A 70,139-nucleotide genomic window follows, 5' to 3' on the forward strand; every position below is an offset into this window, starting at 1 on the left:
CTTGCCTCAGCCTGCTCCCAGAGCATGCACTTCAATCCCCTGCCCCAGGTCAGAACCCCCTCCCACATTCTAACTCCCTCTGCCAGCCCTGAGCCCCCTCCTGCACCCCAAATGCCTCATCTCCAGCCCCACACCCCCTCCTGCACCCCCAGCCGGAGCCCTCACCCCCTCCTGCACCCCAACCCTCTGCCCCAGCCCGGTGAAAGTGAGTGAGGGTGGGGGAGAGTGAGCAACAGAGGGAGGGGGGAAGAAGTGAGCGGGAGGCGGGGCCTCAGAGAAGGAGCGGGCAGGGGTGGGGCCTCAGGGAAGAGGCAGGGCAGGGGGCAGGGCAAAGGTGTTCGGTTTTGTGCGACTAGAAAGTTGGCAACCCTAGCCCCACCCCCTACGGCTAACGAGCCCCCGACCGCACGGGGGTGAGCTGGGTCTGCAGTGACCTGGCCGCTCAGCATTTCCATTCTGCACTAGCTTGCGTCTCACACAGCGTTTAAGTGACGGCCGGGGAGGCTGGATTGACAGTCCTGGAGACTGACGGCTTCTGTCCCCAGAACAGCTCCAGCCTGGGCAGCAGCAAGGTCCCCCCTCTTTTCCCAACCCGCCCCTTGGTCTTGCTCTTGCCCCTCTTGTGCCTCTTCAGTGCTGGGTACAGGAGCCCGTTGGTGACAGGGCAGCTCTCTCCCACGCTCGCTGTCTGGCCTCAGTGCCCCCTATATGGGGGTAGCGGGGGAGGGGACACACTACAGTCTTCTCCCCTGCCCTGGAGCTACTGGTTGGGACTGTTGGGGGTGGGGAAAGGGAGACAGAGAACGGGGGCACTCAGGATTTGGTTTATGACCTATCAGCACTTGGAACCACGTTGTCCCCTCCTCCCGCCCCCTTGCTAGGAGCTGCTGGCTGTGGCTGCCCCCCCCCCACACCCACAGCTGCCTGCTCTCCCTCCCCCAATCTGTGTACCCCGAAGGCTGAAAGCGGGGCTGGCGGCAGCTCCCCAGAGCCCGCTGCAACCCCTGCTGGCTCTGAGTGCCCGTCACTATGTCCGCTGCCAGCTATGCCCGAGTCAGTCTCTGAGTCCCATTAATATAATTACAGCCATCCCCTCTTAATAGCAGAGTCCCAGCTGAGCCCATTGCCATGGCAATGAGCTCTGGGCTGCTACCCCCATTCCTCCCTGCAGCTGCTTTTCATCCAGGACACTCATCGGTGATGTGTTTCACGTTTTTCCTTTGATGACTGTAGGGAGATGCCAGCTGGGCTCAGCTAACAGGCTGGGCAGCTCTGTGGCTGGGAGGACAATGGGTTGACTCAGTGATTGTGCTGCGCTGCAGGCATGATGTACACGGCCCCCATAATACGGGCAACTTGTTGCTTTGAAGGCTAAAAGGTTCCATGATTATCTTGGTCAACCACCTGCACAGCATCACGCAGGCCTTCTCACGCCAGTGTCCAGCCCAATAGCTTCCGGCCGAGCTAGAGCAGGTCTTTGAGAAAGAGACTTCACTGACAACCTGTTGATCTTTCAGCGCCAAATTGATCCGCCTCGATGGAGAGCAGTTAAACCACCTCCGATTGGTGGACGACAGTGTGCTGATTGCCGAAAACACTCTCAAACTACAGCAAATGCTGCAAGGGCTCGACACAAAAAAGCAGCCATGTCGGACTGAAAAGGAGCCGCTCTAAAAGGAAGCGTATGCGGGCTGCTGTCTTGCCAAAAGCCCACATAATAGTCAAGGGAGAACACATAGAAGAAGTTGAGCTATACGTTTATTTGGGCCAAGAAATTAACGTGTGCCACCATCAGGAAGGTGAACTCGCGAAGAAAGAAAAGTGGTTGGCACGCATTCAGTTCTATCAAGGATGTTCTCAAAGGAAAAATCAATGAGGCGATACACACCAACCTCTTCAACTCAACAGTACCGCCAGCAATGTGGTGCCGCAGTGAAACATGGGCACTGACGAAGATAGAAGAGCAACAGCTGTCTGTCACGGAGAGGGCGATGGAAAGAAGAATTTGGGGGATTTCAATCCGTCACCGACTCCCCAGTGAAGTGATCAGACAGCAGAGTGGAGTGCAGGACGTCGTTGTTGAAAGCAGGTAGGTACAATAAAATGCGATGGACCAGGCATATAGCGAGTCACTGACCATTGATGGATTGCAGCTGTCACTGAGTGGTACCCGCGGGAAGTGAAACGACCACTCGGCCGACCTCCAAAGAGATGGGAAGATTTTATAGTGAAAAGGCACATGGAGAAGGAAGGCCAGGATAAGAGAAGAATGGAAGACGTGTTGTGATCGGCACAATTTATATAGAGGCTGAAGGACTGATCAATCAAGGTGATCAAGGTGAAATTGATTCCCCTCTGACTGATAGTGATCCAGGTTGACAAGCTTCCAGATGGCAATCACCACCCGGTTCTCTATAGCCAGGGCACCCTGTATCCTGGCATCTGGGCACTGGGGGTGGGGGCTGGGTGAGCTCAGCACATAACTCCAGGAGTGTGGCCTTTTGCATCCAAAAGTTCTGGAGCTGCTGCTGGCCATCCTAGGTGCTCATCATGATCTGTGGAGTCACCCACTCAGTGCTTGTTGGATGGACAGCAAACCCCTCCCCATCATATGCAGCTGTCCCATGAATAGCTCTACAGATGCATCCACTGCATTCAATCGCCACATTTTTTCCACAAATTCTTTGGGGGTTTTTGAGTGAAAAATCCATTTTGGGGGTTTAGAAACTATTCACTGAATCTGGGTTGAATTCGAAGAACGGTTTCCGCTGCGGAAAAGAAATCTTGAAAAAGTCAAAAACATTTCACTTTGACTTTTCAATTCCAAACAGGGTTTCCATTTCAGATTTGGCCAATTAAAAAAAAACCAACAAGAGGGTGAAAAACACCCAAAACAGCGTAATCAAAATGAAAAACTTGGGGGAAAAAATTAATTTCCAGTTGACCAAAACGTTTCATTCAACTTGAAATAAATAAAAATCAAAACATTGTGTTGAGTCTATTCAAAACATTTTAGTCGATTTGAAACAAAAAGTGTTCCAGTTTAGATTTGATGCAATATTAGAAAACATTGTCTTCAGTTCAAATGGAACTGGATTTTTTTAAAATCTATTATTTGCTCGGCTCTATTTTTTGCCCATCCTCAGTAGCCTGTGCCTGAAGATTGTGGCCTTGAACGTACCATAAATAAATAAATAAATAAATGGTTTGCACTGTCCTTAAATGGACAAGAAAGCCAAGCTATTCTGTGATGCATTCTCATTTTCAGCAGAGCAGCCGGCAGAACTTTTGAGGGCAAAACCTTCCAGTTCAGACGAACCCAACAGGCTACAAAAGTTTGTTCATTATCCCGGGCTGATCCTGGAGAATGCAGCACATCCCAAAGGAATCTGTTCCCATGCTTACCTCCCATGTTAGAAACATGCATCTTATTTCCAGCCTGTCTCCCTCCACATCCCAGCTGTCAGATCTCATCCTGCCTTTGTCTGCTAGGGGGAAGAAAATTCCGTAAGGATTGCAATTTCCGCCATGATCTTCTTAGCTGAAGCAAATATATTCATGCCAGTCACAACTGCCAATTGCTTCCCACTGAATCTCAGAAGCCCCAGGCAGATGCTGGGAACATCCAGCTTCCCCCTTGACAGTTACGACTCACTGATGTGTTAATATGAAAAACCTGCAGCAGATGGAAAATGTATGACAATGCGTTGGGTTTAATATCAGAACAAACACCAACAAACCTGTGGTTTAGTGACAGTTTAAAGTGATGTCAGAAACCCCCACCCACCCATCCAAAACCTTAAAAGCAAACAACAAGCAAAGAGAAAAGGGACAGGTTTAAAAAGGTACATAATACTAATTAATAATAATTATAATAATTAATTATTAATAAAAAGAAAAGGAGGACTTGTGGCACCTTAGAGACTAACAAATTTATTTGACCATGAGCTTTCGTGAGCTCACTTCATCAGATGCACTGAATGCTTTGGCCCAAATAAATTGGTTAGTCTCTAAGGTGCCACAAGTACTCCTTTTCTTTTTGCGAATACAGACTAACACGGCTGCTACTCTGAAACCTCTAATTATTAATAATAATTCCTAGCTCTTATATACCCCTCGCCATTAGTCAGTTTCAAAGTGCTTTCCAAAGGAGGCAAGAATTATTATCCCTGTCTTGTAGATGGTGAAACAGGCTCAGAGCAGGAAGCAGACCTGCCCTCGGTCACCCAGTTACAGAGGTGGGACTAGACCCCACATTTCCACACCCCCAGTCCAGCATGTACTCCACGAGGCCACATATAGTAAGCGACTAATTCACATAGGTGCTTGTGTAAAACCTATTAGGAGCCTATCTGCATCTTTAGGCACCTAAATACCTTTGTAAATATGGCCCTAAGTCCCCTGCATTGCTTGTGCCACCTGCCCCTACCGCCCTGAGACGCTGCGCCGTGGCAGAGAGACACATCTCACAGCTGTGAGTCTGCTGCAGCCACTGACCTAGCCGCAGCTGTTGTAGCTCAGGCCATAGGTGTGCGTGGTTCTAAATCTACAGGTCCTGGGCTCTGGCCTGACACTCGCGTCTTTCATATTGCTCACAACACTGTCCTTAACACATGCTAGTGCTCTATGCAGCCTGCCCTTCCAAGCAATACACCCTGTGCATTGTCAGACTCGCCCCCTCACGCAGAACCAGGGGGAGGGCTAGCGCCTCTGCAATGGAAATATTGTGGGGGCTGATCTGTCGTCCTGTCCATGCACACTGTTCCACTGCACGTCCCGGGACCCAATATGCCCTGTAAACTGCACACATGCCTCCGAGGGCGGGGGCAGAGGAGACAGCAGGATCTGGAGGCTAGAGTGGCTGCTGCAGTGACAAGGACCAGGTAGGAACCGGAGTGATCAGGCTGGGGCTGGGAGCAGCTACCCGATGGTTGGCAAGACAGAGAATGGCTGAGACAGACTTCCCAGCCTGGAGCTAGCTCCCGCCCTGCCTGCTGAGTCTCAGCGGCTCTCACACAGAGTGCCTGCCCTGCTCCTCCTCCTCTCCTCACCTGGCCATCTAGGGTAGCCAGGTGCCTGCCTTTTCAACTGGACTTTCTGGTTGAAAAGGGGACCTGACATTGTCCAGTCGGATCTATTGACCAGACACCCAATGTCTGATTACTGCAGGCAGGGGAGGCAGGGAGGCTCTGGGCCACCTCCTACAGGCAAGTCCCTCCCAGCCTGGGCAGGGGTGGGGGTGGGTGGGAGCGGAAAAGCAGCGAGTGACAGGGGGGCGAGGGGAAGAGGAGTGGACGGGAGGCGGGGGCTTTGGGGAGAAGAAGAGGGGCAGGGGAGGTTCCAGAACTCCTGCTGGAGTGTCCGTTTTTTAAATAAAAAGAGAAGGAGTACTTGTGGCACCTTAGAGACTAACCAATTTATTTGAGCATGAGCTTTCGTGAGCTACAGCTCACTTCATCGGATGCATACCGTGGAAACTGCAGCAGACTTTATATACACACAGAGAATATGAAACAATACCTCCTCCCAGCCCACTGTCCTGCTGGTAATAGCTTATCTAAAGTGATCATCAGGTTGGGCCATTTCCAGCACAAATCCAGGTTTTCTCACCCTCCACCCCCCCACACAAATTCACTCTCCTGCGGATGGAGGGTGAGAAAACCTGGATTTGTGCTGGAAATGGCCCAACCTGATGATCACTTTAGATAAGCTATTACCAGCAGGACAGTGGGCTGGGAGGAGGTATTGTTTCATATTCTCTGTGTGTATATAAAGTCTGCTGCAGTTTCCACGGTATGCATCCGATGAAGTGAGCTGTAGCTCACGAAAGCTCATGCTCAAATAAATTGGTTAGTCTCTAAGGTGCCACAAGTACTCCTTTTCTTTTTGCGGATACAGACTAACACAGCTGTTACTCTGAAACCGTTTTTTAAATATTACCAAATTGGCAACCCTACCATCACCCCTCCATTCAAAGCAAACTTCTGCAGCCTCCGATGGTGGCCTCCTCAGCATACCAGCCATGCCAGCCATGCACCTGCAAAGTCATTCTCCCTTAATGTGGCAGAAGGTTAATAGAAGATGCCATAGAATTAATAAAAAGAAAAGGAGTACTTGTGGCACTTTAGAGACTAACAAATTTATTTATTTGTTAGTCTCTAAGGTGCCACAAGTACTCCTTTTCTTTTTGCAAATACAGACTAACACGGCTGCTACTCTGAAACCTGTCATAGAATTAATAGTTTGATGGACAGGGCCCTGCCCCACATGCCCACCGATGCCAATGTCCCCCATTTTTCCCCCATGTGACCCTCCATTGCCCCATTCCCTCATACCAAGGCCCCCCATTCTGCCCCCCATGCCAGGGGCTCTCTGTGTCCTCCATTTCCCCAGTCTCAGCACCAGAGAAGCTCCCCAGTGGGATTGTGACATCAAAGGCAAATCAGCCAATCAGCTGTTTTAGTAGAAATCAGACCTTTCTGGTTCCCAGTTGTCACCAAAATCCAGAGGGTTCTTCTCATGAATGCCTAGAACATTCCCCGAAATGTTGGAGCTGTTTGGACACTGCCAGCAAAAGTTATCAGATTACAGACAAACTGAAAAATCGCATCCTGCTGAGAGTTAGGCCTCTACTGCAGAAACAAGGCAACCTTGCAACATTGAGATTTAAGGGAAGCTTGCCACAGAATATGCCACATTGTGCTAAGAGGCACCATTATCTCGGGATGATGATAAATTGCACAGCTATTAACCAATGAATGAGTGGCAGAAGCAGCCATATGCTCTGATGAGGAGAAAATCAAGAACTCTTTTGTTGCTCTTCTGAAGAGCTAATTTGCTTTAACTGGATGCTCCTCCTGGCCTAGTTCAATTATGAAATCAGCCTCCCCCGACTGAAGAATGACGCGACTCTAACTGTCAGGCAGGCTCAGCTCATTCTGAGACATTGCCGCCCCCCCACTTTTCCTGTCTGATGTAAGCCAGGCCCATGATGCCATGGTTTAGCATGCAGCACGCAATCCTTTTGAGACCTCTTCCTAATTAACTGACAATGGATCAGCCGGTTCTTCTAGATCGGTTGCATCCATCTGATAATAATAACGCACTGTTTATCTCTAGGCAAGGAGCATGTCTACATTGCAAATTAAATCCATGGAGATGAGGCTCAGCACCGGGGTCAATGGACTTCAGCTCGTGCTGCAGGGCTAAAAATTGCAGTGTAGACAGACGTTCAGGCTCGGGCTGGCGCCCAAGCTCTGAGACCCTTCCCCCTTGCTGGGTTTCTGAGCCCAGGCTCCAGCCCAAGCCTGGACGTCTACGCTGCTATTTCGAGCCATGCAGCCAGAGCCCCACAAGCCCGAGTCAGTTTACCGGGCCAACCACAGCGATGCCGCAGGGTTTGTATGCCCGTGTAGACATACCCATAAAGGCTTAGGTGTAAAAGCTAGACAAGACCATTTTGGGCACCTAGACTGACCTCCGTCACAGCACAGGCCAGAGAATTTCACCCACAATTCACCTTGTGGTTGAACTGGAGCTTAAGTTCTTTTAGAAAGAGACATCCAATCTGGATCTAAAGATGCCAGATGGAGAATGCTGTGTCTGCAGGGTCTCATAGACTCATAGATATTAAGGTCAGAAGGGACCATTATGATCATCTAGTCTTGACCTCCTGCATAATGCAGGCCACAGAATCTCACCCGCCCGCCCCCACTCCTGCAATAAACCTCTCACCTGTGTCTGAGCTATTGAAGTCCTCAAATCATGGTTTAAAGACTTCAAGTGCAGAGAATCCTCCAGCAAGTGACCCGTGCCCCATGCTACAGAGGAAGGCGAAAAAACCCCAGGGCCTCTTCCAATCTGCCTCTTCCTGACCCCAAATATGGCGATCAGCTGAACCCTGAGCATATGGGCAAGATTCACCAGCCAAATACCCAGGAAAGAATTCTCTGTAGTAACTCAGATCCCACCCCATCTAACATCCCATCACAGGCCACTGGGCCTATTTACCATGAATAGTTAAAGATCAATTAATTGCCAAAATCATGGTATCCCATCATACCATCTCCTTCATAAATTTATCGAGTTTAATCTTGAAGCCAGTTAGGTGTTTTGCCCCCACTGCTTCCCTTGGAAGGCTATTCCAAAACTTCGCTCCCCTGATGGTTAGAAACCTTTGTCTAATTTCAAGTCTAAACTTCCTGATGGCCAGTTTATATCCATTTGTTCTTGTGTCCACATTGGTACTGAGCTTAAATAATTCCTCTCCTTCTCCGGTATATATCCCTCTGATATATTTATAGAGAGCAATCATATCTCCCCTCAACCTTCTTTTGGTTAGGTTAAACAAGCCAAGCTCCTTGAGTCTCCTTTCATAAGACAAGCTTTCCATTCCACGGATCATCCTAGTAGCCCTTCTCTGTACCTGTTCCAGTTTGAATTCATCCTTCTTAAACATGGGAGTCCAGAACTGCACACAGTATTCCAGGTGAGGTCTCACCAGTGCCTTGTATAACGGTTCTAACACCTCCTTATCTCTACTGGAAATACCTCCCCTGATGCATCCCAAGACCACATTAGCTTTTTTCACGGCCATATCACATTGGCGGCTCATAGTCATCCTGTGGTCAATCAATACTCCAAGGTCCTTCTCCTCCTCCGTTACTTCTAATTGATGTGTCCCTAGTTTATAAATAAATTATTGCTATTAATCCCTAAATGCATGACCTTACACTTTTCACTATTAAATTTCATCCTATTACTATTAAGGTCATCCAGATCCTCCTGTGATTTCCTGGTTCTTCTCTAAATTGGTAATACCTCCCAGCTTTGTATCATCCGCAAACTTTATTAGCACACTCCCACTTTTTGTACCGAGGTCAGTAATAAAAAGATTAAAGAAGATTGGTCCCAAAACCGATCCCTGAGGAACTCCACTGGTAACCTCCCTCCAGTTTGACAGTTCACCTTTCAGTATGACCCATTGTAGTCTCCCTTTTAACCAATTCCTTATCCACCTTTCAATTCTCATATTGGTCCCCGTCTTTTCCAATTTAACTAATAATTCCCCATGCGGCACCGTATCAAACACCTTACTGAAATCTAGGTAAATTAGATCCATGGCGCTTCCTTTGTCTAAAAAATCTGTTACTTTCTCAAAGAAGGAGATCAGGTTGGTTTGGCACGATCTACCTTTTGTAAAACCATGTTGTATTTTGTCCTATTTACCATTGATCTCAATGTCCTTAACTACTTTCTCCTTCAAAAATTTTTCCAAGACCTTGCATACTACAGATGTCAAACTAACAGGCCTATAATTAACCGGATCACCTTTTTTCCCTTTTTTAAAAATAGGAACTACGTTAGCAATTCTCCAATCATACGGTACAACCCCTGAGTTTACAGATTCAATAAAAATTCTTGCTAATGGGCTTGCAATTTCATGTGCCAATTCCTTTAATATTCTTGGATGAAGATTATCTGGGCCCCCCGATTTAGTCCCATTAAGCTGTTTGAGTTTCGCTTCTACCTCAGATATGGTAATATCTACCTCCATATCCTCATTCCCATTTGTCATGCTACCATTATCCCTAAGATCCTCATTAGCCTTATTAAAGACTGAGGCAAAGTATTTGTTTAGATATTGGGCGATGCCTAGATTATCCTTGAACTCCACTCCATCCTCAGTGTTTAGCGGTCCCACTTCTTTCTTTGTTTTCTTCTTATTTATACGACTATAGAACCTTTTACTATTGGTTTTAATTCCCTTTGCAAGGTCCAACTCTACATGGCTTTTAGCCTGTCTCACTTTATCCCTACATGTTCTGACCTCAGTAAGGTAGCTTTCCTTGCTGATCCCTCCCATCTTCCACTCCCTGTAGACTTTCTGCTTTTTCTTAATCACCTCTCTGAGATGCTTGCTCATCCAGCTTGATCTACAACTCCTGCTTATGACTCTTCTCCCCTTTCTTGGGATGCAGGCTTCCGATAGCTTCTGCAGCTTTGACTTGAAGTAATTCCAGGCCTCCTCGGCCTTTAGATCCATAAATTCTTCAGTCCAATCCACTTAAAATCATAGAATCATAGAATATCAGGGTTGGAAGGGACCCCTGAAGGTCATCTAGTCCAACCCCCTGCTCGAAGCAGGACCAATTCCCAGTTAAATCATCCCAGCCAGAGCTTTGTCAAGCCTGACCTTAAAAATCTCTAAGGAAGGAGATTCTACCACCTCCCTAGGTAACGCATTCCAGTGTTTCACCACCCTCTTAGTGAAAAAGTTTTTCCTAATATCCAATTTAAACCTCCCCCACTGCAACTTGAGACCATTACTCCTCGTTCTGTCATCTGCTACCATTGAGAACAGTCTAGAGCCATCCTCTTTGGAACCCCCTTTCAGGTAGTTGAAAGCAGCTATCAAATCCCCCCTCATTCTTCTCTTCTGCAGGCTAAACAATCCCAGCTCCCTCAACCTCTCCTCATAAGTCATGTGTTCTAGACCCCTAATCATTTTTGTTGCCCTTCGCTGGACTCTCTCCAATTTATCCACATCCTTCTTGTAGTGTGGGGCCCAAAACTGGACACAGTACTCCAGATGAGGCCTCACCAATGTCGAATAGAGGGGAATGATCACATCCCTCGATCTGCTCGCTATGCCCCTACTTATACATCCCAAAATGCCATTGGCCTTCTTGGCAACAAGGGCACACTGCTGACTCATATCCAGCTTCTCATCCACTGTCACCCCTAGGTCCTTTTCCGCAGAACTGCTGCCTAGCCATTCGGTCCCTAGTCTGTAGCGGCGCATTGGATTCTTCCGTCCTAAGTGCAGGACCCTGCACTTATCCTTATTGAACCTCATCAGATTTCTTTTGGCCCAATCCTCCAATTTGTCTAGGTCCTTCTGTATCCTATCCCTCCCCTCCAGCGTATCTACCACTCCTCCCAGTTTAGTATCATCCGCAACTTCCCTAACTAATTTCCTTAATTTTGGAAAATCAGCCCTTTTGAAATCAAAAACCCTAGTCGCAGATTTATTTTTGTTTATCCTTCCGTGCAGTTTGAACTGAATTAGCTCATGATCTTGTCTGCACAGGCCACATCTTATCTAAAAACCATGGACTGAACAGAGATACCGGATTTATAGCTTATTACAATAATTTATAACCCACTATAACCAATCCCTCCCCCTCCCCCTCCCCCTCCCCCCCGCCCCCCACAGTCTTTCCTCCCTATGACTGGAGGAGTGTTAACAGACCACTTCACCTTGAATGGTCCCTGGAAATATGTGTTAACTACTTGTGAAACAACCTATTCCAGCGTGTATTTAGCTGTGACACTCTGTGTCCATGTCTACACTACAGACCTTACAGTGGTACGGCTGTAGATGGCACATATAAGAGGCTTGGGGAGGCTAAGCCTCCCCAGAAAAGGTTGTCCATGAAAGAGGCTAAATGCTACAGATGTAGCGTGGGTCTCCTCCCTTTGGAAGCGCATCGGCCCGCTGCCTTTGAAGCACCAGAAGCAAAGCTCCCTAGAAGTTGGGGGGGGGGGGGCACTGGTGCCTGGATCGTGGCCCCACCCATACTTCGCCCCAAGTCCCTGCTCGAACTCAGCCTCTTCCCCCGAGGCTCCGTCCTCACTCCACCTCTTCTCCCTGGGTGCCCCCCACCGCCACTCGCTCACCTCCACAGCGAAGGGGAGCGAGCGAATGAGCAAGAGGCCAGCTGGCCAGTGGGTGGGCCTCGGGGGGAGACACAGAAAGGGGCTGATGGGTAGGCTCAGGGGAGGGGGTGGAGAAGGGCAGACAGGAGAGGCTCAAGGAAAGAGCGGAGGCCGGAAGAGGTGGAGCAAGGGTGGGTCGTTGGGGGAGGAGGTGGAGCTTGGGCGGGCCTTGGGGGAGGCAAAGTCCAGGTGCCAGTGCCCCCCCCCCACACACTTCTAGGGACCTTCTGGCAGTCGCGTGTAAACCTCCCCAAATGGAAGACTCACGCACCGCCTGTGGGCACAGCTGTACCGACGGGGCTGTGCCAGTGTAAGATCTCTCGTGTAGCCGCTCTATACCAACAGGAGAGACCTCTCCCATCAACATAATTAAACCACCTCCAACGAGCGGCAGTAGCTATGTCGGCAGGAGATGCTCTGCTGGGGGGGTTTCACACCTCTGAGGGACATACGTTTTACCGACAGACGTGGTAGTGTAGACATGGCCTAAGTTCCCCAGACCCGAAGAAGAACTCTGCGTAGCTCGAATCCATGTCTCTGTCACCCACAGCAGTTGGTCCAATAAACACTATTCCTTCACCCTCCTTGTCTAATATCCCGGGACCTACCCAGCTACAACACCACAGGCTGCAGCTTCTGTATTCGGGTTGTTGTAGGCAGGGCTCAGTTAGATGCCACTTCATTCTGAGGTTCGTCATTTCCACGTTTCCTGAAGAGTTTCCACGTAACACAGGCAAGAAGCTGAATCTTCTTAGCATTTGCCAAGGAAGTTGAAAGAGAAAAGCAAGGGAAAGGGTTGGGGAGAGAGAGAGAGATCGATGAAGTCTGCTAGAGCAAAGCTTTTCAAATGTCCATCGGCTTTTCAGCTTGCTTGGGTGAGGCAACTCTAATGCCGAAAAACCCTCTGGCTTGGTTTCCTTCCTCAGTGCTTACAATGGAAGCACCCAAGGGCACGGCTATTTAGTCTTCTATTGAAAACCAAAGTACTGTTATTAACCGCGGGCCGGCCCAGGCTGGGGCCCCCTTGTGCTAGGTGCTGCACCAACAGAGAGTAGCAGTTTGCCCCTGCCTTGAAGAGCTGGCAATGTAACTAGAGCGGCCAGAGGCAGGGTGAAGGGCAGAATGCCCCCGCAGAGTGACCAATGGGAGCACAGTGCCATGATTGTGGGGGAGGGTTGGCTAGGCTGTGCGGTGGGCAGACACCACCTGGGTCCTAGTGCCGTCTGTGCGGGGGTGTTTCCCTGCACAGTTCTGGGGTGCCGGGGGAGGAAGTGTCCCTGGCTGCGCTCCATTTTGCCCCCTTGCCCCCAGTGCAGCACCTGCTTCTGCTCGTACTCGAACTATTCAATATTATCATCATCATTCATGTGCATCATAAACCCAGCTGAGATCAGGGCCCCATTGTGCTAGGTGCTGTCTGTAATAAGAGACAATCCCAGCCCCAATAAGCATGTAGTATTAATGAGGCAAAGGATGGGAGGGGAAACTGAGGCACACAGAGGGCATGGGACCTGCCTAAGGTGATATAGCTGCTCAAGACCAGGACTAGAGCCCAGAGTCTATGTGTGATCAGCTTTGTGTCATAGGCTGTATCCAGAGATTCTCCTTTAGCTCAAGTGGCAGGCGGCTGGGGCTCTGAAGCAATTGCTGGATTCTCTCTCTGCCCTTGTCATGCAGTTCAACATGTCCTTGGTGTACAGCACTACACTAGTTGTGAAGCCCTGGACAGTAAGAGCTCCCTTCTGCAGATAGTGATAAATCACCAGGATACAGGGTGGTGCGTGTATGCAGCCTAATCCGCTGTGTTCCTGTGTCATGGACGAAGGCCAGTGTGCAGTTTTAGTGGGTATTTAAATCCCACTCAGATCCTTCTCCTCTGCGGAGCCTGATAGAGATTACCTCTTACAGGAGAAAATAAAACTCTCTGGAGATGGTCTTGTCACATAATCCCTGGGTTTTACATGCTAGCAATGTGGAGTGGACGTGGACCTAACAGCAATAAGGAAGAGAGGTAGAATCCAGGGGCTAGAACCCAGCTGTCAAATGATCTGTGTTTTATTTCTGGATCTGGGAGGTGAGGGGGATCTAGTGCTTAAAGTTGGGGGGGCGGGCTGGCAGAAAGGACTCCTGGGTTCTAGCCTCGGCTCTGGGAGGGGAGTGGGGTCTAGTGATTAGAGCAGTGGCCTAGCAGTCAGGACTCCTGGGTTCTATTCCCAGCTCTGGGAGGGAAGTGGTATCTAGTGGTTAGACCATGGGGGAATGGTTCTGGGAGTCAGGACTCCTGGATTCCATCTTTGGCTTTGCAGTGGGCTTGTTATGTGACAAGAAAATTGGTTCCATTCTCTATGCCTCAGTTTTCCCATCAGTAAAATGGTGACACTGAGACCCCAGCTGAAATCAGAACCCTGTTGTGCCAATTTCTGCACAGAGTGAGAGACAATCACTGCCCCAAAGAGCTCACAGTCTGACAAAGGAAGGGTTAACATCCACATTTTACAGATGGGAAACTGAGGAATGAGTGCAATGACAGGACTTGCCCAAGGTCACACAGGGAGTCTGTGGCAAAGCTGGGGATTGAACCCACATCTGCTGCGTTCCAGTCCAGTGCCTAAACTAATGGAAAGAAAAAACACAATTTCCTCACCTCCATGCAGGGAGTGCAAGGGTTAATTCATTAGCACTGAAAAGCACTGGGGGCGGGATATGAGAGCAGTGATACCAATATATAGCACTGTTACCACAGCTGACTGGAAAAACAGCACAAAATGTTGCCTCGATTCTTAAAAAATTACGTATGTTTCCAAATGTTTATATTTTAAAATACAGATCATCGAAAAACCCAAACAGTTTGGACACAATTTCTCATTAACACATTTTTTTGGAGCGTGGGGGGGGAGGGTGTTAGCAAAAAATCAATTTGGGGACAAAAATGTGCATGAAAAATCAAAATTTGGCGACTTGCTCCCCACTGCAATGATTCCACTCCAGTGGGTGCCAGCACCGCCTCATCCGAGCTCTCGCTGTCCTTCGCCTCCCGTCACATCAGAGTACGCTGCCTGGGAGGCCCTAGAATTTGGTCAGGAGCAGGAGAGGATTTGGAGAGTTTCACTGATACTTATTTAGTCACAAACTTTAGGGCAACAGCGGGAATCATTTAAACAGCTTTGCTCAGCCAACTGGGGAAGAAATCCAGCAGCACATGACATATGTGGCTAATAAATACAAGGGATCAAATGATTGACCAAACATTTGTTCCCACAGGGGGCATGGTATGGACGCTGGGGGGGGGGTTCAGTGGACTGCATTGCTGCCTTTCTCAGGAGCGCGTCTGTGTGCAGGATGAGGTGGGGAGCAGGCCACTGTGGGTGACTACCCAGTGCATCGTGGTCAGGGGGGCCTGCCCTGGTCAAGAGACATTTTCGAAACTTTTGACCGTGTTTTGACATTTTCAAATCCCCCCTCCCAATTTTCTAAGGAAAATTTCATCAAAGTCCACATGATTTTGCCAAAATTTTCGGTTTAACCAAAATGGCATTTTCTGATAGAAAATGGTTTCAGCTAAAATTTTCCAACCAGCTCTGAGGAGCTTTGTTCCCCCTTGTGACTCCTCTTTGTGACTCCGCTGCCCCCTCCCCACTCCCAGGTGCATTCCTGGGGCTCCAGCACTTTGGGACACAAGGCGCTGTTCAAACACAAATGATGACACTCCAGGTGTTTCTCTGCTGGCTGCAGGCATCCTCTGACTGCTGGGGGGCTGTAGACAGAACTGGCCCAGCTATTCACTGCAAACAGGTTACTCAACCCATTCTGCCCATGAACCCATCACAACCCCAGCAGATTTTCTCAGACACTGAAATTGTTGGCCGAAGGGGGTTGTTTGGGGAGCTGTTGTGGTTTTTCCACATGCCACGGCTTGCATGCTGGAGGATGTGGAATACAGATGGGAGAGCGTAGTGTGCGCGTTTCTCCTCTGGAGCAGTCTGCAGTGACTCTGGCAACAAGATGACTGCTAGCTCCATGCCTGATCTGCGCAGGACATATGGCTGTGCCAGCCCCAGCCCTGGTTTTGTAGCTCAAGCTATCTACAGCAGCTCTTGCTTTTAGTTGGGATGTTGCCAAGATGGTGGCCATCACACCTGCTGCCTAGGGAGCTCCCACATGAATAGGTTCTGCAGCAGGCTCAAGAACACACTCCTTAGGTGCCCTAAATCTGACCCACCCCCACCCCACAGCCCCCAGGGCTCCCTGATGGCCACTGGGGAGGGGGTGGATATTGTCTGTTTCAGTCCCAACCCTCCCCACACAGAACCCCCACCTGGCAGGCTGAGCTGCTTTGGATTGGCCAACAAGCCTACACTGAAGGATTCTTGTCATTGGCTAGTTGCTTTGTTTTTAAACCTCATTGGCTGCATGGAGCTGGGGGGAAGGTGTAACAGGGGGACTGATGGGAGCAGCAAAGAGCTGGCCAGATCCAGCCAAGCCCTGCGCTCTAGGGATTACAGGTGCTGCTCGCCGAGGGCCATACATTGGCTGGAGCAGAGGGGCCTGTGGGGGCTTGTCTCAGCCCAGGTCCATATGGATGAGTTATTAAGCTGTTGTCCCCCTTATTCAGAGGCAAGGCTTTACTCTCAATCCTCCAGTCTGGCATAGGAGACACCTTGACAGATGCCCCCCACCCCAAACATCAGGCTAATGTCTCCTTACAAAGCCAAAGAGCTTTATTTCCAGATGCTCTGGGCAGGTCCCTGAGGTGCCAGCGGGAGATGCTCACGATGATGTGCCAAGGACAATGGTATGGTGGGAGGAGGGAGGGAAGGGAGGCGTCTGGCTTAGGACCCAGACTTCCCAAAGTGTCCACTCGTTTCTGGTTGCCTCAGTATTTGGACTGTGAGGATGCCTCAGCCAGAGGACAGAGGAACCCCAAATAAGAAGGCACTTTGGGAAGAAACCCTGACCCCTTCCAAGCCAGGGATTCTGAAGAACCAGTCACCACAGCTTCCATTGAATGGTGCCTCTTGTCCTGAGTAATGTCAATGTGGCCCGGCAACTATATTGGATTTACCACCTCAGCTTTCAGTCAGGAGGAGCAGGCCGCGCAGGCTGGCACAACTGGGAGGCCTCAGGGACCCCCGGAAGGGCTGGGACTAGATCTCCTCAGTGACAAACTTCATCTCGGCATTGTGGGAGCCGGAGAGAATGGTGCCGACCCGGCGCCGGAAGAGGAAGGGGAAAGCCTTCTTGAAGGACTTCCTAAAGCTGTCGCCCATGAAGGCGTAGACGATGGGGTTGATGGAGGAGTTGGCGTAGGACATACAGTTGGCCCATGTCTTGATCTTGTAGGTCTCGTAGTTGGCCTGGAAGCTATCATAGAAGCCCTGGAAGAGGAGGTAGAGCTGGATGGGGCCCCAGCACACAGTGAAGAGTACCACGATCACCACCACCATCTTGGACACCTTGGCCTTTGTGGCGACAGAGCGCTCGGACAGGTGCTGTACCTGCTGAGAAAGGGGAGCAGGAACATAGAGGCCTGGTTTAGAGCAGGGGGGCTAGGAGCCAGGACTCCCTGGTTCGATCCCTGGCTCTGAGAGGGAAGTGGGGTCTAGTGGTTAGAGCAGGAGAGTTGGGGGTGAGGACTCCGTGTCCTGTTGAGAAAAGTCCTGGGGCTGGGTGATGGGGCTTCCAGATATATTGGGCAGAGGGGTTCCCCAATACAGAGACACCCCAGTTTACTGCCCCTGGCTCACCTGGTAGTTGTGGTCGATGGGCTCCACAATGGGGCGCCCCACACGCTTGAGCATGACGGAGTAGCAGAGGCAGATGGTGAGCAGGGGCAGCAGGTAGATGGCCAGGAAGGTGTAGAGGATGATGCTGCGCTCCTGGCTTTTGCTGGCGAAGGCCTCGATGCAGTAGGTGCGCAGCCCATACCAGTAGCCCACCTCAGTGCGGTGGTACATGGCTATGGGCAGCGAGAGAAGGAAGGAACCTGGGGACAGGAAGGCAACAGGGTGAAAGGTATGACAGGGCCAGTGCTCTGGGGAGGCCTGGGGTCCAGCCATGGCTCTGAGCATAAGGAGAACTGATTTGGCACATTCATGAATGGCTGAGGCTGATCAGCGGAGAGGGTTAGCATCCGTCTCTGTTCAGCAAAGACCCAGGAGCGTAGAATAGCAGGGGGCTGTGGGTCGGGACTGAGGGGCAAAAGCAGAGCTGAGCTGGGGAGGCAAGGCCTGGAATAGCAGAGGATACAGGGTGGGATTGAGAGGTGCCAGGAGAGCTGTGTGTGTAGGGAGCCTGGGCTGAGGTAGCAGGGGGCTGTGGATTGGTTTGAGGTGAATTAGCAGATTTGTGGGTGCTGGTGGGTTAGAACCAGAACAGAAGGTGGAAGTTTCTATTGACCATCAGATGCCGAGGCACAAATATTAATTCCCTCTGCCTGTGTTCAGAGATCCCAGATAGGGTGACCAGACGTCCCGGTAAAATCGGGACTGTCCTGATATTGAGCAGTTTGTCCCGATATTGATGCCATTTGACCCGATATTTTGTTTCGGGCGCATCTTTTTGTTTTTTTCCCCTGAGGCGGCGGTGACAGGCAGGGGGAGCGCCTTTTCAATTGTTACACTCACCCGGCACATCTGGGTCTTCGGTAGCGCTTCGGCAGCGAATACTTCAGTCGCTGACATGTCCGGGGCTTCGGCGGCATTTCGGCAGCTGGTACTTCTTTCTTTGTCGGCAGGATTTATTTCCTGCCGCCAAATGTGCCGGGTGAGTGTAACAATTGAAAAGGTGCTCACCCTGCGGCGGTCCCAATATTTTGTATTTACCATCTGGTCACCCTAATCCGAGAGGAGACCTTGCGCTGGGTATGGAGCTGTGCTGCTGGGCTCAGGACTGGCCAGGGTCAGGCCAGGAATCCCTTGGGAAACCTTTTACAAGATCTTTGCAGGGTTGGTGTCCTGGATGCATGTTCAGGGACACAGCTCTCCTCCTTCCTTCCCTTCTTTCCACCACCCCTGGGAGGCCCTTTCCCCAACTCTTTGCTCTCCCCTGGGCCTGACACATCCCACTCACTGATCCAGATGGCCACGCTGACGCCCATGGCCACGCGTGGGGTGCGGTAGCGCAGCGACTGCAGCGGGTAGAGGGTGGCGTAGCAGCGGTCCATGCTCATCGCTGTCAGGGTGATGCAGGTGGCCTGCGCTGTCACCTGCAGAGAGCAAGGGCGGCCTGGTGATCCAAGGCAAAGGCAACTGGGGGGCCCTGGGCCCTTTGCCAGTCACCGCCCTTCCTGCAGGGCAGGGCCTTGGGACTGTACAGCATCCCAGGTATCAGCAGCTGTTGCATGTCCCTCCCCAGCACACCCATGCATGTTTGCACCCCCAGCATAACCAGCCCCTCCCCCACCCACAGCCAGCCCCACCTGTTGCAAGTAGTTGACGAGTTTGCACATGAAGTCGCCGAAGATCCAGCTGGGCAGGGGGTAGAGCGTGGCGGTGAAGGGGACACAGCACACCAGGAAGATGATGTCTGTGGTCGCCAGGTTTGCTGGAACAGATGTGGAACTGGGATCAGGGGGCGGGGCCATTGCAGGGACTGGCCAGACAAGCGGGGGGCAGCTCTGTGGCTCAGGTGCCAGCCTGGGAGCCAGGAGTCCAAGGTTCAATGTCTGGCTCAGCCACAGACATGGGCAAATCGCTTGGCCTCGCTGTGCCACAGTTTCCTCCCTCTGCTATGGAGATAACAGACCTGCCTGTCCACATAGAGATAAACCACCAATAATTGATGGGCACTGGGTGATGGGGGCTGTATGAACCCCGAGCCTGGGCTGAGTCCCCCATCCCTGATGCACTCAGAGCAGCGCCTGGGAATGAAGGGTTGGGTGGGAGTGGGCAGTGATTGGGAATTATGGGCAGGGCGCCTGTCAGCCCCACATTCTCTACTCCCATTTGAAGATGCCAGCATCCCGCCTACTCCCCTTTATCCCCACTGTCTTCCGCCGGCCAGAGCCTCTACCCCACCATTTATCCCCTAGCTGCAAACACCTCTCTCTCTATTCCCCCAACTTCCCTACCTGCACCCTCCCAATCCCCAGCATGGCTCCCCCCATTCCTCCAAACCCCCATATTCCCACACTCTGCCGCAGATATGCTATAAGAATCTGAGCCACTCACATTGGGGGATTGTGCATCTGGAACCCCTGGAACAGATGTCCCAATGACTTGCTTTCCTCTGATCACACTCAGTGCTCTTGCTCAGGAAACCTCCCTACATTATCTTAATTGTCTGTCACCTTTGCTCTGTTTAATCATGGCTGGTTTCCTTGTCCATCCAAACAGTTTGGTGTTGTAAAGAGCTGGGTTTTTAGGGGAGCTGTGTCTCGGGAACCCCTTGCTCACATAATCCCAAATTTGGGTCACTAACTCTATCCCAAACCCCCATGAGGCATAGCAATTTTCAAGACAATTGGAGTCAGCGTGTGGATTTCAGAGGACTTAGAATAGTCCCTCTTTAAACAGAAAGCAAGGCTTGACCCCAACCACAGCAGAGTGGGCGCTCTGTTATAATGGGGGAACGCAGTGCTACAGGGAATTTACAGAGTCAGGGGTGTTGAGGGAGCCCTGGGCTGGGGTAGCAGTGGGCTGTGTCTCAGAATTGAGGGGCATTGGCTGGGGGAGCCAAGTGCCACCCTCTCGCTAATGGGCAGTGCATGTTGTTGAGCTGTGATGATGATCATTGGTGGAGAGGGGTGTTTCAGGCCAGGAGTGGTGTGCAGGGGCTGGCACTGGGGGGAGGAGCAGGGGGGAAGGCACCCAGGCACTGGGGGTGGTGGGGGTGGTGCTGGGGCACCCACCAGGAGTGTGGCGAGACTCCCAGGAGCAGGGGGGCTGGTGTGGGGCTGGAGCTGAGGCAGGGGAACCCACTGGGGTGGAGGTGCTCGGGAATGGAGGGGGGCGCTGATGCTGGAGCACCCATCAGGGGGAGGGAAGGTGCCTGGGGACAAGAGAGGGCTGGCACTGGGGCACTCAGCTGAGGGAGAGATGGTGTCCGGAGGTGAGAGTGGGCTGGAGCTGGGGCATGCAGCTATGGCAGGGAAGGTGCCAGAGGATGGGGGAGCTGCCATTGGGGCATCCAGCCAGGGGAGGGGAGGGATAGTGTCTGGAAGAGAGGGGGGGAGCAGGTGCTGGGGCACCCATCTGGGGGAGGGATGGTGCCCAGAAGTGAGGGGAGCAAGTGCTGGGGCACCCACCCAAGGGAGAGAAGGTGCCCAGGGGCCAGGGAGGGCTGGCGCACCCAGTCAGGGGAGGAATGGTGCCTGGGGTCCAGGATGGGGGGGATGGTGTTGGAGGAGCCAGCCAGGGGAGGGATAGTGCCCAGGGGCTAGGGAGGGCTGGCACATCCAACCAGGGAGGGACAGTGCCTGGGGGGGGGCAGGTGCTGGGGCACCCAGCCGGGGGAGGAATGGTGCCCGGAGGCAGGGGAATAGATGCTGGGGCACCCAGCCGGGGGAGGGATGGTGCCCAGGGGCTAGGGAGGGCTGGCACATCCAACCAGGGAGGGACGGTGCCCAGGGGGAGGGCAGGTTCTGGGGCACCCCGCCAGGGGAGGGATGGTGTGGGGACGCTCACCGATGTAGAAGTTGGTGGCTGTGCGCATCTGCCGGTGCTTGGACACCACGTAGATGACGAGTGAGTTGCCCACCAGCCCCAGCAGCATGATGAGGGCATAGAATAGCGGCACCAGCCAAGCATCCGTCAGGAATGGGGGTGATGTGTCCTCCCCACTGCTGTTAAAGATCCACAGCCCCCTCCTGCTCTGGCCCCCCAGTGAGCTCATGACTGGGTGGGGGGCAGCAGTGGGTACTGGTGTCCAAGAGCCGTTGTCCAGCCAGCTGCCCGACGGGGAGGTCTCTGCATCCATCCTCGGTGATCCTGCCATGTCTCCAAGCCCAGGGCAGGCGAGCACTGGAGCCAGGACTGGTCCCTGTTTCCAACGTGCCAGTCCTGGCCAGCTTCTTCCCTGTGGGGGAAAACATGTAAACAGAAGGGAAACTGAGGCAAGGGGTGGGGGTTGATCCAGCAGAGATGGGGCACAGAAGCCAGAGCCAGCAACATCACCCACCCCCCAAACACACACCCCCAGAAACAGGCCAGCTGCTCCCAGTGCCTTGGCTTAGTCCTGCAACTATCACCCCGAGACACCCCCTGCTGAGTTGGGCGCCCCGCCCTGCTTCTGTCCACACACTGAGCTGCGCTCAGCTCCTGAGTACCCACTCCTAGTCCAGCCGGGCATCCTTGGGCCGTGCGCTGGGCCTGAGTTAGCCCCAGCTACTGGTGGGTCCCCTATGGAAGTGCGGGGGCTGGGAACCTGGACTCCTGGGTTCCCAACTCTAGGGGGAAGCAGTATCGGGGCGGGAGGGGGCTGGGAGCCAGGACTCTGGTTCGATCCCTGGCTCTGGGAAGGAAGCGGGCTCTAGCCGCCCCACAAGCTGCTCCCAGTGCCCTGTTCCCCTTCACCCCCAGCTCTCACCTGCGCTGTCCGGGACGGGGGCGGCTAGCGCCGGGCGCGCCGGAGGGCTCCGCGCAGGGCTGCGCTCTCCCACCCCGGACGCTGCGAGCGCGGGTCTGCAGCCAGGCTGAGAGCGGCTCCCTGAGCCCCGCGCAACTTAATGGGGAGAGTGGGGGGGGGCAGCGCCAAGCTCTGATTGGCTGCGGGGTGGTGGGAGCCAGCGCTGAGGGGGCTCGTCCCGGCAGGGGGCTCCAGAGGGGCCCCCGGGGGGGGACGGACGGACGGACCAGAGCCCTCGCCTGGAATCCACGGGGACGGGCTCGCACCCCCTGCCCAGTCTCCATGGAGCGGTTTGCCAGCAGCTCCCTTCACGGACTGACCGGAGAAGTAGGAGCTTAGGGGGAAAGTAGGGGACGGAGTGCAGCTGGGACTAGTGGTTAGAGCGGGGGAGAGGGGCTGGGAGTCAGGACTCCTGGGTTCTAGTCCCAGTTCCGCTGCTGCCTGTGTTGTGAGCGACCTTGGGTAAGTCATGTCTTAGTTGGTCCCTTGGGACCATGCTCCTTGCCTGCTTGCTGGGGTCTGGGAGTGAAAATATTTATAACCAAAGGCAAAGCTGCCCCCTTTGTCTGGGCACGTGGACTCATTTGGCAGAAAACATGCCCCCTCCCCCCCCCCCCGTTGCCATGTGTGTTGCTGGGCATCGGGGAGGTTCTGACACACCCCCCCCGCCCCCAGTGCCTTGGCACTGCAGAGGGCAGATATCCGCGGGTCTGAGGGACAAACGGCCACTTTGGCGGATTTCACCAAAAAGCCCCATTCAGAGGGAAGCAAACAGCAGAAATGTGGGGGTGACATTTCCAGGAAAATGGGTCATAAATTCTCCCCAGTTCGGGGGCTCCCTGAGCTGTAATTATCAGCTGGGCCTTCACTGGCACCATCAGATATCAGTAACTCAATACATTTAAATGTAGTAGAGTAAAGGGGCCCCTTGCTGAGCCCCCACCCTGCTCCCTGCAGCACAGCGCCCCCTAGCACAACACTGGGGTATTGGGGTCAGCACCTCCTACCGAGCGCCTCTTCCTGCGGCACAGTGCCCCCTAGGACATGGGGGTCAACACTGGCTCCTAGGGAAAAGCACCCCCTGGGGAGTAGCCTACCCTGCTCCCTGCAATAAAGCACACCCTAGTGCCTTGAAAGCAGTACCTAATCAGCTGCTCTGCTGAAACCAAAATAGCTCACTCCGGTTGTGTTCCCATCACCAGCCACTTTATAACCTCATCCCAAAATGGGCTCTGCTTGGCCTGGCATCATTAGTCCTTTATCCACCTTCGCTGTGTCCAGGAGTGCAAGTACTGTGGTACCCTCCAGTATAAATACTGGCAAGAAATTTTGAGCAGGCATGGGGTACTGGAAAGATTTGGAGCTGCCCCCCCCCCCAAAGGAGCAGAACATGGCTAGAGATGGCATTCATTCTTTATATGGTTTTAACGGCACAATACTTTGTTTAAGTTTGTTAGCATATGTACTGTGCTGTTATATTGGTCATGAGTCCTCGGGGGGCGGGGGGGAGGATGGAAGGTGTTTAAACAGTGTTTTTTATTCTGTTTCTCCCCCTTGGTCTGAATTATCCATGACATTCATACTGCATCATATCAAGTCCAAATCATTAGAAGAATGCCTCTGTTTGCACTGACCAGAGGATGCTTGGATTCTGATGCCAGCCCATTTCTGAAGCCTTACAGGTATCAGGTGTTGTCCCCAGTGTACATAGAATTCTTCTTTGCATCCAAACTAGTCTAACATGCGTTTTGTTAACTGGAACTGGAGCAGCAAACCAAAGAAAACAAATGCCTCCTTTTCCAGCTTTGTGGGTGAGAGAACTACAAGTGAAGATTATAATGCCAGGCACTGACGGCCTTAAACCAGCTGCCTCAGGAATCTGCCAAGAACTTTGCTGAAAATATGATCCTCATCTTAGCAACGGAGCTAAGACATCACACATCTGCCCACCTTTATTCAAATGATGCTCCTTCTGATATGACAGCTCAGGCATTGTCAGTTTCATCCAGAACAATTTACAAACTTGAAACCTAATCGTGTAAACCCTTAATCATTTGATCAATCCCATTGAAGACAATGGGACTATTTGCATGCGTATGGACCACTTTTGTGGTAAAAGTTTCAGGAGTCGGTTCTGTTCCTATAAAGGAAGTTGAATCCCACATTGAAATGCAATGTTTGGGTACAATACCATAAAGCGGTTTAGGATACAGTTCTACTTAAAATTTGTCTTTTAATAAGTCATACATATGCTGAAATGGCTCCGCACACAACTCCCATATTCCATATAAACAAACTGAATACTACATACGTGGGGGGAAAGTGAGTAGTTAAGCAAGGTGATGTTTGTATATACAAAAGGGGTGTCGGAGAGAATGGGGAGAGCGTGGGGGCCCTGGACTGGGGTGGGGCAGAGAGGAGTCACATGGAGGGTCACGTGGGGAGGTCAACCCCCCCCTCCTTGTGTCTCTCCCATGAGTGCAGTACCAGCAAGAAATTATTTCTACTTGCATCACTGGCTGTGTCCTACCCATGGCGCCATTTGTTTAGATGAAAACAACGTGTTCCTTTATTTTATTAGGGACAGAAATCACCCTCCCATCAGTAACTGGCAGGTTCTCCCTGCTTTCCATTTCTGCACTTCATTTTTCTGTCAGGCACCATCACTTTGTCACAAAGAAGGGTGCGAAGTCTGTGACAGTCATTAGCAGATTCACAGATTCGAGGTGCTTGGATTGGGCCTGCAGATTTCACCTGCCTTTTATCGATAGCCAATTTGCAGCATGTGTCAAGAAGCTCCACTCTTAAAGAGCCCTTATTGATTCTGTCTCCTGCCTCGTTAATTAATGGGCACTGTGTGCTCTGTAGGGCTTTTGTCCTGGCTTCTGCTTATAAAAAGCCTTTCTTATGCCTCTTATCCATTTTAGCTCAGATACCACAGTGACAGGTGCTAATACAAGAGAGCTAGAGAGACACCTAGATAGAAGGGTGCATAGGGTGTGTGTGTGAGAGAGAGATGGATGCATATGGGGATAGATGGACAGATGGATGGTGACAGACAGAGAACACTCTCCTCTGACAACTTATTTCCACCCATAAAATTAATCACACAAATCACAACCAAAGCAAATCCAATTTTAATTTCCAGCTCAGCATTATTTCATCCTGGGCCAAGTTGGGAACATGCATAGACACTGTAAATCATCAGAACACGGTCTCCCACAGTATTCTTGTCAGCAAGTTAAAGAAGTATGGGCTGGATGGATGCACTACAAGGTGGGTAGAAAGTTGGCTAGATTATCGGGCTCAACGGGTAGTGATCAATGGCTCCATGTCTAGTTGGCAGCCAGTATCTAGCGGAGTGCCCCAAAGGCCGGTCCTGGGGCCGGTGTGTTCAATATCTTCATTAATGATCTGGAGGATGGTGTGGATTGCACCCTCAGCAAGTTTGTGGATGACACTAAACTGGGAGGAGTGGTAGATACGCTGGAGGATAGGGATAGGATACAGAGGGCCCTAGACAAATTGGAGGATTGGGCCAATAGAAATCTGATGAGGTTCAACAAGGACAAGTGCAGAGTCCTGCACTTAGGACGGAAGAATCCAATGCACCGCTACAGACTAGGGACCGAAAGGCTCGGCAGCAATTCTGCAGAGAAGAACCTAGGGGTGACAGTGGACGAGAAGCTGGATATGAGTCAGCAGTGTGCCCTTGTTGCCAAGAAGGCCAATGGCATTTTGGGGTGTATAAGTAGGGGCATTGCCAGCAGATTGAGGGACGTGATCGTTCCCCTCTATTCGACATTGGTGAGGCCTCATCTGGAGTACTGTGTCCAATTTTGGGCACCACACTACAAGAAGGATGTGGATAAATTGGAGAGAGTCCAGCGAAGGGCAACAAAAATGATTAGGGGTCTGGAACACATGACTTATGAGGAGAGGCTGAGGGAACTGGGATTGTTTAGTCTACAGAAGAGAAGAATGAGGAGGGATTTGATAGTTGCTTTTAACTACCTGAAAGGTGGTTCCAAAGAGGATGGATCTAGACTATTCTCAGTAATAGCAGATGACAGGACAAGGAATAATAGTCTCAAGTTGCAGTGGGGGAGATTTAGGTTGGATATTAGGAAAAACTGTTTCACTAGGAGGGTGGTGAAACACTGGAATGTGTTGCCTAGGGAGCTGGTCGAATCCCCTTCCTTAGAAGTTTTTAAGGTCAAGCTTGACAAAGCCCTGGCTGGGATGATTTAGTTGGGGATTGGTCCTGCTCCGGGCAGGGGGTTGGACTAGATGACCTCCAGAGGTCTCTTCCAACTCTGATATTCTATGATTCTATGAGAAGCGGTACACTGGGCAGGCAGGAATCTTGTCTCCTCGCCAGCCCCAATCCCAGCCTTTGTGTTTGAGCACGCTGCCCCTTCTCTAGCACATCGAGGTTAAAAATCTTGTCTTCAAGGCCTTTCACATGCTATCCGCGACCCACCCTACCTGTCATCTCTCATTCACTGTCGAGGGTCAGTGCCCGCCTCCAATCAGCCCATGATCTCAGCCTCCTTCACCTGCCGGCTAGGTTGTTGTGCTTTCTCCCCTGCTGCCCTCACCCCTGGCAGGCACTCCTGGAAACAGCTCTAAAACTCATAGCTTAGCCTCCTTCCACCCCTCCCTCAGACTCTCCTTTGCCACAGTGCCGAGGAAAAACTAGACACCAGGTAGGTGGCTGGCGCGCTGAGGTAATGGCCCATCCTGCTGACCAACAGTGTCTCATTGTTTCCGTGTACCCCCCCCCCCCCCCGTTGGTCTATCTGTCTCCATCTGTTGTCTCTTGTCTTCGACTGGAAGCTCTTAGGGGAAAGGACCATCTTTTAGTTCTGTTTGTTCAGCACCTGGCACAATGGAGGTCTGGCCCCTGACTGGTGTGCTTGGGCACTACCCTAATATACCTAATAGATAACGTACAGCATCTACCACAATGGGGGTCTGTCCCCTGACTGGTGCTCCTGGGCACTACCGTAATACATCTAACAGATAATGTATGGTGCCAGCACAATGGGGTCCCGGTCCATGCTTGGGATCATTGGTGCTACCGTAATACACCTAATAAACAATGTACAGCACCTAGCATAATGGGATCTTGATCCATGACTGGGGCTCCTAGGTGTTACCATAATATTCCTAATAAACCATAATTATGAGCACATTTATACGCATATAACTGCGTCCACATGGGGGGGTGTTGTACCATTTTAGTAGTTAAAGCAGCACACCTTCTGTGCGGTGAAACTGTCCCAGATGCAACATGCCAGCAGAGCCATAGAGTGAACAAGCTGAAATGGGAGAGAAAACAGCTTGTCTTCCTCCTCCGTCCCAGTCACCACAGAGGCCAGGTGTAGTAGGCAGCTCAGCATTCTCAGACACAAAGGGGATTGTTCCCTTGTGCTGGGATTGGCAAACCAGCCAGAGAGTGGGAATTTCCATGGGAATCGGGTACCAATTTTGACTTGGCTACACGCAGAAGTTCCACAGGTTTGATTTAAATTGGTTTCAAACTGGTGTGAGCACCGTTCTGGTGGAAGACTGGCTTATTTCAATTTAGGGTCCATAGATTTTAAGGCCAAAAGGGAGAATGTTGAGCCAGTCTGACCTGCAAAATTCTCCTTGTCCCGGGATCTCTACATGCAGCTTCTCAGTCTGCCTGAGCTGCAGTGGATCTTTGAGAAAGATTTCTAATCAGTGCTGTCTCCTATGGAGTCCCCCACACCCTCCCCTGCAACACAGCGCCTCCTAGCACCACAAAGTGTCATTGCAGTCTGCGCTGACTGTGAGAGGAGAGCGCCCCCTACTGAGCTCCTCACCCTACTCCCTGCAGCACAGCACCCCCAAGAGCCATGTTGGGACATTGGGGTCAGCATTGACTGGGAGCGACGAGTGCCCTCTACCAAGGGCACCAGAATGGGGGGAGGGGGGCAGGAGGCCATGTGGGGAAGGGGTTGCATGGGAGCGGGGCCTTGGGGGGAAGGGGCAGCACAGGGGGGCAGGGCCACAGTTTGAGCAATGGTGGCCCCCCCCACGTTTAGGGAGTTTCCGTCACCCCACCCTCTATTGAGTCCCTGCCTCAGTCCCTGCAGCAGCCTGGGTTTTCCCAGTCCAAGTACTAACCCAGTCCGTCCTTGCAGAAACAACACGTCACCCACACAAGACAGATTGTCGCTGGCTTCCAGCTTGTCTGACGCCTCTTTTCAGGAGAGTGCCAGGTACAAGGGCACTCAAAGGAATGGGGATAGCTGGCTGGAGCTGCCTGAGCAGCGGCTGGCGGGGCCACAGCTGTCAGTTGCACCACACCAAAGAGAGAACATTGCACTAATTAGACCCACCTTCCTCCCCATCTGCCTGTGCTATGCTCCCAGGGCAATCACATGGAGTGATTTCCTTTGCAGCTGGTGCCAGGGACATCCCTGCTTCTGGATGGACAGGGGGTTCCCAGCAAAGGGCTTCAGAGGGACACAGGACCTGACTTTTCTTCCACATGGAGAGCAATCGGAGCAACACCATCAAAGTCAGCACAGTAGGCTCATTGTGTCTGGGGATTGTTTCCCCTTCCCCCTGAGCCCCCCCCGTTCGCTTCTCTTTTCCCCTCCCCTGTCGCTCACTGCTCCCCCCCACCACCATCTTTGGGATTTCACGACACCTGCGCTGCCTGGGACATCATTTTGTTCTGTCTGTGCAGCACCCAGCACCACGGGGTCCTGGCCACGGCTGGGGCTCCTGGGTGCTACCTTAATATGCCTAATAAATAAGAGACAGAGCCGAGCACAGTGGGGTCCTGGTCCTGGCCCATGACTGGGACACGACGGCATTACCGTAATACCCCTACTACACATGGTACACGACCGGGCCGCTAGGAGCTCTCTCTATATAGATAGTAACACTGGCAAGGTAGCACTCTCCCGGCTCTCACAGCCCAGAGCCTGCTGCTTGAACTATAGCGGAATCTTCCTCCGCTCTCAGCAGTGTGGGGCTCTGACGCACAGTTGGGCAGTTGTGTCCCGGTCCAGCAGAGGTGACACCCGCTAACTAGCCATGTCGCAGCCCTGTGGGAGCTCCAATCAGCCTGTCCTTTGGCAGTTTCGAGAGCAATGACACAGCCTGGGCAGAGACACAATTACTGTGGTTATTATGGGCTGAGCAGGCTGATGGGGCCCTGCTGCATCAGCCGGTGAATGAGGGGACAAGATAATGGGTGCCCCTCCTCCCTCGCAGCTCCCCGGGATGGCTTTGTTCCTGCTGTGAGGGGCTAATCACATCCTGGCTGCCAGCAACTCCTGGGAAAACAAAGGACAGAGCCCTGGGCTGGCAGATAAAGGCTCTTATTAAAGTGTGTTTTGTTGCCTAGGCCTCTGCAGAGCGACAGGAGTGTGTGGGGGGGGGAGGAGGAGAGGGGTATGGGGAGAGAATAGGGCACACACACACACACACAAAACCACAGAGACACCACACGCCCCTCTCCCAGCACGCAGCCGTGTGATCTGGTAGCTGGGTTGAACTGCCTGGCTGGAGAAGGGTTACTGACCCCTAGATCAGAGGGGGTGGGAGACTGGGGTCTCTGGGCAGAGCTAGTGGGGGGGGCGGGCGGGGGGCAGGAGGTGTCAGAGCCAGGCTCAGCTCCAGCCCTTGTCCTTGTCCTCCAGCAGGGGGTGAGAACAGGGGATGGCAGCAGCAGGTTTAGCTCTCCGAGGAGGGCAGCCTGGGAGGGGCATGAAGTGCCCCCTTCTGAGTCCCCAACCCGGATCCCTGGAGCACAGCACCCCCTAGCACTGGGGCATTCAGGGCACCACTCCCTGCCAAGGGAGAGCGCCCCATTGAGCCCGTCCCCCTCAGCACAGAACCTCCGAGCACTATGTTGGGTCAGCTGGGGCAGCACTGATCGCCAGGAGACAGCACCCCGAACCGAGGTTATCCATGTACTGACCAGGTCCAACCCTGCTGGGTTTGTGGATCCTGCCCAAACCCCAGCGCAGGGTGTGACTGGAGATGCGAAGCAGCCGTCGTAGGACAGTATGGTGCCAGCACCCCGCATGCCAGCATGGGCGGGGGGGCAGAGATACCAATGTTCAAAGGGCCAGGACCATCCCACCCTAAACTGAGCGGGGCTGACCCCACATGTTCACCACATTTTCAGCCTGAGTAGCTTTTATTCCTCCACCACCCTGGGAATGATGCCCACAGCCCCGAGGGGCTCCCAGCAGCCCTGCCCACAGGCTCACTCATGATGAGATTTCTGAGCCGGCGATAAAAGCCCAGAGCACCACATCCAAGGAGTTAGAAAAGGGAGCGCCGTTACCATCAGAACCCAATGACCCTCCCATCTGGACTTCCAAATGCATCTGGCACGGTGCATGGAGCCATCAGCCAGCAAGGGGCAGGGTGGGGGATGGGGAGCTAGTCGAGATGGAGGATTTCAGCTCTGGACTCAGTAAGGGGAAACCTACCACTTGGAGCCTAAAGAGATGGACGTGTGTGCACATGGGGCTAAACCAAATCCACTCTCACACTGCTACAGCAGGGCAACTTCTGTGTGTAGCCAAGACCTCAGAGTGATCCTGACATGGGGAAAGGGGGCTCGGGTTCTGGGGCCCATTCAGTCCTGCGAGAGGGACACTCATGCTGTTTGTGGTTGTGGGTCTTTCTGTGTGGAATGGCCATGAGACCCAGCAAACTCGTTCTGCCCCCTGCTCCCCAAGAGGCTGCATCATTCCAAGACAAACCCCCCAGGGTCTGGCCTATACTGGGAAATGCCCGAGCCTCTGCCTCCTCCCAATCCTGAGCCGCAGAGCCAATTACACTGAGATGGCCCGGAGAAAATCACAGTAATGAGGGGATAATGGGGAGTGAAAATGAAGGAAAATTCGTTGTCCTTTTACTTAGGGCTGGATCCTGCAGCAAGCTGAGCACTTCCCAGCAGCTGTTGAGTGACCCCTGCAGCCCGTGAAGCACCACAGAGTCCGTGCCTATGCTGTGGGGCTGAGTCCTGCCCCCACCGCTGGGGATAGAAAATGCGGAACTCACAGCGTGGTTCCCATGCAATTGCTGCTTGTGGTATAAAGAAAAGGAGGACTTGTGGCACCTTAGAGACTAACCAATTTATTAGAGCATAAGCTTTCGTGAGCTACAGCTCACGATATGCATCTGAGGAAGTGAGCTGTAGCTCACGAAAGCTTATGCTCTAATAAATTGGTTAGTCTCTAAGGTGCCACAAGTCCTCCTTTTCCTTTTCTTTTTGCGAATACAGACTAACACGGCTGCTACTCTGAAACCTGCTTGTGGTATAGAGTCTGTTAGAGGCTTTCCCTTCAGCCTTCCACTTCCCTGGTTCTTGTCATGCAGACAGCAAGCAGCAAAACACCAGACGTCCGAAGTGCAGACAATGCAATGTTTATTGGCGTTAGTTTCCAAGCAAGCATATTCCGAAACCCTTCACACCAGTCAGGCTTATCTCTATATGCCGATAGAGTCTGTTCCCTACGTCCCCCTTCCCAGCTCCGATACCACAGAGCGTTTACCCCGTGTCCCCTTTCTTAGCTCCAACGCCGCAGAGCCTTTACCCCGCGTCCCCCTTTCCAGCTCTGACGCCGCAGAGCCTTTACCCCGCGTCCCCTTTCCAGCTCCGACGCCGCAGAGCCTTTACCCCGCATCCCCTTTCCAGCTCCGACGCCGCAGTCTTTACCCCGCATCCCCTTTTCCAGCTCCGACGCCGCAGAGCCTTTACCCCGCGTCCCCTTTCCAGCTCCGACGCCGCAGAGCCTTTACCCCGCATCCCCTTTCCAGCTCCGACGCCGCAGAGCCTTTACCCCGCGTCCCCCTTTCCAGCTCCGACGCCGCAGAGCCTTTATCCCGCGTCCCCTTTCCAGCTCCAATGCCGCGGAGCCTTGCCTGTGCCCTATTCCCTGTTCCCCACTCCCATTCCCCCATTAGCAAGCATGATTCCAATTTCCCAGTTTATATAGTAATATTCTCAGCTATACCTTAGCCAATAATTTTACTGAAATTTAACTAACCAATCCTAACATATTGTAACATAATTCTCTAACCAATTATATCCCACTACCCTAATTAAGTTACCCCTAGCAAAATTAGTTATACAGCAGACAGAAACAATTAGAGAACCAGACAGATTAACAATAGAAAAGTGGGGGCCATAAAGATAAAACACACAGAAATGAGCATTTCACAACCACAACCATAGATAAGTGATTTCTTGCCAGACAAGATGCTGTCAAACTAAGTTTTCTTTAACCAGCTAAAGATCTGTTTCTTTGTCTGGTGGTGACAGGCACTATCAGGACAGGATCATCTTTCTAACAGCCGGACACCACCTTATTTCAGTGTGATAGGTTTGGGATGTAAGGAGGTGACCATTCCTTCCCAGCTTATGGCTGCCCCTGCTGCTTAGCCAAACGCCTTAGCTAAGAACAAGGCCTCAGACTCTCCTGGGGAGAGAAGGCCTGTACACAGGTGGACTGTGATTTTGAGTCTTTGTTTTTATACCCCTGTAACTAACTAAGTGAAAAAAATACACCTAAGTTCTTAAAGTCCAGGCCTTTACAGGCAGGCCTAAATATCTATATTCTAATAGAGTCCAAGAAGGAAGGGGCCACTGTGATCTAGGGTGACCTCCTGCCTAAGGGAGCCCAGGTGACTGCCCTGAATTCCCTCCTGTCTGAACTAGAGCAGATCTGTGAGAAAAACAGCCAATCCGGAGTCCAAACCTTCCCCCCAACCCCTTGGGGAGTTGCTCCATTGGTTAATGACTGTCCCTGAGACAAAACTGCACCTTATTTCTGGGCTGAATTTGTCGAGCTTCAGCTTCCAGCCATTGAATCATGTTAAACCTTTGTCTGCAGCATTGAAGAGCGGCTCTGTTACCAAAGGGCAGCTCCTCCGGCAGGTACTTCTGTGGGGGCTGATTAGAGACTGTGACCAAGTCACCTTGGCACCGTTAGGGCTCTTGTTAGCTCATACAGTTTTGTTACAGAGTCACAGATCCCATGACCTTAAGAGACCTCCGTGAGCTCAGCCTCAGCACAGAGAGGCAAAGGGATTTTCCCCCAGCCGCAGGACTGGGACTGGACTCCAGGTCTCTGATCTCCCAGCTCAGGGCACTGGCCACTCGACTGCTGCAGCCAGCCGGCAGCATTGATGGATTGATCCTATTATAGGGATCAGCTGCACCAAACCTCTCCCATCTCTCATTTATTTCCCACTAGCCATCTGTGCTAGGGGCCTTCAAGTGCTTTAGCCTGGTGCCACTGCCTGGCATTGTGCAGACCCCACAGGCTGGCTGGGTGCTATTTAATTAAAACCCACTTGTTGCTTTTCATTCCTTTGTCTCACACCAACAATCACCCCCCTGCCTGGTGCTGATGGGACCCGAGCCCAGACTCAGCGCAGCCAGCACCTGGCAGTGGGTGGAACATGCACAAACCTCCTGTCTCAGTGGGGAGATTCAGTTACACAGCAGCCTCTTCCTCCAGAGATCTCAAAGCACCTTGCCAGTCTGAACATAAGAACATAAGAATGGCCCTACTGGGTCAGATCAAAGGTCCATCTAACCCAGTATCCTGTATTCCGACAGTGTCCAATGCCAGGTGCCCCAGAGGGAATGAACAGAACTAGGTACTCACCAAGTGATCCATCCCCTGTCACCCATTCCCAGCTAATAGTCATTGATGGACATATCCTCCATGAACTTATCTAATTCTTTTTTGAACCCTATGATAGTCTTGACCTCCACAGCATCCTCTAGCATGGAGTTCCACAGGTTGACTGTGTGTTGTGTGAAAAAATACTTCCTGTTATTTGTTTTAAACCCGTTGCCTATTTGCAGCTTTCAATCGCAGCCACTTCACTTGCCAGTGCTCCCAAAGCAGCTCTTGTACTTGCTGTGGGTGACACTGTTAGAGGGCTTTCCCTTCACCATCTCCTCCGGTGCTTGTCACGCAGACAGAAAGCAAAAGACCAGAAGTCCGAAGTACAGATAATGCAATGTTTATTGGGGCTAGTTCCAAGCAAACATATCCAGAGCTCTACACGCTGGCAGAATCTGTTCCCCAGTGTTCAGTTCCCAGCTCTAATGCTGCAGAACCTTGCCTATGTCCCTATTCCCCCAACCTCCTTCTTAGCAGGCCCAAATATACCTGCACTGCATGCCCACAGCCCCCCTTTTATACCCCATTGGAGGGGTAAGGAGTGAGATTGTGCTGCAGTTAGGGACGGGCATTTCTTTGGTCTTTTAGTGTTTTATACCTCCCCCCACCCCCCAAACCCCTTTGCCCCTCCCCCTGGTTGCCTTGACATAGGGGTTGAGGCAATCTTAAAGTGTGCTCTGTGTTACGAATTACACCTGATAGGACATGCACACAACTGCTGCGAATTATACCTTGTAGGACACGCACACAAATGCTGTGAATTATACCTGATAGGTCACGCACAGTTCGAATCTAGGCTGAGGCACAGAAACAAAGTCCACAACTGCAGAGTTCCCAAAAGACACTAAGGGTATGTCTACACTACGGAATAAGGTCGAATTTATAGAAGTCATTTTTTTAGAAATCGTTTTTATATATGCGAGTGTGTGTGTCCCCACAGAAAATGCTCTAAGTGCATTAAGTGCATTAACTCGGTGGAGTGCTTCCACAGTACCGAGGCTAGAGTCAACTTCCGGAGCATTGCACTGTGGATAGCTATCCCACAGTTCCCGCAGTCTCCGCTGCCCATTGGAATTCTGGGTTGAGATCCCAAAGCCTGATGGGGCTAAAACATTGTCACGGGTGGTTCTGGGTACATATCGTCAGGCCCCCGTTCCCTCCCTCCCTCCATGAAAGCAAGGGCAGACAATCGTTTCGCGCCTTTTTTCCTGAGTTACCTGTGCAGACGCCATACCACGGCAAGCATGGAGCCCGCTCAGGTAACCGTCACCCTATGTCTCCTGGGTGCTGGCAGACACGGTACGGCATTGCTACACAGTAGCAGCAACCCCTTGCCTTGTGGCAGCAGACGGTACAATATGACTGGTAGCCATCATCATCATCATGTCCGAGGTGCTCCTGGCCCTGTCGGCTGGGAGCGCCTGGACAGACATGGGTGCAGGGGCTAAATTTGGAGTGACTTGACCAGGTCATTCTCTTTAGTCCTGCAGTCAGTCTATTGAACCTTCTTATGGTGAGCAGGCAGGCGATACGGATTGCTAGCAGTCATACTGTACCATCTTCTGCCGGGCAGGCAAGAGATGAGGATGGCTAGCAGTCGTACTGTACCATCTTCTGCCGAGCAGCCATGAGATGTGGATGGCATGCAGTCCTTGTGCACTGTCTGCTGCCAGCCAAAGATGTAAAAGATAGATGGAGTGGATCAAAACAAGAAATAGACCAAATTTGTTCTGTATTCATTTGCTTCTCCCCCTCCCCCATCTAGGGGACTCATTCTTCTAGGTCACACTGCAGTCACTCACAGAGAAGGTGCAGCGAGGTAAATCTAGCCATGTATCAATCAGAGGCCAGACTAACCTCATTGTTACCAATAAGAACAATAACTTAGGTGCACCCTTTCTTATTGGAACCCTCCGTGATGTCCTGCCTGAAATACTCCTTGATGTAAAGCCACCCCCTTTGTTGATTTTAGCTCCCTGAAGCCAACCCTGTAAGCCGTGTCGTCAGTCGCCCCTCCCTCCGTCAGAGCAACGGCAGACAATCATTCCGTGCCTTTTTTCTGTGCGGACGCCATACCAAGGCAAGCATGGAGGCCGCTCAGCTCACTTTGGCAATTAGGAGCACATTAAACACCACACGCATTATCCAGCAGTATATGCAGCACCAGAACCTGGCAAAGCGATACCGGGCGAGGAGGCGACGTCAGCGCGGTCACGTGAGTGATCAGGACATGGACACAGATTTCTCTGAAAGCATGGGCCCTGCCAATGCATGCATCATGGTGCTAATGGGGCAGGTTCATGCTGTGGAACGCCGATTCTGGGCTCGGGAAACAAGCACAGACCGGTGGGACTGCATAGTGTTGCAGGTCTGGGACGATTCCCAGTGGCTGCGAAACTTTTGCATGCGTAAGGGCACTTTCATGGAACTTTGTGACTTGCTTTCCCCTGCCCTGAGGCGCATGAATACCAAGATGAGAGCAGCCCTCACAGTTGAGAAGCGAGTGGCGATAGCCCTGTGGAAGCTTGCAACGCGAGACAGCTACCAGTCAGTAGGGAATCAATTTGGAGTGGGCAAATCTACTGTTGGGGCTGCTGTGATGCAAGTAGCCCACGCAATCAAAGATCTGCTGATATCAAGGGAGTGACCCTGGGAAATGTGCAGGTCATAGTGGATGGCTTTGCTGCAACGGGATTCCCTAACTGTGGTGGGGCCGTAGACGGAACCCATATCCCTATCTTGGCACCGGAGCACCAAGCTGCCGAGTACATAAACCGCAAGGGGTACTTTTCGATAGTGCTGCAAGCACTGGTGGATCACAAGGGACGTTTCACCAACACCAACGTGGGATGGCCGGGAAAGGTCACATGACGCTCGCATCTTCAGGAACTCTGGTCTGTTTCAAAAGCTGCAGGAAGGGACTTTATTCCCAGACCATAAAATAACTGTTGGGGATGTTGAAATGCCTATAGTTATCCTTGGGGACCCAGCCTACCCCTTAATGCCATGGCTGATGAAGCCGTACCCAGGCAGCCTGGACAGTAGTCAGGAGCTGTTCAACTACAGGCTGAGCAAGTGCAGAATGGTGGTAGAATGTGCATTTGGATGTTTAAAGGTGCGCTGGCGCAGTTTACTGACTCACTTAGACCTCAGCGAAACCAATATTCTCACTGTTATTACTGCTTGCTGTGTGCTCCACAATATCTGTGAGAGTAAGGCGGAGACGTTTATGGCGGGGTGGGAGGTTGAGGCAAATCGCCTGGCTGCTGGTTATGCGCAGCCAGACACCAGGGCTGTTAGAAGAGCACAGGAGGGTGCAGTACGTATCAGAGAAGCTTTGAAAACCAGTTTCATGACTGGCCAGGCTACGGTGTGAAAGTTCTGTTTGTTTCTCCTTGATGAAACCCCCCGCCCCTTGGTTCACTCTATTTCCCTGTAAGCTAACCACCCGCCCCTCCTCCCTTCAATCACCGCTTGCAGAGGCTATAAAGTCATTGTTGCTTCACATTCATGCATTCTTTATTCATTCAGCACACAAATAGGGGGATGACTACCAAGGTAGCCCAGGAGGGGTGGAGGAGGGAAGGAAAATGCCACACAGCACTTTAAGCACAGCACTTTAAAAGTTTACAACTTTAAAATTTATTGAATGACAGCCTTCTTTTTTTTGGGCAATCCTCTGTGGTGGAGTGGCTGGTTGGCTGGAGGCCCCCCCACCGCGTTCTTGGGTGTCTGGGTGTGGAGGCTATGGAACTTGGGGAGGAGGGTGGTTGGTTACACAGGGGCTGTAGTGGCAGTCTGTGCTCCAGCTGCCTTTGCTGCAGCTCAACCATACACTGGAGCATACTGGTTTGGTCCTCCAGCAGCCTCAGCATTGAATCCTGCCTCCTCTCTTCACGCTGCCATCACATTTGAGCTTCAGCCCTGTCTTCAGCCCGCCACTTACTCTCTTCAGCCCGCCACCTCTCCTCCCGGTCATTTTGTGCTTTCCTGCACTCTGACATTTTTTGCCTCCACGCATTCGTCTGTGCTCTGTCAGTGTGGGAGGACAGCATGAGCTCGGAGAACATGTCATCGCGAGTGCGTTTTTTTTTCTTTCTAAGCTTCACTAGCCTCTGGGAAGGAGAAGATCCTGTGATCATTGAAACACATGCAGCTGCTGGAGAAAAAAAAAAGGGACAGCAGTATTTAAAAAGACACATTTTATAAAACAGTGGCTACACTCTTTCAGGGTAAACCTTGCTGTTAACATTACATACATAGCACATGTGCTTTCGTTACAAGGTCGCATTTTGCCTCCCCCCACTGTGTGGCTACCCCCTCAACCTTCCCCCCTCCCTGTGGCTAACAGCAGGGAACATTTCTGTTTAGCCACAGGCAAACAGCCCAGCAGGAATAGGTTCCTCTGAGTGTCCCCTGAAGAAAAGCACTCTATTTCAACCAGGTGACCATGAATTATATCTCACTCTCCTGAGGATAACACAGAGAGATAAAGAACGGATGTTGTTTGAATGCCAGCAAACATACACTGCAATGCTTTGTTCTACAATGATTCCCGAGTATGTGCTACTGGCCTGGTGTGGTAAAGTGTCCTACCATGGTGGACAGAATAAGGCTGCCCTCCCCAGAAACCTTTTGCAAAGGCTTTGGGAGTACATCTAGGAGAACGGCGAATGCCAGGGCAAAGTAATCCTTTCACATGCTTGCTTTTAAACCATGTATAGTATTTTAAAAGGTACACTCATCAGAGGTCCCTTCTCCACCTGCTGGGTCCAGGAGGCAGCCTTGGGTGGGTTCGGGGGGTACTGGCTCCAGGTCCAGGGTGAGAAACAGTTCCTGGCTGTCGGGAAAACTGGTTTCTCCGCTTGCTTGCTGTGAGCTATCTACAACCTCATCATCATCTTCTTCTCCCCAAAACCTGCTTCCGGGATTGCCTCCATCTCCATTGAAGGAGTCAAAGAACACGGCTGGGGTAGTGGTGGCTGAACCCCCTAAAATGGCATGCAGCTCATCATAGAAGTGGCATGTTTGGGGCTCTGACCCGGAGCGGCCATTTGCCTCTCTGGTTTTCTGGTAGGCTTGCCTCAGCTCCTTCAGTTTCACGCGGCATTGCTTCGGGTCCCTGTTATGGCCTCTGTCCTTCATGCCTTGGGAGATTTTGACAAAGGTTTTGGCATTTCGAAAACTGGAACGGAGTTCTGATAGCACGGATTCCTCTCCCGAAAAAGCGATCAGATCCCGTACCTCCCATTCGGTCCATGCTGGAGCTCTTTTGCGATTCTGGGACTCCATCATGGTCACCTGTGCTGATGAGCTCTGCATGGTCACCTGCAGCTTGCCACGCTGGCCAAACAGGAAATGAGATTCAAAAGTTCGCGGTTCTTTTCCTATCTACCTGGCCAGTGCATCTGAGTTGAGAGTGCTGTCCAGAGCGGTCACAATGGAGCACTCTGGGATAGCTCCCGGAGGCCAATACCGTCAAATTGTGTCCACAGTACCCCAAATTCGAGCTGGCAAGGCCGATTTAAGTGCTAATCCACTTGTCAGGGGTGGAGTAAGGAAATCGATTTTAAGAGCCCTTCAAGTCAAAATAAAGGGCTTCATCGTGTGGACGGGTGCAGGTTTACATCAATTTAATGCTGCTAAATTCGACCTATAAGTTTATTACTCTAGAGCGTGGTGCCCCCCTGCTAGCCAGGAGGGGACCCTGAATACAGATTATACAAAGGTTATATACTTTTTAGCCAAGCATGTTGCCCTCGTGCATCGGAAATCTTAGCCAATAAACAAACCCTTGTCTTATCTACCACCTATCCCTGCTTGGTGCATTCCTTGTGCTATACCAGTATGTTAATTACACAGCATGGTCCTGAAGCCATGCATTAGTAACCTTTATTATCAGGATGGGAGGCCTCACATCAAGGCCAAGAGACAGGGAGTTAGAGACTGACAAAAACCAGATACTGGGAGTCAAGGCAGGCTGGAGACAAGGAGGAGGATTTTCACAGGGATTCAGTATTTAAGGATCACTCCTCCTGGTGTATGATGTGCTGGCATTTAAACAATGGTGGGCCCCAAACCAAAATGGAGTCACATGTGCTAACTTTTCCTTAACATCTGGAGTAACACTTTAACCGCTCTTGACTATTCCCATTGTACTAACAAAGCCAGCTAGGCAGAAGCAACATACACATTCTTTGTCCTTTGTTCACACATATTAGTGTAACCCTTCTGCCCATCAGAGTTGGCAGCAACAAGGGCTGGGTTCAGTATCTAGGGGTTCCACTCCAATAACACAATGCAAACCGGCTCGAGCCCCCACCCAGTGACCTGGGACAAATATATACCACCCCGCTGGGCGGCTCCAAGAGGCAATACTTCCCCTCTCGCAAGCACAGAGTCTGAGTGTAGCAAAAAGCCTTTAAATAACAGAGAGAAACAATGTGGCATTATGTTGGGGAAACACCACCAACAGGATTCATAGCACAAGCCATGAGCAAAAAACCCACCCCAAGCAAATTGGGGCATGTCCTTTCCCTTTGGTTCTTGAGTCCAGCAACTCAAAATCACCCAAAGTCCCAAAAGTCCAACGACCCAAAAGTCTCTGTCCCTGGTCAGGGCAGCCCCAGAGTTCAAAAGTTTATCTGCAGAGTTTTACCTCCCAACCTAGGTGGAGATTTGGGGGGGGCAGGTTAAGGGGCACCTTACATGGTCCAAAGCTGATGGCCCCACCTCTCCATGGGGCTCCACTCTGCCAGCCACCCCTATGAGCTACTCCAGGCATCCAACAAACTGCTCTGCTTCCCCAGCTGCTCTGCCACGCAAACTGCTCCATCATATATCTTCAGGCTCCCCCACTACTTAACACAACACTCAGTGATTTCAGCTTGTAGTAGGGGAGCCTCAGTGCTGGGGCACTATTAGTCCAAAGTGAATTTAGCTCAGCAGCCTGTAACTAGACTCCTAATGGAATCAAAATTAGCTCTTATATTCCAGAGTGGAGAAAGTGCAATTAGCATGTTAAAGCCCTCACCAGGGGGCCCATACCACTAAGTATTAATACCTATCCCCAACCACGCTCTATTCACTGGGTTTTGGAACGCATGACCCTTGCCTAGCAAGTGCTGCTAAGTTGATGGTGAGTCCCTCCATCATAACAAAAGGCCAAGTACAGTTCCACTGTCCTTGATTCACATAATCAGGATAATAACAGTTTATTCCTGCCCCAATAACAGAGAAACTGGGTCTCCTACAGCAGCCAAAGTGACCATCTAGGCAGGGTGGGTGTGCCTATGCAAATGAGATCAGCCCCTGAAGTTCTTTTCCACAACCCACCATGACTCACCACCAGATGTCAGGGTAGAGCTCATCCTGACTCTGCTTACATTAGTATGAGATATAAGAGTATCAAAAAGTCAAACCTAAAATTCTAACAAACAGACCTGTATACTAACACTCCACCCCTTTTCTTCTTTTCTCCTGGGACCCTCCTGCTCAGGTATCTCGGGAAAAGCATTGGATAGATGGTGGCACATTTCCTGAGAGGGCCAGGAATCAAGATGGAATGTGTCGATGCTCCATTTGCCCCCCTGCCCCCCATGCAGTATAGTGCCCTGCACCTTCCCTCGTACGGCCATACTGCACGTGTATTCCGATGAGTGCGTCAGACTCCCCAGAGGAATGGGCTCAAGAAGGTTGGGTCTGGGTTATCTGTTACACTTTGGTGGAGGACTGTTTACATTACTTATATGTGACAATTAGTGGGTGTACCTTGTGGGTCTGTGCCCCCCTTAACCACCGCAGTATGCACTGCAGGATTAGTATACTTAACAATAGGCAAATAGCCATAATGATCCACAGTCATATTAGGAGCCCTGACCATTGTAATATAGGCCAACGTCTGGGCCACCACCAAAAATGCTGCTTCTCTTCTTTTGACAAGATTAAGATCTTGTAACACCATTCTGGAGAATCTATTTTAAATGTGTCCAATTGTTGGCAGTTGCATCAAGCTGCTCCTGCAGGTTTCACATGCTTTTGTCCTGGGTGACCAGATGTCCCGATTTTATAGGGACAGTCCCGATTTTTGGGTCTTTTTCTTATATAGGCTCCTATTACCCCCCACCCCATTTTTCACATTTGTTGTCTGGTCACCCTATTTTGTCAATATCCAGATTTAATAATTTTATTAAGATAATGTTGAAGTAAAAAGAAAACGGTATAGAGTTTAGGCATAGAAGTTTCTGGTTATCAGGGAATAAATTACAGATTATCAAGGGGTGCGAAATTCGGTTTAGGAATGGGTGGTGTAAGGAATACATAATCTGCAATCTCCCCGATTGGGGGTAAAAGTTTAACGGGTCAAAGTACAGACATTGAGATCTGGGGGTATGTTGTCCATATAATGGCTATGTTCAGGTGTGGAGTATAATGAACTGATACGATGATGGGGATGGATCTACCCTCATTTGGTGGGATTTAATGTTCAGTGAGTTTATGGTTCCAGTTCATATGGTCCAGCGGAAAACGCCTCTCAGTCCCTTTCCCATAGTGAATGCACGATGTCGTATCAGCTCACACCTCCTGGTACTGTCGGTGGCCAATGAGGTGTTCAGTGTAGATGTCCCTGGACCATTGGATGGTGTCCGAGACCATGAGGCGCCGCATGAGCCGTGCATAGCATCGACCGATCCCACAGGTCCACAGCACACGCTCATTGCAGGGGTCCCAAGCACCCAGGGCTCTGACCATCAGGGCATCCATCTGCACCTCGTAGCCCTTCGCTCTCAGGGTGTCAGCCAGAGAGACGTATTTTTCCAGCTTACGAGCCCGGGCTTCTCAGAAGGAGACCGTGATGTCAACGAGGATGATCTTTTTCTGGGCCTCGTCGGTGACTACCACATCGGGTCGCAACTGGCTGTCAGTACCGGGGATGGCGCAGTTCACGGTGACCTCCCGCAGGCGCGGTGCGATGGCTTTCACCAGGCGGTTCTGGATGGCATTGTGGCGCAGCTGCCAGGCTCTGGAGTGGGGCTTGCAGCTGCACAGGACGTGGGGCAGGGTCTCATTGGAGTGGCCGCACTTTCTGCAACACTTGTCTCGGTTCCCGTGGCGGACAGCTCCGTTGAGCGGGACGCAGTTGTGCCGGGCGCGGTGGATGAACCACCAGTCGGCAAAACGGGTGAAGCCGCCCCCAGCGAGGAAGTGGTTGCTGGCGTCCCACTTTGCTGGTCAGTTTGAAGGCATTACCCTGGTCCGGTTTACGCTTCAGGGCTTCCATGTACAGCGAGTGGATGGCTGCCTTCAGGGTCCTCTCCAGCATGCCCCTGGAGCTCGGGGTGACGATTGTGTTGTCCTCAGACCTGATCTGCGGCACCAGGACTCCCAGCTCCTAGTGCTCCTCGCACCACTCCCAGCAGCAGCCGATGCGCTTCCCCAGGCGACGCGAGGCATTGCGAGCGCGGGACCACAGTGAAGTGATGTCGCGCCCGTCCCGTCCGAATTCGCCATCCAGGGAACCACTCAGGAAGCTGACGGTGTCTTAGTTGGAGGGGGCTCTGCCGATCCGCTTCTTTGTTGTGTCATGGAGGGCGTTTCCCGCGATGTTCCTTACCATGGCGTCGGGACATGTCAGCAGGCGGAAGGCGTGGGTGATCACCGCGATGTCACACAGGTCACCCATGCAGGGGACATTGGCACCGCCATGCCTGTGGGCGATATAAACCAGCTCATTGCTGGCTCTCTGGGGAAGGAACAGCCACTTACCCCACTCTTCTCCCAGCACTGGGGATAGAACCCAGGACTTCCTGCGATTTGTGGCATCCTGTCAGTGTGGTGGGTTTTCCATGGACAGGGAGAGGTGCAGCCCTTTGGATCTGGGTTGGAGAGAGACGGAACCACTAGGCATCATTATTATTCCATGGAGCTGCCTCGTCCCTGATCCGCACATACTGAGAGGTGAAATCCCACCCCCCCAACACACACACATACTTCAACACAGCCCAGGGCCTTCCCTTGCCACTGATCCCAAGGGGCAGGACATGAACTAACAGGGTAATTCTTCAGGGGCTGCAACCTTCTGCACCCATCAACACTCCAAGGGTGGCTGGTAGGGGGTTACAGCACCATTGAGCTCAGTGGGGTGGTGGTATGGGGTTAGATAGATAGATAGATGGGGAAGGAAAGATAGATACGGGGATGGGGGTTGCGGATGGGTAGCTAGACACAGGGGGTGTATGGGGATGGACAGATGGACAATGGGATATTTTGTGACGTTAAGACTCCTACAGAAAAAGGAAATGAATGCTCAGCATGTGTGTGGCGGGGGTGGGGCGGGGCTGTCTCTGCACAGTGTCCCTGTGAGCTGATTTCAAGCCCTTGCCTCCTTTGTGCTTGTTCCTGTGAAGCCCTTGAGAGGCTCTGGCCTGTTCCCTGCAGCCTCTCCACAGCCACCGCCAGCCCCACCCCCAGGCAGCCCGGTCCATGCTCCAGTCCCCGGCTTGCTGAGCTTAGCCGGCTGGAGCTGGAGAACAGAGCTGCCCCTGGGCTCTGCGGCCTGTGGGTCCTGCCCCAGCCATGTGACGTGTGGGGCAGCAGGTGTTCGGTAACCCTGATCCAGGCTGTGCCCCTAGGACCAGTCCTCCTGTACCTCACACCCTTATTGCAGGATATGGAGCGGAAACACGGGGCCAGATCCCCATCTGGTGTAAATCAGTGTCACCCCACAGATGACAGGGGAGCAGACTTACGTCAGTGGGGCTCTGGCCATGACTCTTTGGCACCGCTCTGGTGGGCTGCGGCGCGTGGGCTGCTCTGACTGCAGTCCGTTGGCACTAGGTGGCCTTGCAGAGCAATCAGGGGGTGTGAAATTCCAGAGCCATCCCAGAGCCTCTTGGAGCTCCTAGGAACAGGGAACTCAGGGGCTGCAGGGAGAGGAGCCTGGAGCAAATATCACCCCAGGGCTGCTTGACACAGGAACAACATCTGACAAGGTCAAAAGAGAATCACCAAATGCCCCCAGCAGCTGGGTGGGCAGTGGGCTGCCCCCCCACCCAGGCCCTGCTACTGGGGACAGAGGCCAAGTGAGCCAGAGGCCCCCACATGCTCAGCCCCTGTCCCCAGCAGCCGAGCCCAGGCTGAGAGCGGGCTGCCTGGCACCCAGCCAGGCTTTCAGGCAGAAGCGGCTCCGTCCTGCTCCCCGCCTGCCTGCCACAGAGAATGGCTGAACATGCCAGGGGGTGGCTCAGGAAGAGAAGGACAGAGCCTGTCTCCCACCCCACCTCTGGTAGGAGAATCAGGGGGGGGTGGAACGGGGGACTTGACCCTCTGTGCCCCCCATGCATCGCCTCTACCTGTGGGGCTGGGACTAGAAGGCACCACCCAGCGGTGTGAGCCCAGGGGAGAAGGGGAGCAGCCAGTGGGGAGAGCTGCAGTGGGCGGCATGCTGTGACTTCAGGGCGAGGTGATGAACTTTCTGTACCTTTCCCAAGCTGCAAACCCCTTTGGAAACATGGGGCCAGCTGCCGCCTCTGCTGTGCTTTTACCTCCATGTTGAACTGACGCTCCAGGTGCCAAGTGCTGACAGCTGAGGGCTGTTAACTCGCGATGATCCTCTGTTCTACTACAGACATCCTACAATAGACTGGCTCCCAGGGGTTTGTCGGGGGAGGCGGTGGCCGGGCCACGAAGACACCTGGTCAAGGTCTGGGATCACCCGGGGAGGCTGAGGCAGGTGACATCAGGGCTGGAAGGTTATAAATGGCAGGGGCTGATCTATTTTGGGTCTTTGTACGTTTTCACCAGCTAAAGAGGAGGGGCACCCCAGAGCGACCCCCCCCCCCGCAGCTGCTGCAGGATCCTGACGAGGTAAAGGGGATCCTGCGACCTGAACTCAGACAAACCCCGAAGGGCTCCCAAGGGAAAGGCGAGCTTGCAAGCAGCACTGTGGTGGGAAATGGTTGTTTCCTTGTGATCTGGGCTCTCTGGGCTCTGTTAAGTGGTAGAACCCTGCACGTGGTGTCTGTGTGCTCCACGCTACACTGACCACCTGGCCCCTGGAAGAGGGAACCCAGCTGGCCAACGCCTTTGGGGGGAGTTCTGGGAGAAGTGGGGTGTGACGCTGTATGGAATATGGGAGACCATTTATAATATTAATTTCAGAGTAGCAGCCGTGTTAGTCTGTATCCACAAAAAGAACAGGAGGACTTGTGGCACCTTAGAGACTAACCAATTTATTTGAGCATCAGCTTTCCTGAGCTACAGCTCACTTCATCAGATGCATCTGTAGTCGCTAAGGTGCCACAAGTACTCCTTTTCTTTTATAATATTAGTGATACCAATATTATAAACTTGCAAGGAATCTGACCAGATATGTCGTGTGAAGTATCTGCAGAAATGTTATGATTTGCCAAATATGTTTATCTTGTTTACGTACTGGTATCACCTTTGTATTGGGAGTTATAGATGTATATGATTTAATTGGGGATTGGTCCTGCTTTGAGCAGGGGTTGGACTAGATGACCTGAGGTCCCTTCCAACCCTGATATTCTATGATTCTATGATATGTATGTCTGTATTTCAAACTTGTGCTGTGCATCTGGGTGACAGCCCCAGACTGATTGGCATCAGCACTGCCTTGCCTGCTTGATGGCCCATCAAGGGACATCGACTGTACAATGAGCCTATTGAAAGGAACCAGGGAAGACACCCTATGTCTCAGCAAGGCATGCAGGGGCATGCCTATGCTATCCACACAACTCTAAGGGCACGTCTTCATTAGCAATGTTAACAACGAGGAGGCCGGTGGCACCTTAAAGACTTCAGGGTATGTCTACACTACGAAATTAGGTCGAATTTATAGAAGTCGTTTTTTTAGAAATCGGTTTTATATATTCGAGTGTGTTTGTCCCCACAGAAAATGCTCTAAGTGCATTAAGTGCATTAACTCGGCGGAGTGCTTCCACAGTACCGAGGCTAGAGTCGACTTCCGGAGCGTTGCACTGTGGGTAGCTATCCCACAGTTCCCGCAGTCTCCGCTGCCCATTGGAATTCTGGGTTGAGATCCCAATGCCTGATGGGGCTAAAACATTGTCGCGGGTGGTTCTGGGTACATATCGTCAGGCCCCCGTTCCCTCCCTCCCTCCGTGAAAGCAAGGGCAGACAATCGTTTTGCGCCTTTTTTCCTGAGTTACCTATGCAGACGCCATACCACGGCAAGCATGGAGCCCGCTCAGGTAACCGTCACCCTATGTCTCCTGGGTGCTGGCAGACGCAGTACGGCATTGCTACACAGTAGCAGCAACCCCTTGCCTTGTGGCAGCAGATGGTACAGTACGACGGGTAGCCATCATCGTCATGTCTGAGGTGCTCCTGGTCGCCTCTGTGAGGTCAATCAGGAGTGCCTGGGCAGACATGGGAGCAGGGACTAAATTTGGAGTGACTTGATCAGGTCATTCTCTTTAGTTCTGCAGTGAGTCCTATTGAACCATCTTATGGTGAGCAGGCAGGTGATACGGATTGCTAGCAGTCCTATTGCATCATCTTCTGCCGGGCAGGCAAGAGATGAGGATGGCTAGCAGTCCTATTGTACCGTCTTCTGCCGAGCAGCCATGAGATGTGGATGGCATGCAGTCCTTCTGCACCGTCTGCTGCCAGCCAAAGATGTAAAAAATAGATGGAGTGGATCAAAACAAGAAATAGACCAGATTTGTTTTGTACTCATTTGCAAACCCCCCGCCCCCTGTCTAGGGGACTCATTCCTCTAGGTCACACTGCAGTCACTCACAGAGAAGGTGCAGCGAGGTAAATCTAGCCATGTATCAATTAGAGGCCAGGCTAACCTCCTTGTTCCAATAAGAACAATAACTTAGGTGCACCATTTCTTATTGGAACCCTCCGTGAAGTCCTGCCTGAAATACTCCTTGATGTAAAGCCACCCCCTTTGTTGATTTTAACTCCCTGTAAGCCAACCCTGTAAGCCGTGTCGTCAGTCGCCCCTCCCTGCGTCAGAGCAATGGCAAACAGTCGTGCATCTGAGTTGAGAGTGCTGTCCAGAGTAGTCACAATGGAGCACTCTGGGATAGCTCCTGGAGGCCAATACCGTCGAATTGTGTCCACAGTACCCCAAATTCGAGCCGCAAGGTCGATTTAAGCGCTAATCCACTTGTCAGGGGTGGAGTAAGGAAATCGATTTTAAGAGCCCTTTAAGTCGAAATAAAGGGCTTCATCGTGTGGACAGGTGCAGGTTTACATCGATTTAACGCTGCTAAATTTGACCTAAAGTCCTAGTGTAGACCAGGGCTAACAGATTTATTTGGGCATAAGCTTTCGTGGGTAAAAAAACCACTTCTTCAGACCCACTTTTTCACTCCATGCCTCTGACGAAGTGGGTTTTTTACCCACGAAAGCTTATGCCCAAATAAATCTGTTAGTCTTTCAGGTGCTATCGGACTCCTCGTTGTTTTTGTGGATGCAGACTAACACGGCCCTCTGATACTTGCTAGCAACGTTAAAGCGCGGGTGTGGCCGCGCTTTAATGTGGCTTGTGTCATCGCGACATAGTGCTGGGAGAGAGCAAAAACCCACCTCCACGAGGGGCATAGCTCCTAGCGCTGGGGCACTGTCTACACGGGCACTTTACAGCGCTGAAGTTTGCAGAGCTCAGGAGGGTGTTTCTTCACACCCCATAGTGAGAAAGTTGCAGCACTGTAAAGTGCCCGTGTAGACAAGCCCTAAGTCTTCCAGGCCATGTCCTGTGAAGCTTGAATTTGGAACAAAAGAAATACAAGCTGCCTGATAAAAGACTATAAAAGGCAGCTGCATCTTCTCCGTTTTGTCTTCATTCCTGTTTCTTACCTCTGGAGTAACCATTGTACAAAGGAAGCTCTGAACAAAGGACTGAATGACCCATCCAAGCTGTGGATGTGTTCCAGAGGGACTTTCAAGCCAGCAAACTCACCAATACTGCTAGGAACCTGATATATGGACTTTGAAGTCTTTGCATGTATGTGACTGCTTCACCATTTAACATATCTCTTCTTGTTCTTTCTTTTTTCTTTATAATAAACCTTTAGTTTTAGACACTAAAGGATTGGCTGGCAGCATGGTATTTTGGGTAAGATCGAAGCCTATGCTGACCTGGTACTATGGCTGACCCTTTGGGGTCAGAAGAACACTTTGTATAGTGAGCAGAGTTTTAAATAACTTCTCACTTTACTAGACCTATTTGCTGATTGGGAACCAGAGAACTGGAATGCAATAAAGGGGGCTGTGTGATTTCTCTTTTGCATCTTGATAACCAGTGTCGGAATCAGAATTACAGTTTGTGACTGTTTGAGGAGTTTAACTTCAGTTTTCAGAGTAGCAGCTGTGTTAGTCTGTATTTGCAAAAAGAAAAGGAGTACAGTGGCCACTGAATGCATCCGATGAAGTGAGCTGTAGCTCACGAAAGCTTATGCTCAAATAAATTTGTTAGTCTCTAAGGTGCCACAAGTCCTCCTTTTCTTTTAACTTCAGTGTTATACACCAGTCTTGGGAGGATCTGCTCTCCCTTTTGCAGCCTGCCCTGACCTTGGCATTTCCAGTGAGCGCTACCCCAGGCACACCGGGTCATAGGGGGGTTTAAGTTCCTGGGCTATTTTGGGGTCAGTGTTGGGCCTGGGGGCCTAAGGCAGGTGGGCTGTGGAGCTCCATTTCTGTGAAGGAGTGACAGAGTCAGTGCCCAGGAAATGTGCCCCAGAGGCCACAGGAGACATCAGTGCTGCAGCCTGTTACAGCTGTTATTTATGACAAGGTAGGCACATTTGTTTCAGCTATATTGGCCAACATAATAATTTCCGAGTACGATTGGTAAGCCAGGTCTGAGTGAGCTGTCCCCTGACAGCCAGTGATGAGCCAGGGGGTGGGTGGAAAGGCTTCAGGACCAGATAGTATTTGCATGAATACACCTACTCTGCCTAGGTATCCAGCAGACAGAGCTGTGTTGCCCAAGTGCGGCGGGATGGGCCAGCTGCCCCACACACGTATCCCAGGTGTCAGTCAGGATCATACTCTGTGTGGCCAGCCCATCCTGCTGGGACACGCTATTCCTCGCAGAGGCACCCTGTAGCCCCCATGTTCACCATTTGTATATAATTGTGATACTGCATATAAAGCAGGCCAGGTAAGGTATCGTGGGAAAAGTTATGATCTGATGAAAGCCACTGTTCTGTCTAAATATGTGTATCTTGAGCCCATATGAAGTTATGGGAATTGTGTTGTATGGTTGTCACTAAAACATGCTGTGAGTTGTGGAATCACTCAGATATAGCTCCCCAGAAACAACAAGGGAGCTAACCAGTGCCTGGGTGTGTGTCAACCATCAACAGCCATTGTCCAGCAAGGCAGCTACAATTTAATGACTCACTTGCACAAGGTCAGACCAGGGGAATTGCTCAACCTTGCCTGGGGACTCAGCCACAGACATGACAGGATTTGGGTTCTAGAAGCACATTCTTTAAACTTAAGGCAATAAACACCCCCTGATAAAAACAAAACAACAAAGGAAAGAGTTTCAGGAGTAAAAAGGAAATGCAGGCAGAAGTCCTGCCCCCTAACAGAGTGGGGGCTATCCAGTTTATTGAACTCAATATAGCATGCACGATTAACTGCCATATGGGCAGGTGGCTCCTGTGTGCATTCGATGCAAGCAGCTGCTGGCTCTCAGAGACCACATATGGGCTTTGCAGACCAGAGTGGTACACAGATGAGACTTTCTGGGATAAAGTAGAATGGTCCCACCCCTGGACTGACAGCCTCTGTGCTTTTGAGGAGGATGAAAGTCTCAGGGAAGGAGAACATTCAACTGGAGCAGAGGGAAATAATCCTATAGTTGGGACACTTCTTCCAAATGATGTTGTGGTATCTTGCACTGAGGATACCTCTTCGGGGGGTGGGGACTGGGACTCCAGTTATTAGGAAGAGACAGGTATTAGTAATGAGCGATTCGATCATTAGAAACATAGATAGCTGCGTTTGCGATGACTGGGAGAACCGCATGGTGACTTGCCTGCCTGGTGCAAAAGTTGCAGATCTCTCGAGACATCTAGATAGACTTATGTGTAGTGCTGGGGAGGAGCCAGTGGTCATGGTACATATAGGTACCAATGACATAGGGAAGGATAGGAGAGAGGTCCTGGAAGCCAAATTTAGGCTGCTAGGTAAGAGACTGAAGTCCAGGCCCTCCAGGGTAGCATTCTCTGAAATGCTTCCAGTTCCACGCGCAGGGCCAGTTAGACAGGCAGAAGTTCAGGGACTCAATACATGGATGAGATGATGGTGTAGGGAGGAGGGGGTTAGATTTATTCAGAACTGAAGAACCTTTTGGGAGTGGGGGAGCCTATAGAGGAAGTCAGGGGCACCATTTAGGGGAGTTGGGGGGGGCAGGCCCCCCCCCCCCCCGAGTTTCCTACAGGAGATATGCTCCCAGGTGGAGCTCTCAACTGCAGCATACCTGTGACTTTCCCCTCTGGTGTTATCTGGACCGGTGATCTGCTAGGCCACTCCAATCCTTGACTCTGGGAGCCAGCCTTACCCCGCTCTGCTGTGAGAACCCCCACTCCGGGGCTGTTCACGCACAGCTTCTGGCATGTAAGCTGCTTGGATTGTGCAACCAAATGACACTAGCCAGTATCTCCGGTCCCAGACACAACCCTAGGAACCTCCATCTTGCAGTGTCCAGTTATGCCCGCTGGACGCTGCAAGCTTATATGAGTTTGTCAGTTTAACAAAGAAATTGATATGCACCAGGCTTGTTATCCCAAGGAGAGTCTCTGACATACTTCAAATCAAATGCATTGTTTCAGGTAGAATAAACAAACAGATTTGTTAACTACAAAGATAGATTTTAAGTTATTAGAAATCAAAGCACAACAAGTCAGATTGGTCAAGTGAAATAAAAACAATACGCATTCTAAGCTGATTTTAACACTTTCAGTGCCCTTACAAATTTAGATGCTTCTCACCACAAGCTGGCTGGTTGCCCTTCAGCCAGGCTCTCCCCTTTGATCAGCGCTTCAGTCACTTGGTGGTGATGTCTGTAGATGGAGGTGGGAGAGAGAGAGAGAGAGCGAGAGCGAGAGAGAGAGAGAGAGAGCATGGAAAATGTCTCTCCTTTTTATCATGTTCTTTCTTCCCTCTTGGCTTTGCCCCCCCTTCAGAGTCAGGTGAGCATTACCTCATTGTAGTCCCTGATTGACCAAGGGAAGGTGGGTGACTCACTGGAGAGTCCAACAGGTCCTTTTTGCTGCCTGGGCCTGTGTCCTTTGTTCCTGTGAGGCTGGGCTGAGTTTGTCCCATTCGGCCCCTGATGAGGTGTGAACTGCCCCTCTGCTCCCGGAGAGTTTTTGCCTGGGCTTGTTTTAAACCATGAGGACACATGTTCAGCCTTATAACTATATACATGAAATTACAACCTATAACATTACTATAACATTACTGTAACAACAATTACTATAACATCACTACAACAACAATGCTCAGTGCATCATGAGCCTTCCAAAAACACCCAACATGACAAACTTTGCATTGGATACCACAGTCATATTATAAGGATGAACGTGGGGGTATAGAGTGTTCCCCTGAAGTACAGAATGTCACACCTCTCCCCTTAGTTTACTTCAAGAGGGTTACTCATTGGCTAGCTCTAAGACGGTTTGTGTTATGGTTCTCTTGGCATCCAGCCATTAAGGCCATGAGGTGGTGTGCCTCAGTTTCCCCATTCACACACAGCAAACCAGGATTTTTATGGTTTCTCTGCTGTGACAAGCTTTAAACCTGTTTAAAGGTATTAACTGAAAAGTATCATTATCATAAGGTTTAACATCCGCATCAAAATTCTTATCCCCATAACTTAACATTAATACCAAAAATTTTATCTCAGATGTGTGTTTACAAGTGTCTTTATGATACCACACCCTCTATTCAGTAGTCTGGTTTGAGGTTAGTTTGTTCATTACCCAGGGTGTCCTTTGACTCTCTCCCATGTAACCAGTCACTGGCTTTTCTTTCCCTCCAGTGTTCCCCTCTGTGTGGGCTCTTAATTTAATCATGTTTCTGGAATTTTAGTGCCTCAGGGTCTGGCAAGATAGGTGTTCAGGGGGATTCTGCACATTGGCTAGCCCTTTGGGGAGTGGTGTCCCAACCCCAGGACTGTACACATGCAGAAAATCCAGCTCCCTTTTTGGGGTTACCCTGTGTTTCCTCCTCCCAGCACTGAGTCCTTCCCTGCCCCGAGACAGCTGTGATCCCTGCTCTCTGGGCTAGGTGTGTTTACTCTTTGATCAGCTTCACTTCTTTGCCATAACTGCTCCCTGTCTCTCACCAGCCTGGGGGAAAACACCCCCTTCTCTATCAGTTGGGTCATTTGTGTTCTGGCAAACTACCATCTGGCAATTTCCTGGTCCCAACTCCTCTGTTATCACAGGTGTTGGAGCTGTATCTTGATGTAAAGAGACACAGTTATCAGAAATAGCATCCTGAAAAACTGGGACCTAGATTGAGGTACTCCCCGCCACCCCTTTCTCTGTCCCTGAAAAGTCAGCTGTGTGACTGCTCCCCTCCAGGAGGTCCTTCTCAAAACCTGGGTCACAGGCTGAGTGCCTGGGTGCACAGATGCTGACTTAGCCATCCTCCTAGTGTCCTGAGCATCCTGCCCCGAGTGACTAGGGAGGAGACATTCCTGTACGCACACTATTCCTTCCCCAGTTTCCTCCTCTGGGCTTCCTGTGATGTTATTGACATGAACTGGGACTGTATAGATCATTGTGGCAACCAAGGTCCTGTAGTAGCACCAAGTCTTGTATAAAGGGGGTCAAATAAGGTGTCTAAGACAAGGTTATGGTTTCCTGGTTATGATTGTGCAATCTGTATGCATGCATCATTTTTATATTTAAAGTTATAAGTATTGGCTCTATACTGTCTGTATTTCAAACTTGTGCTATGCTTCTGGGTGACACCCCAGACAATTTGGCATCAGCACTGCCTAGCCCGCTTGATGGCCCATTAAGGACCATCAGCTATACAATTGACCCATTGAGAGAAGGCAGATACACCTTGTTACTCAGCAAGGCATGCAGGGGCATGCCTATGGACAGAACTTTAAGGTTTTTTCAATGCCTTGTGCTGGATAGCTTGTCTTTGGAACAAAGAAAGAGAGGCCACATGGCAAGAGACTATAAAAGGCTGCTGCAGCTCCTCCATCTTGTCTTCAATCCTTCTTCTTACTTATGGAGGAACCTTGCTACAAACTGAAGCTCTGAACAAAGGACTGAGTGACCCATTCCAGCTGTGGATGTACTCCAGAGACTTGATTTGAACCTGTAGTTTATTCCATCACTGCTACAAGCCTGAACCAAGAACTTTGCCATTAGTGTATGTAATTGATTCCATTTAACCAATTTTAGCTCTTATCTATATTTCTTTCTTTTATGAATAAACCTTTGGATTTTAGATCCTAAAGGATTGGCAATAGCGTGATTTGTGGGTAAGATCTGACTGGTACATTGACCTGGGTCTGGGGCTTGGTCCTTTGGGATTGGGAGAACCTTTTTTCTGTTACTGGGGTATTGGTTTTCATAACCATTTGTCCCCATAACGAGTGACACTGGTGGTGATACTGGGAAACTAACTGCTTGTGTGACTTATGGTTAGCCAATGGGGTAAAACCAAAGTCCTCTCTGTCTTGCTGATTTGGTTTGCCTTAGAGGTGGAGAACCACCAGCCTGGGGCTGTGACTGCCCTGCTCTAAGCAATTTGTCCTGAATTGGTACTGTCAGTTGTGTCTCACCAAAAGCAGCATGGTTACACCCCCTCCTAAGACACATTTCTCTGTGATTCCTAGGAAGGGTTCTGTCTCTTGTTCATCTGCAGAACTCTGCCAGCTAACAGCTGGGACAGTTTCCTTAATCACTAATAACACTTTTCCTGCCCCTGCGCCTGAGGGCACGCTGCCTTCTGCTGGAAAGGAGCTAGTCTCAGCCCCTCCCATACTTGGAAGCACCCTGCTTCCTTGTGTTACAGAGTCACAGGAATCCTCACCCACCTCAATTGTTTCCGAGATCCCCCACCCCTTCTCTGGGCTCTCCTCTAGGACTCATTTCTCTATGCTCCCTAGAGCCGGTTTTGCCTCTGGTTCAGCTGCAACCTGCTGGCAGATAACAACCTGGACAATTCTCTCCCTGGCAGGCATTACATCACCATCCCTTCCTGGTGTGGCGTTCATAGAATATCATAGAATCATAGAATATCAGGGTTGGAAGGGACCCCAGAAGGTCATCTAGTCCAACCCCCTGCTCGAAGCAGGACCAATTCCCAGTTAAATCATCCCAGCCAGGGCTTTGTCAAGCCTGACCTTAAAAACCTCTAAGGAAGGAGATTCTACCACCTCCCTAGGTAACGCATTCCAGTGTTTCACCACCCTCCTAGTGAAAAAGTTTTTCCTAATATCCAATCTAAACCTCCCCCACTGCAACTTGAGACCATTACTCCTCGTTCTGTCATCTGCTACCATTGAGAACAGTCTAGAGCCATCCTCTTTGGAACCCCCTTTCAGGTAGTTGAAAGCAGCTATCAAATCCCCCCTCATTCTTCTCTTCTGCAGGCTAAACAATCCCAGCTCCCTCAGCCTCTCCTCATAACTCATGTGTTCTAGACCCCTAATCATTTTTGTTGCTCTTCGCTGGACTCTCTCCAATTTATCCACATCCTTCTTGTAGTGTGGGGTCCAAAACTGGACACAGTACTCCAGATGAGGCCTCACCAATGTCGAATAGAGGGGGATGATCACGTCCCTCGATCTGCTCGCTATGCCCCTACTTATACATCCCAAAATGCCATTGGCCTTCTTGGCAACAAGGGCACACTGCTGACTCATATCCAGCTTCTCGTCCACTGTCACCCCTAGGTCCTTTTCTGCAGAACTGCTGCCTAGCCATTCGGTCCCTAGTCTGTAGCGGTGCATTGGATTCTTCCATCCTAAGTGCAGGACCCTGCACTTATCCTTATTGAACCTCATCAGATTTCTTTTGGCCCAATCCTCCAATTTGTCTAGGTCCTTCTGTATCCTATCCCTCCCCTCCAGCGTATCTACCACTCCTCCCAGTTTAGTATCATCCGCAAATTTGCTGAGAGTGCAATCCACACCATCCTCCAGATCATTTATGAAGATATTGAACAAAACCGGCCCCAGGACCGACCCTTGGGGCACTCCACTTGATACCGGCTGCCATCTAGACATGGAGCCATTGATCACTACCTGTTGAGCCCGACAATCTAGCCAGCTTTCTACCCACCTTATAGTGCATTCATCCAGCCCATACTTCTTTAACTTGCTGACACGAATACTGTGGGAGACCGTGTCAAAAGCTTTGCTAAAGTCAAGATACAATACATCCACTGCTTTCTCTTCATCCACAGAACCAGTAATCTCATCATAGAAGGTGATTAGATTAGTCAGGCATGACCTTCCCTTGGTGAATCCATGCTTACTGTTTCTGATCACTTTCCTCTCATGTAAGTGCTTTAGGATTGATTCCTTGAGGACCTGCTCCATGATTTTTCCGGGGACTGAAGTGAGGCTTACTGGCCTGTAGTTCCCAGGATCCTCCTTCTTCCCTTTTTTAAAGATTGGCACTACATTAGCCTTTTTCCAGTCATCCGGGACTTCCCCCGTTCGCCACGAGTTTTCAAAGATAATGGCCAATGGCTCTGCAATCACAGCCGCCAGTTCCTTTAGCACTCTCGGATGCAACTCGTCCAGCCCCATGGACTTGTGCACGTCCAGCTTTTCTAAATAGCCCCTAACCACCTCTTTCTCCACAGAGGGCTGGCCATCTCTTCCCCATGTTGTGATGCCCAGCGCAGCAGTCTGGGAGCTGACCTTGTTCGTGAAGACAGAGGCAAAAAAAGCATTGAGTACATTAGCTTTTTCCACATCCTCTGTCACTAGGTTGCCTCCCTCATTCATTAAGGGGCCCACACTTTCCTTGGCTTTCTTCTTGTTGCCAACATACCTGAAGAAACCCTTCTTGTTACTCTTAACATCTCTTGCTAGCTGCAGCTCCAGGTGCGATTTGGCCCTCCTAATTTCATTCCTACATGCCCGAGCAATATTTTTATACTCTTCCCTGGTCATATGTCCAAACTTCCACTTCTTGTAAGCTTCTTTTTTATGCTTAAGATCCGCTAGGATTTCACTGTTAAGCCAAGCTGGTCGCCTGCCATATTTACTATTCTTTCGACACATCGGGATGGTTTGTCCCTGTAACCTCAACAGGGATTCCTTGAAATACAGCCAGCTCTCCTGGACTCCTTTCCCCTTCATGTTAGTCCCCCAGGGGATCCTACCCATCCGTTCCCTGAGGGAGTCAAAGTCTGCTTTCCTGAAGTCCAGGGTCCGTATCCTGATGCTTACCTTTCTTTCCTGTGTCAGGATCCTGAACTCAACCAACTCATGGTCACTGCCTCCCAGATTCCCATCCACTTTTGCTTCCCCCACTAATTCTTTCCGGTTTGTGAGCAGCAGGTCAAGAAAAGCTCCCCCCAGTTGGCTCCTCTAGCACTTGCACCGGGAAATTGTCCCCTACGCTTTCCAAAAACTTCCTGGATTGTCTATGCACCGCTGTATTGCTCTTCCAGCAGATATCAGGAAAATTAAAGTCACCCATGAGAACCAGGGCATGCGATCTAGTAGCTTCCGCGAGCTGCCGGAAGAAAGCCTCATCTACCTCATCCCCCGGTCCAGTGGTCTATAGCAGACTCCCACCACTACATCTCTCCTGTTGCTCACACTTCTAAACTTAATCCAGAGACACTCAGGTTTTTCTGCAGTTTCGTACCGGAGCTCTGAGCAGTCATACTGCTCCCTTACATACAGTGCTACTCCCCCACCTTTTCTGCCCTGCCTGTCCTTCCTGAACAGTTTATAACCATCCATGACAGTACTCCAGTCATGTGAGTTATCCTACCAAGTCTCTGTAATTCCAATCACGTCATAGTTCCTTGACATCACCAGGACCTCCAGTTCTCCCTGCTTGTTTCCAAGGCTTTGTGCATTCGTATATAAGCACTTGAGATAACCTGCTGATCGCCCCTCATTCTCAGTATGAGGCAAGAGCCCTCCCCTCACAGACATTCCTGCCTGTGCTTCCTCCCGGTATCCCGCTTTCCCACTTACCTCAGGGCTTTGGTCTCCTTCCTCCGGTGAACCTAGTTTAAAGCCCTCCTCACTAGGTTAGCCAGCCTGCTCGCAAAGATGCTCTTCCCTCTCTTCGTAAGTTGGAGCCTGTCTTTGCCCAGCACTCCTCCTTCATGGAACACCATCCCATGGTCAAAGAATCCAAAGCCTTCTCTCTGACACCACCTGCGTAGCCATTCGTTGACTTCCACGATTCGACAGTCCCTACCCAGGCCTTTTCCTTCCACGGGGAGGATGGACGAGAACACCACTTGCACCTCCAACTCCTTTATCCTTCTTCCCAGAGCCACATAGTCCGCAGTGATCCGCTCAAGGTCATTCTTGGCAGTATCATTGGTGCCCACGTGGAGAAGCAGGAAGGGGTAGCGATCCGGGGGCTTGATGAGTCTCGGCAGTCTCTCCGTCACATCGCGAATCTTAGCCCCTGGCAAGTAGCAGACTTCTCGGTTTTCCCGGTCAGGGCGGCAGATAGATGACTCTGACACACTTCAAACCGAACACACTGCTTCAGGTAGAATAAACAAACACAGTTATTAACTAAAAAGATAAATTTTAAGTGATTAGAAGTCAAAGCACACCAAGTCAGATTTGGTCAAATGAAATAAAAACAAAACGCATTCTAAGCTGATCTTAGCACTTTCACTGCCCTTACAAACTTAGATGCTTCTCACCACAGGCTGGCTGGTTGCCCTTCAGCCAGGATCTTCCCTTTGATCAGCACTTCAGTCACTTGGTGGTGATGTCTGTAGATGGAGGTGGAAGAGAGAGGAAAAGCATGGCAAACGTCTCTTCCTTTTATCATGTTCTTTCTTCCCTCTTGACTTTGCCCCCCCCCCCAGCTTCAGGGTCAGGTGAGCATTATCTCGTCGCATTCCCAAACTGTCCAAAGGAAGTGGGGTGACTCACTTAAGAGTCCAACAGATCCTTTGTTGCTGCCTAGACCAACATCCTTTGTTCCTGTGAGGCTGGGCTGGGTTTGTCCCATACATGCTCTGATGAGGAGTGAACTGCCCCTCTGTTCCTGGAGAGTTTTGCCTGGGCTTGTTTTAAGCCATGAGGACTCATTTTCAGCCTCATAACTATATACATGAAATTACAACTTATAACATTACTATAACAGTACTGTAACAGCAATTACTATAACATCACTGTAATAATGATGCTCAGTGCATCATGAGCCTTCCTAAGACACCTATGTGCATTGGATACCACACAATTATTTTATAAGGATGAACATAGAGGTGTAGGGGGTTCCCCCAAGGTACAGAATGTCACAATAGCATTAGTGTGAAATTAAGTTCTGCAGAGGACAGGTGCCCCTGGAACAGGGAACCAGAGTTTTGTTTACAAACAGAGGCAGGGTGATTCAAATAAGGGCTGGAACTGGAGCTTGTAAAACAGGAATCCATCTGTGGGGATGGTGGAGGGAGGTAGGTTTTGTTTTAGAGAGAACACATGGGACTCAGAAGCCAAGCCCTCTGAGCCAAGATTACATTCAGAAAAAGGGGAGATTTGTAGGTGAAAAGAAAGGGCCAAAACCAAGGGAAGGGATAGCAGTGGTATAGACAAGTTCCCACTCTACCTGTGGTACTTATGTGGCCCCTCACAATGTCTAACCTATTTCTCTTCACAGGTAGAGGAGAGGTAGAGCAGTGCTGTTATCCCCATTGTACAGATGGGGCACTGAGGCACAGAGAGACTAAATAACCCCAGTTCCCTCAGCCTCTCCTCGTAAGTCATGTGCCTCAGCTCTTTAATAATTTTCGTTGCCCTCCGCTGGACTCTTTCCAATTTGTCCACATCCCTTCTGTAGTGGGGGGACAAAAACTGGATGCAATACTCCAGATGTGGCCTCACCAGTGCCAAATAGAGGGGAATAATCACTTCCCTTGATCTGCGGGTGATGCTCCTACTAATACAGCCCAATATGCCATTGAGGAAGAGCAGGACCCCTTTGTGGTCTGGCCAAATGCAGGGATTCCTTCAAGGGACTGTTTAAAAGCTGGGGCATAGCACAGATCCTGGAGACCCAGGACAGATCCCCACTCCTCACCCAGAGGTGGGAAGGGAGCCCAGAAGTCCTGGCTCCCAGCCCACTGCTCTAACCCAATAGATAGAAGTCCCCTCCCGAAACCAGTGCTGGAACCCAGGAGGCCAGGCTCCCTTCCAGGGCCATATTACAGTTATTAGGGGCCTTAGGTAATGGGAGGGAAGGGCCTAAGTATGAATTACATATTGCAAAAAAAATGATGAAGTCATCAAACATTTATCTGCATACATATTTACATATTATTTATTTATTTATGTAAAATTAACAGGTTCATTCTACTATCACTACATTCAATTCTTCAAACACATTTTCCCCCCTAGCTTTAGCTGTGGCAAAGTAATGAATGATGTCATCGTACTTCAAAGGCCTGATGATTTCATTCTCCGTGCTCAAGAGGGACAAAGCACCGAGATGCTCTTGAGTCATGGTGGATCAAGGACATTTTTGAGCCTTGTTAGAAGAGAGAAGGAACATCTCTACTACAGTACATGATCATTAGTGACAAATACATTCGATCACATTGGGTTCAGTGATAACTCGGTACATCCAAATAGATTTGCTTTCGTCATTTTTTCTCGATATATCTGAGAGTGATGTGAACTCAACAAATTGAAGAAATTCTTTAGTGAAATCTACTGGGAGATTGTCTGGGTACTTCTGACACAGATGTTTGATACCTTCACTGACTTCGGAACTTGAAATGTTAGGCGAAAAATTTGTCAGTACACTAAAGGTTTATGTCAATATTTTTGAAAGCCTCGATCTGACGTTCTAATGAACTCTTCAGTTTGTTAATGATTGTGACGAAGGTATTAACTGTGAAGGCCTCCTTGTCACTGAAGGAGTGAGCAGTTGCTTTGTCGCATGTCTTCTGTCTTTTGTGGCATTTGGCTGACTTATACTCATGGTTAGCAGTCTTTGCAGCCCCCTGAATTTCATAGTCATCAAAACTATCCTGCATTTGTTGAAGAACAGTTCCAAGACTCCTCATTAGGTTTACAGCAGTGGAAAGGTCAATTTGCGCACTTCGCAAGCTTAGACTGCACCTGCTGAATGGCTGAAGTATAGCATTCCAGACCTCACATTGATGTGCTGAGCTAAGAAAGAGTCAAACTTAGCGATTTGCTCTCAAATGCCAAGATAATTGCCATTGTGTTTCAATCGAACAGTGTCATCTGAGCCGTAGAATGGCAGACCACGCTCAGCAAGAAAAACTATGGTTTCACTATGCTTCTGAGATCGTTCTTCCAATAAGCACGAGCTTCCAAAAACTGGCTTTCCATTTTGGTATCAATTCTGCCACTAATTTTCTTTCGGGCATGGTAGCTGCTGACTGACAATGTGTGCGGCTCACTCATTGCATGATTGGTAATGTAGAGAGTATTCTTCCAACCACTGAAGACTTTGCAGAACATTCCCCACTTTTTGGTATCAGAAAACAGGCGGCAATAAAAACAGTTCACTTTCTTCTTAGAAGGCGAACAGATGAGCTGTTCTCGCTTGCCAATCTGTTTGTCAGGCTTCACATATTCAAACATTGCTTTGGTCAGATAACGATTCTGATTGGTGTACTCTCGCTTTGTCAATGAAAAGTCAGCATCTCGATCCTGGCATTTCTGTGGACCCTCCTAGGAGCATAAGCCAGCCAGAATTGACACAATAAACAGACCCCCCTACACCCAATCCACAATGGCCTTCCTGAGAGCAGTGGGTGTGTGCAGGGGAAGCTCCTGCCGGGAGCTGGGGGGGGGGGCAGGTTGGCTCCCCAGGCCCCCCGTCACTAGTGCTGAATTCACAGATCTCATTGACACTGACTGGGGCACGCGGAGGCTGAACATGACCAGCCCCTCTCGGCAAGGCACAGTCCTTCCATTGTCCCCAGCCCCAGGGCAGCTGCTCACCCAGCCCAGCTCCCTCAGCAAACAGACTTCACCCACATCGGAGCAGCCACGGACTGGTTGGTGCAGACGTGGCACCATTTCTGCCAGGTGCTGTTGGCAGCAACAAGGGCCAGGGTCAACCAGCTCGGGGACCTGACGGACACATGCCAGGCCCCCACAGGGACCTGGGAAACTGAACACTTCCCCTGGGCCCCTAGCCAGCAAATATTCCTCGCCTACAGCACTGAGTCCGTGTGAAAAATACAGAAAACTTCATTAAGGGGACCAGGCACAAAGCTGGCACCCAGGAAAGCAACAACCACAAATCATCTCGATACGTGCACTCCTCCTCCTCCCCCTCCTCTGCTCTGCTGACCGTGGAGGGCCTTGGCTCTCTCCCAAGTTGCCCCATACAAAGTATGTCTACAACTAATAACTAAACCACCCCCCTGCCCTCCTCGCCCTGCAGTGCCTTTGGCAGTGCCCTTCAATGCCGTGTCCCTTCTGCAGGGGTGAATCATAGAAGATTAGGGTTGGAAGAGACCTCAGGAGGTCATCTAGTCCAACCCCCTGCTCCAAGCAGGATGTTAGAGGGCTTTCCCTCAACCCTCCCACTTCCCTGGTTCTTGTCACGCAGACAGCAAGCAGCAAAAGACCAGAAGTCTGAAGTGCAGACATTGTGATGTTTATTGGCATTAGTTTCCAAGCAAGCATATTCCAAAGCCCTTCACACCAGTTGGGCTTCTCTCTATACGCCGATAGAGTCTGTTCCCCACGTCCCCCTTCCTAGCTCTGATGCCGCACAGCCCTGCCTGTGTCCCCACTCTCATTTCCCATTCCCTATTCCCCAATTCCTGCCTCCTCCTTCTTAGCAGGCCCAAATATACCTGTAATGCAGGCCCACAGTCCCACCCCTTACAACTTAGGGTAATGTTCCATTTTGGGTCTGGGGTCTTCATCCCACCCCTTTTGTACCCCATGGGAGGGGTGAGGAGTGAGGTTGTGCTGCGATCAGGGACGGGCATTTCTTTGGTCTTTTAGTGTTTATACCCCTCCCTAGCTCCTTTACCCCTCTACATGCTTGCTTGACTTTGCCTTGAGATAGGGGTTGAGGCAATCTTAAAGAGTGCTCCGGAGTAACACTTTAACCGCTCTTGTCTGTTCCCATTGTACTAACAAACCTGGCTGACTAGGCAGAAGCAACATCACAGTGTCTTTGTCCCTTGTTTATACATTTTCGTATAAAAAAGTCAAACCCAAAATTCTATCCCTGTTTACTAACACTCCCCCGCCTTTATTTTATTTTCTTCTGGGACCCTCCTGCCCAGGTATCCTGGGAAAAGCATCGGGCAGATAGTGGCCAGGTATCAAGATGGAATGTGTCGATGCTCCATTTGCTCCACTGCCCCCCATGCAGTATAGTGCCCTGCACCTTCCCTCGTACGGCCATACTGCACGTATATTCCAATGAGTAAAAAGAAAAGGAGTACTTGTGGCACCTTAGAGACTAACCAATTTATTTGAGCATGAGCTTTCGTGAGCTACAGCTCACTTCATCGGATGTATGCCGTGGAAACTGCAGCAGGCTTTATTTATACACAGAGAATATGAAAAAATACCTCCTCCCACCCCACTGTCCTGCTGGTAATAGCTTATCTAAAGTGATCATCAGGTGGGCCATTTCCAGCATTTTTGTGCTGTTTATAAATAAAGCCTGCTGCAGTTTCCACGGTATGCATCCGATGAAGTGAGCTGTAGCTCACGAAAGCTGATGCTCAAATAAATTGGTTAGTCTCTAAGGTGCCACAAGTCCTCCTTTTCTTTTTGCGAATACAGACTAACACGGCTGTTACTCTGAAACCATTCCAATGAGTGTGTCAGATAGTAATGGGCCCGAGAAGGTTGGGTCTGGGTTATCTGTTACACTTTGGTGCAGAACTGTTTACATTACTTATATGTGACCATTAGTGGGTGTACCTTGTGGGTCTGTGCCTCCCTTAACCACCGCAGTATACATTGCAGGTTTAGTATACTTAACAATAGGCCAATAGCCACAATAATCCATAGTAATATTGTCAGCCCTGACCATCATAATATAGTCCAACATCCAGGCCACCACCAGAAACACTGGTTCTCCTCTTTTGACAGGGTTTAAGAGCCTGTTTACACCATTCTGGAGACTATATTTTAAATGTATCAGATTGTTAGCAGTTGCATCAAGCTGCTCCTGCAGGTTTTGCATGCTTTTGTCGATATCATGAGTACATGGAATGTCCCCAGAGAATGTGGTATTGTCCAAACCAGCTCAGCCACGTGGTATGGAATCAGGTAGTAAGCACTGGTTTGATTGTACACAGGATGAGTTCCACACATCCATTCGTGCACTGAAGTCCTGATGGCAGTGTATAGATGTGTGTAACTGTGCCAGATGCTGGTGTAATTGTGTCCCCAAGTGTTGTGTACATTCCCAGCAAATACTCCATATCCCCCCATATATATATAACCCTTAATGGCCCCAATTTGCAACAGGCCATTAATTCTGCCCCTCCATGGCCATTGAGGAGGGACACATTCAAATATTTTCTCTGGACAAACAATTACTTAAGTGAATTATTGTCCATTTTACACCATTCCATCCTCCCCATTTGTCTCCCAGTGGTTCCCAGCGAGCTCCTCCCTTTCTCATTATTCCCAAAGGGCTCATGGGGACCACCTTAGTAGCCGTCCCATTCCAAGGTACCACAGTAACTATTACACAGGGGCCGGCCCCAGAGTTGAGCATTTTGTATCCCATACACACCTCCCCCTCCCAAGTTAGCCTTTTGAAGCTAACCTCCACCCATGTCACAAGGTTTTTTGTCCATTGAGTTAGCCGCAGGTTCACTTTTGCTGCCCTTTTCCATCCCATTGCAATTGCAGACCGTTGCCGTCCCAGTAGCTCATTGATTTGCTGCTGCCTTTTCACATTTCGGCTTTTCTTCAATTGCTTGGTTATTCAACTGTCCCCCAGGTTCTATACTCCCAACCCTGTGGTTCCTGCTCCCCCTAAATCCCTTTTCCAGTGACGATGGCATAGAATCATAGAATATCAGGGTTGGAAGGGACCCCAGAAGGTCATCTAGTCCAACCCCCTGCTCAAAGCAGGACCAATCCCCAATTAAATCATCCCAGCCAGGGCTTTGTCAAGCCTGACCTTAAAAACTTCTAAGGAAGGAGATTCCACCACCTCCCTAGGTAACACATTCCAGTGTTTCACCACCCTCTTAGTGAAAAAGTTTTTCCTAATATCCAATCTAAACCTCCCTCACTGCAACTTGAGACCATTACTCCTCGTTCTGTCATCTGCTACCACTGTGAACAGTCTAGAGCCATCCTCTTTGGAACCCCCTCACCCACCAATTACATTTTTACTTGAACCATTCTACATATGTACTGCAGTTGGGGTGTACCCGGTCCACCCACCATTCTCTGGGGTGTACCTCCCATGTTATGGATTGGAAAGACAGGTTGAAAAGCGCTGATTGCATCCACTCCCACAGTGGCTCCCACACATTCACTCATCAGGAAGTATTTCCGGCTCCGAGCTGTGGCCAGCTTAGATCAGGATTCTTCTAGCTTGGCATCAATATTACCTGTAGGGTTACATTAACAGCAACAATTGTGATTAGCAGCAATGATTGTTCCATGCCAGGTCAGGGAGTCCTTGGTTTTGCTTTGTGAGTGCACCTATAAGATGAATGCAATATAATTTATCCATCGTCCTTCTTAATCCCCATTTTGTGTCTTTTATTTGCACTTGATTTCCCAGCTTGGGTAGACCTTGCTTCCCAGGCAAGTCATACCTTGCACTGACCTTTGCTTTTATATGTGTTAATCGTCCTTGTACAATATCCACCAAAATAATGGTAATAACAAGACAAACAGCACAAACACATGACACAATTGTCGTCGTGACAATAGACCCATGGTGCTCTGGGTTATTTTCCCGCTGGTGCCACCTTGCTTGTGGAGTGTCTGAAAAACAAAATAAACATATCCTAGCCCCCTGGGTGGGGACAGATTATTGCCTAAAAATACCCCTTCCTTTTATAAATCTTGGTAACTGCAGGAAAAACAGAAGAATTAACTCCATACTTTCCTTGTTTTGTTCTATAGGCAGGATAGTGAACTATCCCACTGTTCATTCATGAAATTCATGAGGTGGTGTACCTCAGTTTCCCTTCTTATCATAGCTCCTGTCTCTCAAAGTGGTCTGTTAACTCTGCTATTGACTCCAAACCCTGTAGTGCCAAATCATCTTTAACTACCCCTAACTAATTTACAATCCTCCAGTAGCCTTTGCTGGAGTAGCACCAAACTTGAAAGATTACTGGCAGCTTCCCATAATGCCGCCTTTACTTCAAACCTCTTACAAGCAGACTGAAGTGCCTCCTTTCCCTGGGAAGCATCTTGTCCCCATGGAAACGGACCTCCTCCCATTACCCATTTACCAAAGAGGGTGGACTCCTCAGCCAGCCCCCATCCCTCTGGGTCCCCTAACACTGCTCCCATTTCCTTCTTAATCTCATCCCAGGTTGACCCCCGTGACTGGAATGGGCCCTGATTCTTCCGTATCCACTTACCCAAAAAGACATTATCCCAGCTTCCAAAGACCTACAACTACCATCATGAGAGCCTGCCATGCCCCCTCCAAGCAGCTGTGCTGACAATTGGGGAGGGGGTCTTATGTGGCTGCTACTTACCTGTCCAGGGTGATGCATCCCAGTCACGGCACCAAGATATTAGAGGGCTTTCCCTCAACCCTCCCACTTCCCCGGTTCTAGTCACGCAGACAGCAAGCAGCAAAAGACCAGAAGTCCGAAGCTCAGACAATGTGATACTTATTGGGGTTAGTTTCCAAGCAAGAATATTCCGAAGCCCTTCACACCAGTTGGGCTTATCTCTATACGCTGATAGATTCTGTTCCCCAGTATTCCCTTCCCAGCTCTGAGGCTGCAGAGCGTTTACCCCACATCCCCATTCTCATTTCCCATTCCCTATTCCTCATTCCCCAATTCCCGCCTCCTCCTTCTTAGCAGGCCCCACACTCCAAGCAGCGATCTTTGGCCCCCCTAGCTCCAAGATCCACCTTCAGTGGGCTCTGTCCCTCCTGAGGGTCTCCTTCTCTGTTGGTCCTGCTGACTGGACGCCTGTGTTTGTAGGTTGTGGGGTTAGCTGGCAGCTGGGGAAGGAGTTGTGATTCCTCTGGCTCCATTTTGAGGAGGTTCCACCCAGTCAGTCTGTCCCTCCTCCTCAGACTCCTGGACCTCTGAGGCCCATCAGCCACCAAGTAGTCCTCCATCTGTTCTATGGCCTCCACCAGTGTTTTTGGTCAGTATCGCTGCACCCACTCCTTCCCTCCACTCAGGAGGATCTGAGTGAACAGTTCCAGGACCACTTGGGCCCCCGACCACTTCTATGATTCCAACCACCACCAGGCACTATCCTGCAGAGGTTGGGCTACCGCCTGGGGTCTTGCCCCCAGCAAGTACCTTTCTCGATGGAAGTGCCAGCGATACATATCAGGGTTAACCCCTGTCTGGTCCAGGATGGAGACCTTCACTCTCCTTAAGTCCAGGGCATCCTGGGTGTCTAGCCCCCAGCAGGCCACCTGAGCTGGCTCCGTGAGATAGGGAGCTAACGGGGTAGCCCAGTGCTCCGGTGGCTACCTGCTCGAAAGTTACTAGAAATGCCTTGGGGTCATCGCTGGGTCCCAATTTTGACAGCCATGTCAGCAGACCAGCAGGAAGGGTCTCAGCATCCGGCCCGGCTAGGCTGGGGTTCGGCATCCCTGTCAGGTGCATCAAGGCGGCCATATGCTGGATCAGGCACTCTTGCTAGGTTTGGTGTTGCGCAGCCAGCTGTCTCATTATTTGTTGTTGCTGGGCCATGATTTGTTGCAACAGCTGTTCCTGATGTTGTTGCTGTTGGGTGGTTGTTGCTGTTGGCTCTCCAACAGCCATTTAAAAATCTTGTAGGTCTCCATCTTGGAGAGAGTGACAAGCTGGTGAGCGAAGGAGGGTTACTGTCCTAACAATCTCCTCCCTCTCAGGCCTTTCAGCAGGGCCCGATCATTGCCCGTATTCTCCACCACATGTCACAGGGTATGCATGCCCCATTCCCTTTTGGGGCTGGCTGGGGTTGTGATACTACCGTGGTTACAGACTATCTGACTATCCCCAGGCTGAGAGCAGCACAACCCAATGGCCAGATTCTGTATGGCTGCTCTGGGGATCAGGGCTATGTGGTCTACTGGCCAGAGTAAGGGGCCAATACCCAGGGAGGTGATGGCTGGGGTTGGGGGAGCCTGGGCGCTCCCTGTTCCACCTGGTCCCGGCCCAGGACCCTGTCAGCAGCAAGTGTGGTCACCACCCAATCAGCGGGGATCCTACCGCAACATGCTGACTTTCTTTGGGTGGGTGATACCACTCACCCCACCTCCCTGGACCACTTCCTACTGTGTCTCCTGAAGCCAGGGTCCGTACATCATCAGGGTCTCCGAGCCCCTTGGTGTAGGTAGCTTCCTGGGATTCTGACTCCAGTTGGCTGGCCATAGACAACAGGTCTCTCGTCTGGTCCTTGGGATCTCTGGCTCCCGCAGTCAAGTGCTGAAGGGGCTCCTGGACAGGCGCCTCCGCAAAGTGACCTCCCTCCTGGGTGGTCAGCCTAGAATGAGCTGGGCTGCTCCCTTTTATACTGAGGCAGCAGTTGGAGCATGCCCAGCATGGTCTGAAGGGTGGGACTTCCGCTGCCCATAGCGTGGGGTTAACCCTTTCTTCCCTAGTGTGGGGTAGGCACATCCCATCATAGGCCCCCATCCCTGGTGGCTTTTTGCTGAAGCTGCTGAATGCACTGACTGCGCTGAGTGACTCTGATAAGGGCCCCGTTCCCTACATTAGCACTGTAAGTGCTATAGTTGGCTCAGTAGTAGACCCTGGGCAGTGGAGCTGGTGTACAGAGGTGGCATTGGTGAGGTGGTGTTGTGGTTAAGGACAACACCCCCTGCCAGCACCAGCGTAGCTGAAATCACTATCACTGGGCCAGCCTGTGGGGCTCTGGACCAGACTAGGCAGCTTCCCCTGGCAGCTGGAGGGGGCTGGCTCAGAGCCCTCCAGGGCCCTGGGATGGTGCAAAGCAGAACTGGGGTTCATTGGACATTCACCCCTGCAGAAGGGACACGGCAGGGAAGGGCACTGCCACAGGCACTGTGTGGAGGGAGAGCAGGGGGGTGGTTTAGTTATTAGTTGTAGACACACTTCGTATGGGGCAAATTGTGAGAGAGCCAAGGCCCTCCACGGTCCGCAGAGCAGGGGAGGGGGAGGAGGAGGAGTGCACGTATCAGGATGATTTGTGGTTGCTGCATTTTCCCAGGTGCCAGCTCTGTGCCTGGTCCCCTTAATTAAGTTTTCCATGTTTTTCCAACTGACTCAGTGCTGTGAGTGACGAACATTTGCTGGCTAGGGGGCCCAGGGGAAGTGTTCAGTTTTTCCTGGTCCCTGGGGTGTGTCAGTTTCAACAAGGCCCCCTAGCTAGTTGACCCCGAGGTAGCTGACAGTCCCGGGCAGAAACAGTGCCAGGTCTACACCAACCAATCCATGGCTGCTCTCGTGTGTGAGAGGTCTCTTTGCTGAGGGAGTGGGGCTGGGTGTGGGGCGGCCCTAGGGCTGGGGAAAATGGAAGGACTGTGCCTTGCCGAGAGGTGCTGGTCATGTTCAGCCTCCACACAGCCCAGTCAGTGTCAATGAGATCTGTGAATTCAGCACTAGTGAAGGGGGGCCCTGGGGAGCCAACCCTCCCCCCTCAACTCCAGGCAGGTATAGTGGCAGATGAGCTTCCCCTGCACACACTCACTTCTCTCAGGGGGATCTGTTTATTGTGTCAATCCCGGCTGGCTTCTGCTCCTGAGATTTCACCTGTGTCAAGGTTCAGGGCAACTGGGCGCTGGAGAGCCTGGT

General features: G+C 50.9%; 1 protein-coding gene across 2 annotated transcripts; it reads right to left on the bottom strand.

The window, feature by feature from the left end:
- Positions 1-14,580: 14,580 nt before the first annotated feature.
- LOC311510822 (G-protein coupled receptor 54-like) lies at positions 14,581-34,022 on the bottom strand. 2 transcript variants are annotated; one of them, XM_084610847.1, is made up of 6 exons: positions 33,963-34,022; positions 21,345-21,735; positions 19,139-19,263; positions 18,790-18,925; positions 17,466-17,704; positions 14,581-17,219 (listed from the first exon to the last, which is right to left on the bottom strand). In XM_084610847.1, the coding sequence occupies exons 1-6, from the start codon at positions 33,972-33,974 to the stop codon at positions 16,866-16,868; spliced, it is 1,257 nt and encodes a 418-aa protein (XP_084466973.1). In that variant the 5' UTR covers positions 33,975-34,022; the 3' UTR covers positions 14,581-16,865. The 2 variants fall into 2 exon arrangements, with proteins under 2 accessions (XP_084466973.1, XP_084466972.1); XM_084610846.1 differs by lacking the exon at positions 33,963-34,022 and adding an exon at positions 22,246-22,360.
- Between the last annotated feature and the right edge of the window lie 36,117 nt (positions 34,023-70,139).

The sequence above is a fragment of the Lepidochelys olivacea genome (assembly GCF_965140295.1).
Source record: "Lepidochelys olivacea isolate rLepOli2 genome assembly, chromosome: 20".
In the NCBI taxonomy this organism is placed as follows: Eukaryota; Metazoa; Chordata; order Testudines; family Cheloniidae; genus Lepidochelys; species Lepidochelys olivacea.

Bases quoted from the DNA above. Each gene is read 5' to 3' on its own strand.
- LOC311510822 (XM_084610847.1), bottom strand. The intron at 19,264-21,344 runs GTGAGCGTCCCC...CATCTGTTCCAG, and splicing joins AGCCACCAACTTCTACATCG to CAAACCTGGCGACCACAGAC. The intron at 17,220-17,465 runs GTGAGCCAGGGG...CCCCTTTCTCAG, and splicing joins CCATCGACCACAACTACCAG to CAGGTACAGCACCTGTCCGA.